At 43.7% G+C, this 72,089-nt stretch overlaps 2 protein-coding genes across 3 annotated transcripts; one reads left to right on the top strand and one right to left on the bottom strand.

Annotated features, from left to right (window-relative positions):
• Positions 1-41,219: 41,219 nt before the first annotated feature.
• Positions 41,220-50,519, bottom strand: LOC119659387. Its single transcript, XM_038067447.1, has 3 exons — positions 50,232-50,519; positions 49,729-50,179; positions 41,220-42,579 (listed from the first exon to the last, which is right to left on the bottom strand). Exons 1-3 carry the CDS (start codon positions 50,265-50,267, stop codon positions 41,315-41,317), a joined length of 1,752 nt encoding a protein of 583 aa, XP_037923375.1. The 5' UTR covers positions 50,268-50,519; the 3' UTR covers positions 41,220-41,314.
• Positions 50,520-57,240: 6,721 nt separating this feature from the next.
• Positions 57,241-67,164, top strand: LOC119659298 (FAM172 family protein homolog CG10038). Of its 2 annotated transcripts, XM_038067310.1 has the most exons (7): positions 57,241-57,333; positions 57,407-57,497; positions 57,563-57,678; positions 57,880-58,067; positions 66,318-66,576; positions 66,642-66,837; positions 66,973-67,113. In XM_038067310.1, exons 1-7 carry the CDS (start codon positions 57,295-57,297, stop codon positions 67,092-67,094), a joined length of 1,011 nt encoding a protein of 336 aa, XP_037923238.1. In that variant the 5' UTR covers positions 57,241-57,294; the 3' UTR covers positions 67,095-67,113. The 2 variants fall into 2 exon arrangements, with proteins under 2 accessions (XP_037923238.1, XP_037923237.1); XM_038067309.1 differs by lacking the exon at positions 57,241-57,333 and having other exon boundaries at positions 57,340-57,497; positions 66,973-67,164.
• Positions 67,165-72,089: the final 4,925 nt, after the last annotated feature.

Here is a 72,089-nt window from a genome sequence, read left to right as displayed (position 1 = left end):
AAACGGATGAGCCATGGCATCCCTGAGGGAATTTTCGTTAATCGTTACCCCATGGAGCACATCGAAGACATATTTCATGGACTTGCTGTTACCGGATTCTCAAATCGACTTGTTGCAAACATTTTATCAAATTCCGGTAGTGTGGTCTGGTATTCCCAAACCAGCGGTCGTTACTCCTTTGGTTCGTTGTGATGACTTTTGGCTTAAGAAACGCAGCGCAATCTTGTCAGCGCTTCATGGATGGTCTACTGAGGATTGAGGATTGAGGATTGAGGATGACGTGTTGGTGGTACATTTGCTCCTCGAGTGCCTCAGCAAATTTGGCTTGCAATATCACAAAACATGTGTTTGGCATATCGCTTGAACTCTTGGGACACACCATCAACGAAAAAGGCAATCTTACCACCCACCTCGCGCTTAGAAGTGTCCTACGAAATACAAATGTCCTTGTTTTGTGCTGAAGGTGAACGTGTTGCGAGCACAAAGAACATGGTAGCTGACGCATTATCACAACTGCAACTGAAATTTCTTTCGATTTTGATGCGAAGTGGAAAAATCTGGCGGTCCGGAAACTCAATATATAATTGCGAACAACAACAGTCTCTCTAGCTTAAGGCTGTCTTCGTAGGACATGATGCAACTCTTCTGTGTTATGTGTCACTATCGGTACCAAGAGCCGAAGCTTGTCTCTTGACATGCAATATCACCTGGATATATCACCACCGCCCAAATAGCTCTAGGAATTTCTGCCACTCCATCGTCCACCATCGATCATCATTCGATCAGGTTCACCTGGATTATTTTGGTCCACTTGCATCGTTGTAAGGATTCCACTACTGCCTTACAATCGTCGGTCGACTTTCTAGATGACACGGAGCCACCACCACATCAGACCAATCCGCCATCACTGCAGCCAAAGAATTGTCCACTTATTGGATCGCCGTTAAGGGGGGTGAGCGAACCCTATCGAATTTCTCGAAAAAATTCTTCAAAAAATGACACAACTGCGACCGATCGACAACAACCATTTTCATCCACGTCACTATGTCACTATGAAGCCTGTTTTCGCCGAGACAAAACTAATGCAAACTGGGGGTAGTCTAGAATCAAAGTTCACCGTTCATAGACACATCATAACCCCTGTGACCATTCAGCCCTTGGCATGGGGTCTGAATTACCGTCTAGCTTCATGTGTCACCTCTGATTCCCTAGAGGAGTTTCTTTGCTAAACTCCTTCACCACGACAACGTGGGTAATCATCGAAGGAGTCTCGTCGCCTAAGTCCAGTCCCGTTAACACTTCCAGAATTTCGTACATTTTATGGCGTTTTATGATATCATACGTAGAGCAATTTAACTCGGTATTTCGAGATAGAGCCCTTTACGACTTTATTAAACCTGAGCTCGTCCTTGTTGATCCGTTGAGAACTAAATTCACCCCCAATACGGACAAATCATAATGTTGTTCGAAAATGGTTGCAGCCGAAAGAATGTTGTGCTACCGAGCGCGCATCCGTAAACTTATCTTTCTCTGCCAAGATATTTCCAAAAGAAATGTGTGGGTATTGCACCTCAAATGTTGAACAACAAATGTGATGTGCGAACTCAAGTGTTCGAAGGATTGATTAAACCTCACCATGAAGAGCCTACGGATCATGGTAACAATGCTCATTGATCATCTGGGGAAGGAAGGAATAACCACGGACACTGTCTGCAGATCCTGTGAGGAGAGTGGCGGAACCACCACACATGTTGTGGAACAGTGTCCGGCACATTTACAAAATAGTTTAACTAACTTTTCTTTTTGTTCGTACACGGAGGTGAAAAATCTTAGAAAGACACGTCCCCTCCAGCTCCAACACACTAACGACGGAGCTAGAGGGGGCGCGTGTAGGATTCGCACCCACTAAAAACCACCTCTTGTCTCTACAACCCCAGCCCAGCGGGACCACCATTTTAGGTATTGCTTCGCGGGATGAGTTTGTCTTTACGCATTCACGATTCTCGTTCTTTTTCCTTTTCCCCCTCCTTCCTTCCTTCACCAGCTTATTCTGCATTTTTACAATTGCAGAGGAAACCGTAAGCCAATTTTCCTGAGACCTCAGCATCTCCGCAATTATACTCTCCGCGCTCACGTTTCTTCTCAGCACTTGGTTCAGGCTGCTTCTCTCCACCGCAAACCTTTAGCAGTCAAAAATCACACGCTCTTCATCCTCCATTGTATCTCTGCATCCAGCACAATTCGGCGAATCATCCAGCCCAAGACGGAGCAGATATTGCCTGTGGTTAGCTTCTCCGTGTTTCCACCTAAGTCATACCCTGGTGTTGGGAGTGAGCCTGAGCGTCCACCGGCCCTTCGAAAACTTGTCCCATCTGCGTTGCCAAAGATCATGCAGCAGTGAGTAATATTCCTGCAATCCGTGTGCCCCTCCATGCAATTTGCATGGTATAGTACATTCATTTCCTTCGACAGTATGTCGACTAGCATCATGTCCGTACAACAAGAGCTTGCGAGTGTCTAGGCCCGAATTGATGACGTGTAAAGCAGTATGGATGACACCACTCTCACTAAAAGCTGTCTTTTATTATGTTTCGACCTACTAACACTCGGCAACAGTCTTGCAAGTGCAGTTGCACTAGCCGCCTTTTGATATGAATGCTCTAGGTGCTCCCCAAAGCTCAATTTGGTGTCAATTACCACTCCCAGGTATTTGATAGCCGAAATAGAGACGGCCATATATCCACCGACTTCCACATTCACGGTGTTTTTTTCTATGGTTCGTTTTTAAGGCCGCTTCCATTTTCTGATCCACGCGGTCAATCCGACTTTATCTAGCTAGATCTGCTCCACCATCTCCGCCGCGTAAACCTCCATATCCTCAGAATGTTTTGCGGCAACAACAACAGCCAGATCATTGGTAAAGCCTCCAATTGTAGCCTGCTCAGGGTCGGGAAGCATACGCAATCCATTATACATGGCATTCCATAGGAAGGGACCCAATACCGAGCACTGTGGTACCCCTGCTGGCCGATGTACTCTTTGGGACCATCATACTTCCCGAACCAAGAGTTCGGCTTGTTCTCTATAAACCCTAAGCGCTGCTTGGCCCGTTTAATACTTGACATTTATGCGACCGTGATTTCAATTTGGCTCACATCAAAATTTGATGTCGCTCTCCGCTCCGCATCTTCTGCATTGCTTCGATCTGTCATCGGCATTGGGGCATGCCTTCGCAATGTGACTAAAGTCAAGGCATCTAAAGCATTCTTCCAGAGACACTTATTCTCACACATAACCCAGACTATTCCTACACTCCCTGCTGTCTACAGTTTGAGTGTTACCTCCACTTGTAACATGATGATGGAGGCTTTTGTCCCACCATAGGCTCTCCGTAGCGTCTTAATCGCTGATCCTTGACGTCTAATAAGGCCAAAGTCCTTTTCTAAAGCCCCGCAAACCTCCTCCTTCCTGGTGACCTCACCTATATCCTTTCAGACTATAGAGATCCCCCGCTTGCTGACCCTGATTTCAGCTCGCTGTCCCAAGGACTTTCTAATTTAACTCGAGCTCCAACATAAGATTTTCTTTCTGGGATCGTCTAACATAGCTAACATTATCCACCAAATTGGTAACTTCTGGATCTGCCTTCACTCTTTTGAGAATGTCAACGTATGACCGTGAAGAGTCATTTTAAAGATGATAAAAACCTCCGGTCGTATCATTCTCATAAATTTCTTTTTCCGAAATGCCCCCTTTTTCCACGCTTCCACATTCTCTTTGGGGGGTCCACTTCCTCTCCTCGAAATTACAGTTACATGTGTTTCGCAAGCAGCTTGAGGCGCCCTTTTACCTTGTTCTCTTTTTTGTGTGCTGAGAACTTTTTCTCTTAGAGGTTTGATGGCCAGTTGGCGCATTCAACCGTTGGCACAGCCTCTTCCTCGGTTTCTCTTCTCTCGAGTTTTGAGTGAACATCACTTGTGTTGTCTGGTTTACACACTGCTTTCACTCCTCTTTCATCCCGGGTCCTGCCGTACGCCAATTTGATGCCTCTAATCATGGTCCTTATATTTTGATGATACGCCGGCGTTCCTTTATGAATTCGAAATGCTCGGAGGTTTTATCATTTATTGCTCAGGTAGTTAGGCAGCATCGTTTGCTCCTTCCCGTATCGTCCTACACTCTCTTCTTTGGTAGTAGCATTTTCATGTACCTGTAAGAGATCCGCAAATTGGTTCGTCAATGAAGCAAGTTTTACTCCCTCCATTTTCCTTGTAATATTTGATGCCACGGTAGCCAAGTTTACCACTACTAAGATACTATGGTCGTTGGGTATCGACCGCCGGAAGCCCGCTTGCGCACTCACACAAACTGGCGACACTGGGTTCTCGAAGCCCTGCACCGTAACTTTGACTCTATTCTTCTCCTCCATGTTTGATTTTATTTCCCAATTTTTATCTGCCGGTAAACGTCAGAAGAATACTTAATACACATGCTAGGTTGAAAAATTTGGAGCTCAGAAACATCCGAAAATTCTTGTGGGTCCAGGATTAATCAACATACTATAGTTAATAAGTACACTGGAGTCATCAAAGGACTTCAATAGTTCTTCAAGGTCGCAGTGTGTGGACCACATTTCATCTCTCATTCTCAAAGGTTAAGGTTTCACAACTCCTACCTTCATCATCATCAACGGCGCAACAACCGGTATCCGGTCTAGGCCTGCCTTAATAAGGAACTGCAGACATCCCGGTTTTGCAAAGAGGTCCACCAATTCGATATCCCTAAAAGCTGTCTGGCGCCCTGACCTACGCCATCGCTCCATCTTAGGCAGGGTCTGCCTCGTCTTCTGTTTCTACCATAGATATTGCCCTTATAGACTTTCCGGGTGAGATCATCCTCATCCATACGGATTAAGTGACCCGCTCACCGTAACCTATTGAGCCGGATTTTATCCACTACCGGACGGTCATGGTATCGCTCATAGATTTCGTCATTGTGTAGGCTACGAGATCGTCCATCCTCACCTCCGTGTCAAAAATTCTTCGGAGGATTCTTCTCTCGAACGCGGCCAAGAGTTCCCCATTTTTCTTGCTAAGAACTCAAGTTTCCGAGGAAGCATGAGGACTGGCAAGATCATAGTCTTGTACAGTAAGAGCTTCGACTCTATGGTGAGACGTTTCGAGCGAAACAGTCTTTGTAAGCTGAAATCGGCTCTGTTGGCTGACAGCAACCGTGCGCGGATTTCATCATCTTAGCTGTTATCGGTTGTGATTTTCGACCCTAGATAGGAGAAATTGTCAACGGTCTCAAAGCTGTATTCTCCTATCCTTATTCCTCTTCGTGTTTGACCAGTGCAGTTTGATGTTGTTGGCTGATTCGTCTTCGGTGCTGACGTTGCCACCATATATTTTGTCTTACTTTCATTGATGTGCAGCCCAAGATCTCGCGCCAATCATCGCCTGCTCGATCTGGATGAAGGCAGTTTGTACGTCTCGGGTGGTTCTTCCCATGATGTCGATATCGTCAGCATAGGCCAGTAATTGGGTGGACTTGAAGAGGATCGTACTTTTTGCATTTACCTCAGCATCACGGATCACTTTCTCGGGGGCCAGGTTAAAGAGGACGCATGATAGGGCATCCCCTTGTCGTAGACCGTCGTTGATGTCGAATGGTCTTGAGAGTGATCTTGCTGTTTTTATCTGGCCTCGCACATTGGTCAGGGTCAACCTAGTCAGTCTTATTAATTTCGTCGGGATACCGAATTCTCTCATGGCCGTGTACAGTTTTACCCTGGCTATGCTATCATAGGCGGCTTTAAAGTCGATGAACAGATGGTGTAACTGTTGTCCATATCCCAACAGTTTTTCCATCGCTTGCCACAGAGAGAAAATCTGATCTGTTGGTGATTTGTCTGGAGTGAAGCCTCGTTGGTATGGGCCAATGATGTTCTGGGCGTATGGGGCTATCCGGCCTAGCAAGAGAGAACGGAGAATAGCAATGTGATACCTCTATAATTGCTGCACTGTGTGATATCTCCCTTTTTATGAGACAGATAATGCCTCGCTGCCAATCGTCAGGCATTGATTCGCTGTCCCATACCTTGAGCACAAGTTGATGAACCACTTTTTGTAACCGGTCGCCTCCATATTTAACCAATTCGGCTGTAATTCCATCGGCTCCTGGCGACTTATGATTTTTTAGCCGATGAATTGCACGGACTGTTTCTCCTAAACTTGGTGGTGGCAGTATTTGTCCGTCGTCTTCAGTTGGCGGGACCTCCAACTCGCCGATTTTCTGGTTGTTCAGTAGCTCATCAAAGTACTCAACCCATCGCTCTAATATGCCCATTCTGTGGGAAATCAGATTTCCCTCTTTGTCTCGGCAGGATAAGCATCGAGGTGTATAAGGCTTCATCCTGCTGACTTGTTGGTAAAACTTCCGCACCTGATGCGGTTGCTCACCGTACTTTTCTAGTTCACAGATTTGTTGGTTCTTCCAGGCTTCCTTTTTCCATCTGTGAAGTCGCTTCTCCACTCGACGGAGTTTGTGATAGGTCTCTGCGTGTGCCCGCTTTCTTTGAGAATGCAACATTGCTCGGTATGCGGCATTCTTCCGTTCCGTTGCTAGCTTACATTCATCGTCAAACCAGCCGCTCCGACTCCTTTTGCGGCTGGGGCCAAGTATATTTGTGGCCGTATCCATGATAACGTTCTTCAGGTGATTGTGAAGATCATTTGTAGATGCTTCATCCCCAGGTCCTCTGTTGGCTGCAGTTATTGCGGCATCCATTTCCCTCGTATAGGTCTTGCGGAGGGTTATGTTGTAGATGGCTTCAGTGTTCACTCTCACCTGATTGTCAGAGGGGATTCTAGGCGGTATTGTTATTCGAGCTCGGAGCACCATGCCAACGAGATAGTGATCCGAGTCTATATTGGCCCCCCTATGTGTTCTGTCATTCATCACGGCTGAGAGGTGGCGGCATTCGATCAACACGTAGTCAATTTGGTTGAAAGTGGTCCCGTTTGGAGAGACCCACGTATGTTTGTGGACCGCTTTCCGCACAAACCAGGTACTTCCGCAGTCCGTTAACATTTGTTTTTTCGTGTAAGCTATGGGGGCCAACGTATCGCCTGAATACGGGCTCCGTCCCTACTTGGCTGTTAAAATCCCCAAGTATGACTTTTGATATCATATCAGGGACAGGCTTCGAGGGTTCGTTCTACTGCCTCGTAGAAGGTATCCTTCTTCGACTCTGCAGTCTCCTTTGTAGGGGCGTGAACGTTAATGAGGCTTATATTTCTAAACTTGCCTCGCAAACGCAGAGTGCATAGCCGTTCGCTTATGTTTTCAAAGCCGATAACAGCAGGTTTCATTTTTTGGCTGACTAAGAAACCTACTCCGAGCACATGGTTTACTGGATGACCGCTATAATATATGGTGTAGCGGCTATTCTCCAGGAAACCGGTCCCTGTCCATTACATCTCTTGTAACGCTGTTATATCAGCTGTATATTGGAACAGGGTATCGGCTAGCTGCTCATCAGCTTTATCTCTGTACAGGGAGCGCACGTTCCATGAGAAAATGCACAAATCGTTAATCCGTTGTCGTTGCCGGGTTCGTCGTTGTAAAGTCTATCCTCTCCGAGGCTCCTTTCGTGGCTCCGTAACATCGGTTTTCCGTGTAGGGTTGTCAGCCCTACCCAACCCACAACCTGGAGGGCCAGTTGGCACAGTTTGTCCTGTTTTTAGGCGCGGGGGACTCACCTTCATCCTTCTCCGGCTACAGCTTTTCGTTACGAAGAGCTCCCAGCGGTCACCACGTGGAGGTGGAGATAGGGTTTGGTAGTAGAGCTGTTGGTGTTGGTTCAGCAGGCATTTCCCAGGTTTTATGCTCCATCGTGGGTACCAATCCACGTTTCGCCCTGAGACCTATACTACTCTTTGACCACCTTAATACGTTTAAAAACTACTACTGGGAGAATTTGCGAAGTTGCAGGCAGCATCCACGTAAACATACACGTAGTAATACCATACAATCAATGATTTCAAATAAAGGAATTCATATTTTCGAAAATGACTGAAAAATTCTTGTCTAAATCCCTGCACCACGTGAGCTCCTATGCAAAAATATCAATATTCCGTCCCCATATCAAGTAAATGCCAATTGTCGTCATGCACCAATTGCTCAAAAATTTGTAAGTAACCAAAAAACGTGTCGATAAATTTTCGCACATTTTTCATTTCATTCACAATTCGATGAAGAACTTTTTTCACTTCCAAGTTCAAACCTTCACATCGCAGCATCATTTCATGGCTCCTACCCTTGATTCCGTCACTAACAAAAACACATTGTTAGCGAGACGTATTCGAGGACAAATGGTTCGTGCTTTGAATACCAAATAGTTGTCGCCCCCCAATACAGAAGAGAACAATATGTAAGTAAGGGTGGATGCCATCCAACCACAAGAACATAAATATCAAATTTAGGAAAATATCAATATCCACTTTACACAACATCCCCAGAATATTCAATGGCATTTCATTTGGCGACTTTTAGTTTTGTCGGTGGAAGTTGAGAAAAGTTTTTGTCGGAAATCGGCAATATCCCTGTTGGAGTACGTACAGTGACGTGTATCCTTTGACTGTACAGCATTCTTAGAGGACATTTCTCATGCTCAGCCGAGAATAGTGTCAGCCCAAATGGGGCCCTACCTTGAATTTTCGTTACATCCTATAATATCACACATCCCGAAAATCCGTTTCTTACAAACCTCTACCGCTGATTTGCAACAAATAGCAACTACCCTAACAAAACCAAATAAGCTCAAAACTACGCCACTGTTAAATTTAATTTACTTTCTGAATTTCATTTTAAAATCTAAAACGTTTTAGGAGACCAACATTTCGAGACCCTCGTCCTTGGAGCCAATCTACAACAAAGTATCCTATGAAGAGTGTTAAAATTATTCTTGGCCAATTGGTCCATTTTATAAAGTAGTGAGTCGTCTGTACAAACTTATCTATAGTCTACGTATCTACTATGAATTCGAAACAGGAATAGCAAATTCGTAATAAAATAGAGAGAACGGAAATAAAATTATGCAAATTTGTTGTACAAAGAACAAGAAGGATCTGCTTCTGCATGGAAACATATTGCACATAGATTTGTGTTTATAAAGAAGGAAGGGAAGCTTTGCACGATTCTTTAAATTAAACTAGTTCGGAGGTGGGTAATATCTCACAAAAATATTACAGATATTTTCACAGTTTGGAACTACTGCCATGTTTGGCTAATTGGATATTTGCTATTAGGAGTTAAAACTTAAAACTTTCATTAATTCAGTATTTCTTTTTATTTTTATTTTATAGTCGCTTCCCTGAGCTGTGGATTTATATATTAACACGTCCCTTTGAATTGAACTATCTCCAGTCAGCCGCATCCTATTCCAACGCGACCACCATTCTATACATGAACAAGCCATAAAAAGTTAGTTATCCTTTCTCCCTCGACGATTACGTTCCGTGTCAGGCTCAATAAGAAGGACCTTCCAGGAAACCAGAGGTGACACTTGAAGTTAACAGGTAATCAAAATCTCAAGTCAAAGTGTGACTACTGTGCCGAGGGCTGAATAGTCACATAGGTTAAGATGTGGCGGTGAATTAGCCTTATCTCGGCAAAAAAGGGCTCTGCCGAGATCGATTAATTTTCCTCAGTAAAACAATCGCCATGGCAGCCTATGACGAAATCAAAAACCTAAAAAACAAAAGAAAATAACAGCACTTCGATCATGACGATCCAACCCTTAGCGTAGGGACAACCCTGAGCTCCTCGATGGAGAACCTCAGTCTAGACTCCGAGCAAACAGCCTCCGGCCAAGCGGCCTTCGGGCGAAAAGCCTTCCGGCAAATGACCTCCGGGCAAATCGCCTTCAAACAAACCGCTTCCCGACAAAACGCCTTCGTGCAAACCGCCTCCTGCAAAACACAACCCCCAGATTGTGCCAATGTTGAAGGGAAAGGATCGTCCGGGTAGAGCATCTGCGGCTAATTGCAAACCAAAGCGGCAGCGGTTTTCTGACGATTTCAACTTTTCGACTCAAATAGCTGCAAAGAAAGCTCAGCCAGCAACGGCCAAGTCCTCATTTGCAGCCAAGGCTATCAAAGCCAGTGGATGGGTCTTGAATGACGACACCAATCCATCCGGAACGGTGCGCGACTGACCCTGAAGAGGGTTTCCGAACTACCATCTTTTGAAAAGTATTTTCTCTGGCTTCCAGATGGTGCTTAGGTCCTGGAACAACTTGGAGTCCAGAATAACCTGTACACCTCCACCTGAATGCTATTAGGCAGCAAAACAAGAGGAATAACAGATAAGCCGGGAGCTTTCCTCATTATCGGTGTTCCTGAACCGAACATACAGAAAGTTCGGAAACAAACGGGCTACCAGCTTCACTACGAGCTTAAGACTGCACTTAGTGACTCCTTAAACTTCGAAGGGAACATGCAGCCCACGGCATCTTCATCTGAACCGTAGATGAAGTGCCATATCTCTCAGATAAATTTGCAGCATTGTAAAGCGACAACTGCACTTATCAGTCGTCGAATTAATAGCTGCAAGACTGCTGCACCTCATACAAGAACCATGGATTGTTGGTAGGGAAATTAGGGACTGACACTTTCAACATACTGACTTCTAATACACCATGAAAGTGGTAGACCCCGTTATCTTGGTTAACAACCTATGTATTGTGTGACACCATAACGATCAAATTGGCCTTAAAAATCCAACAGGAAGAGAAGGAGATTCTATGGTGTTCTGCTTATTTCTCTTTTGACGAAGACGAAGTTGCCAGTGGAACATTCATCAAACCTAATCAATATGACAAAACGGGAAGTTTCAACATCAACGCGAGAGAATCGAAACTACTAGAGTATCTAGTAGGAACCGATTTGCAGTTTCTCAATTTGCATAATCAACCCACTTACTTCAACGTGGTCAAACAAGAGGTCATCGATATCACGGTGGCATTCTACGACACTGCGGCTCTTGTCGGAGAGTGGAGAGTATCCAACGATATCACGGGAGACGCATCAAATACATTGCTGGAATTGAGAAAATAGCACAGATAATCGCAGCTAGCATGAGAGAAGCTTTCAAAGCGAACTGTTCACTCATTATACCAAAGCAAGGAAAAACGCTGTGGTGGAACTCGGATTTGGTGAAATAGAGGAGAATGACAAAGTCTAAGGTCTGATGCAGCCGCTAGTTGGACTTGGAACAAAAAAACTTAAAAAGTTCTAAAGAAGCGTACAAGGTCGGCCAATTGATCATCATGGAGATGCATTTGGGAAGCAACCAACTCTCTTGAGGCAATCAAGCGGACCCTTGTCAAAGAACGTAGCTAGCAGTTTACAGAGCGGAAGGCACGCAGAAAGCGATGAAAAAGTGGCAAACCATTTGCTTCAAGTGCACTTCCAAGGTAGCCGATTGATACATACAGTCCTCGATCGGAACATTGGACTCTGTCATTGCAAAGTAGCTTCACTGAAACGAGTGAAATGGGCATTAACTCGTTCCATAGATACAAGTCTGCGGGTCTATCTATATTATCTATCTATCCCTTCGGAATGTATACCGTCCTTGCCTAGCTATATTTCAACCAGCTGGGGTGATGTGAAAGTAATATTTATTCCCAAACCAGAGAAACCCACCTACGGTCAGTGTAAATTCCTTTCTGCTAAAAGAAGTGGAAAGACTAGTAGATCGGTTCATAAGGGATATATATATCCCTGGGTGACCACCTCACTGTAGGCAACATGCCTACTAGAAAGCCAAACCCACGGAGACAGCACTCCATGAGCTAACTGTAAAAATTGAGAAGGCGATGTCCGATAAAGAATACGCCTTAGGCACTTTGATGAAGATCAACGGTGGCTTCGATTATGCCTTATTTGTAACGCGACAAGATAGTATAAAATTGTTCCGCTGTTAACCAGTTCACAAGATCCACATATTGGTTGGACAGAAGTCTACAGAGGCAGGGTGTCGTAGAGGTTGTCCACATGAAGAGGTTTTCTTTCCTCTGTTGTGGCTGCTAATTATGGACACATTGCTATGGCTCCTGGAGGACACGAAGGTCCTCTCACAAGCATTCGCGGACGATCTAGCCGTAATAATTATTCCCAAGTGTGCGGGCATAGTATGTGGCCGCCACAGTTGGTGCCTCCATAATGAACTCACGGTGAACGCTGGGAAGACCGAACAAGTTATGTACACTAATAATGCCACGTGGGGCAGCTACACGCTAGCCACCTTATCCGGAGTAGAAATCCAGCTGGTACAAACAGTCAAATATTTAGGAGTATATCTCGATTCCAAGTTAACGTGCAAGCAGCATATCCAAGAATAATACCAGAAGTCGTGCAGATTGCCTCGGTGCTGCACGACAGGGATCGGTAAGATCTAGGGGCTTCCACCAAAATGGAGTCATTGGATGTATACATCCATAATAAACCCCATTTTAATGTATGCATGCATCGTCTAGTGACCGAGCTGAACTTTGCCAACAGCAGGAAGCTTCTGAGGTTCGGTTGCCTAAGTATTACTGGAGCAATGAATAGTCATCATCATCAACGGGTGCCCGGTCTAGGCCTGTCATAATAACGAACTCCAGACATCCCGGCTTTGCGCCGAGGTCCACCAATTCGATATCCCTAAAAGCTGTCTGGCGTCCTGTCCTATGCCATCGCTCCATCTCAGGCAAGGTCTGCCTCGTCAAATTTTTCTGCCATAGATATTGCCCTTATAGACTTTCCGGGTTGGATCATCCTCATCCACACGGATCAGGAGACCCGCCAGCCGTAACCGATTGAGCCGGATTTTGTCCACAACTTGACGGTCATGGTATCGGTCATAGATTTCGTCGTTATGTAGGCTATGGAATCGTCCATCCTCATGTAGGCAGCCAAAAATTCTTTTGAGGATTCTTCTCTCGAACGCGGCCAAGAGTTCCCCATTTTTCTGGATAGAAACCGTTTCCGAGGGATACATGAGGACTGACAAGATTTTTGCCTTGTGCAGTAAGAACTTTGACCCTATGGTGAGACGTTTCGAGTGGAACAGTTTTTTTAAGCTGAAATACATAGGTTCTGTTGGCTGCCAACAACCGTGCGCGGATTACATCATCGTAGCTATTATCAGTTGTGATTTTCGGCCCTAGATGGGAAAAATTATAAACGGTCTAGTCTCCTATCTTTATTCTTCCCGTTTGATCAGTGCGGTTTGATGTTGTTGGTTGGTTGGTTTTCGGTGCTGACGTTACCATCATATACTTTGTCTTGCCTTCATTGATGTGCAGCCCAAGAGCTCGCACCAATCATCGCCTGCTCGACCTGGATAAGGCAATTAGTACGTCTCGGGTGGTTCTTCCCATGATGTCGATATCGTCAGTCTTATCACTTTCGTCGGGATACCGAATTCTCTCATGGCCGTGTACAGTTTTACCCTGGCTATGATAGCAGGTGGCTTTAAAGTCGATGAAGAGATGGTGCAACTGATGTCCATATTCCAACAGTTTTTCCATCGCTTGCCGTACAGAGAAAATCTGATCTGTTGCTGAGTTGCCTAGAGTGAAACCTCTTTGGTATGGGCCAATGATATTCTGGACGTATGGGGCTATCTGACCTAGCAAGATAGAGGAGAATATCTTATAGATGATACTCAGCAACGTGATACCTCTATAATTGCTGCACTGTATGATATCTCCCTTTTTATGTATGAGATAGATAATGCCTCTTTGCCAGTCGTCAGCCATTGATTCGTTGCACCACACCTTCAGCACAAGTTGATGAACCACTTGGTGTAATTGGTCGCCTCCATATTTAACCAATTCGGCTGTAATTCCATCAGCTCCTGTTGAATTATGATTTTTAAGCCAATGAATTGCACGGACGGTTTCTTCTATACTTGGTGGTGACAATATTTGTCCGTTGTCTTCAGTTGGCGGGACCTCCAACTCGTCGATTTACTGGTTGTTCTGTAGTTTATCAAAGTACTCAACCCATCGCTCCAATATGCCCATTCTGTCGGAAATCAGATTTCCCTCTTTGTCTCAATAGGATGAGCATCGAGGTGTGTAAGGCTTCATCCTGCTGACTTGTTGGTAAAACTTCCGCACCTGGTGCGGGTTCTCCCTATACTTTTGGTACTCCCAGACTTCCTTTTCCCATCTGTGAAGTCGCTTCTCAGCTCGACGAAGTTCGTGATAGGTTTCTGTGCGTGCCCGCGTTCTTTGAGAATGCTAGCTACAGTCTTCGCCAAACCAGTCGTTCCGCTCTTCAGGTGGTTTGAAGATCATTTGTTGATGCTTCATCTTAAGAACGTCTGTTAGCTGCGGTTATTGCGGCATCAATTTCCCCTTTACAAGTCTTACGTTGGGCTTTTTTGTCACTTGATTGTCAGAGGGGATTGCAGCGGTGTTGTAATTCCAGCCCGAAACACTATGTCAACGAGATAGTGATTCGAGTCTGTATTGCCCCCCCCCCCCCGCCCTATATCTTCTAACATTCATCAACGCTGGGAGGTGGCGGTGCTCAATCAACACGTTGTCAATTTGGTTGAAAGTGGTCCCGTCTGGAGAGGCCCACGTATGTTTATGAACCGCTCTCCGCGCAAACCAGGCACTTCCAACAACTATTCCGTGCGATAGTGCTAACGGCGTGTTGTCATTGGTATCCCTATTTATGCTATGGAAGCCAACGTATCGCCTGAATACGGGCTCCTTCATGTCATATTTGGGGGCAGGCTTCAGGGTTCGCTCAACTGCCTTGTAGAAGGTATTCTTCTCAGACTCTGCAGTTTCCTATGTTGAGGCGTGAACGTAGCGTATATTTCTACATTTGCCCCGCAAACGCAGAGTGCATTGCCTTCCGCTCATGTTTTCAAAGCCGATAATAGCAGGTTTCATTTTCTGGCTAACCAGGAAACCTACTCCAAGCACATGGTTTACTGGATGCCGTCATAATATATGGTGTAGTAGCTCTTGTCCAGGAAACCGATCCCTGTCCAGCGCATCTCTTGTAACGCTGTTACATCAGCCCTATATTGCGACGGGGTATCGGCTAACTACTCAACAGCATTCGTTCTGTGCAGGGAGCGCACTTTCCATGAAAAAATGCGCAAATCGTTATTCCATTGTCGTTGCCGGGTTCGTCGTTGCAAAATCCATCCTGTCCGAGGCTCCTTCCGTGGCTTCGCAATATCGGTTTTCTGTGTAGGGTTGTCAGCCCTCCCCAACCCCAAACCTGGAGGACCAGTTTTTTCAAGTTGTCCCGTTTTAAGCACAGGAGACTCGTTTTCATCCTTCTCCGTTTGTAGCTTTTCGTTAAGAAAGAGCTCCCAGCGGTCACCACGTCGAGGTGGAGATAGGGTTTGGTAGCAGAGCAGTTAGTATTGGTTCAGCATACGTTTCCCAAGTTTTATGATCCATCGTGGGTACCAATCCACGTTTCGCCAAAAAAATCAAAATATCATCGAAGTGCTCACCGCAGTTCAAACACCAAATTATATATTAGGTATAATCTTCGACTACTTCCGACAGGGGTTTTTTTCTGGGCCTTCTGCTATGGAACATTATGTATGATGGCGTTCTTCGGCTCCCAGTACCTAAGCAGGCTGTTACCATTGAATTCGCAGAGCTCCCAGCCATCGCTAAAAAACCTGGGAGTAACTTTCAACTCAAAGCTTAGTTTCAACCCCATTTAAAGCTTACAGGGCAAAAAGCAGCGACCATTAGCTCGACATTAGCAAAGAAGTTTCCAAATATAGGTGGCCTGAAACGCAGCCGATGATTACTTTTATCACGAGTCGTCGCAATAAAAATTGTGGAAAATCGCAGATAGTTTTAAGCAGCATATCGGCTAAGTCATCAACATCAACGGCGCAACAACCGGTATCCGGTCTAGGCCTGCCTTAATAAGGAACTCCAGACATCCCAGTTTTGCGCCGAGGTCCACCAATTCGATATCCCGAAAAGCATTCTGGCCTCCTGGCCTACGCCATCGCTCCATCTTAGGCAGGGTATGGGGCGAAACTGAGTGCATGAGGTCATTAGCTACGTGGCAGATAGCACGGTACCTGGCAAAGAATGGTCGATGGACATACAGGCTAATCCCGAACATTAGGATGTAGACTACACGAAACCATAGAGAAACGAGTTACGACTTGACGCAGTTCTTGAGCGGACACAGCGGGTACAGAAAGTACCTCTATGGGTTCGGTTTGGGTGACTTGCCAGATTGATGGCAGATAGTAAACCAATTTTATTACGATTTTGTTTCAGACAAAACCGTAAAAAGAAGACTACATCAACTACGCAGTGATAATACCTGCTTTTCGTCCTAACCATTCCTAAACCTCTTCTGTCCTATTTTTACTAGATGCTTTTGAAGTTTGTGTGAAGTCAACTCGATTTACTGTTCATCTATCTATTCGCTCCTCTATCTGTCTATCTATCACACTCCCTTTGCTGAGCAAAGGTTATATCTATTGGTGAATGATGGTATCATGTCATTTTTGGTCAGGAATTGAGAGTCCTAAGTCCACATTCACTTGATGTCGGACCAGACCAAAAGGAGGGCAACTTACTCTGACTCTTACTGATGTCTTACTGACATCATGTTACGCTGAGTGGGGACGGGGACCTGACGCAGATAATGTTATCTTTCTCCTTCAATAAGCAAATAGTCTGTAGATCTAAAGCATGAAAACTCCCCGGCAGAAAAACAATTCGTGAGCTAATTGAAATATTCGTGGGCATGCATGTGGTGAATTTAAAGATCCCATGACTACATATTTTTAAAGGCAAGGTGTAAGATAAAAGTATTATAAATGCAAACACTTCCACATCCCTTTTCCGAGTCGATGCATAAGAGAAACTTCAGTTCGTCCTATATACACTACTAGATAATTTTCTTTAAAATTCTCAATGACTCTAACTCTATCAACCTATTAGAATCTCCCCACACAAATTCAAAATCCCCCCCTATCAGATCACAAATATATTTTGTCAGTGGCTTCATGGAATGAGAAATCCATTCATTTCCATATCATCAGTTCCGAAAAGGACCAAGATTCTTATCTTGAAAGAAAAAGATAAAGTCGGAACTTACATTTAGCTGGTATTCCACAGAACTTGCTAACACACCAGCACAATGTTCTTGTGTGCCACAGACGCTGCCTTCCTCTCTTCCTTCACAAAGGTAGAAAGTAAGCTGAAGAAAATTTCGGTAGAGTTTATTTGAGGACTCCTTACAAGGAACATTTTCGACAACAATAGTATGTTAGACAAGCAAATGTTGACAAGAGGAAGGCAACAGAGCAATGAGAATTTAGAGTTTCAACTGCAGAAACCAACAAATGTGGGGCGAAAACTGTGAATGCTACCCGGGAATTAGAATTGTAGAGAGGGTGACTGAAGATTTTATCAAGGGCGTTCAAAGCGAATGATGTAGAATTAGATTTTACCCAAGATGTAGTACATTTGAAGTTAACAAATCATGTAAGATAATCTTTGTATAAACATTTTGCATTGTACTAAATTCTATAGCATATAAATTAAACGATGCTAAGCCATACAAAGGAATATTGATGAAGCACCTCAGTGCTCTCTAATGTGACGGTCAAAGAGTAGTATAGGTCCTAGTGCGAAACGTTTATTGGTACCCATGATGGAACTTAAAGCCTGAGAAACTCCTGCTGAACCATCTACAACAGCTATCTAAACCTTCACTTAGTGATCACAGGGAGTTCTTTCATAATAAACAGCTGCTGATGAGAAAAATGATGCCGAGTCACTCGTGTCTAAAAACGGGATAAATTGTACCAATTCGTCCTCCAGGATGGAGGTTGGATAAGGTTGACAATTCAAAATGGAACACCGAAGTTTCGAAGCCACAGAAAGAGCCTCAGACTGGACTGATTTTAAAACGACGGACCCCGCAGTGAAAACGGACTAACGATTTGAGTATTTTTTTATGGAACGTACACTCCCTGTACATACCGAAGGCTACTCAGCAGCTAGCCGATATCCTGCCCCAATATAATGCTAATGAAACAGTATTGTAAGAGATGCGCCAGGCAGGTGCTAGTTTCCTGTAGGAGAGCCATACTAGCTTTATAGACCAAAGTTTATAAGGTCAATATCTATGGTAGAAAAAAAAACTTGGCAGACGCTGCCTCAGATTTAGCGAAGGCGTAGGCCAGGACGCCAAACAGCTTTCAGGGATATCGAATTGGTGGACCTCGGCGCGAAACCGGGATGTCTGGAGTTCCTTACTAAGACAGGTCTACATCAGATAGAGATTGTTGTGCCGTTGATGATGATAAATGTATAAGGTCTACAAATAAGTTCTGTCGGTTTTCACAATAAATGGCGTAGCTTGTTTTTTATTCCATTGACCCACATTTCCAAACATTCATCGGAAAGCTACTGTCAATAGGCACAAACGTCAGTACAAATTATTTAATTGAAGTGTAAACAACAACACTTTTTTCATCAACGAAAATGGCCAATTTTGTACCAAATAATGTGTTTTTGCGGGGAGTTCTACTTCATTATTTCAATATGGAGAAAAAATCAACCGAAAGTCATCGCATTTTGGTGGAAGTTTATGGTGACCATGCTCTATCTGAACGAACGTGTCAGAGGTGGTTTGGACGGTTTAAAAGTGGCAATTTTGACTTGGAAGACGAAGAGCGCGCCGGACGGCCAATAATTTTTGAAGATGAAGAATTAGAGGCATTGCTCGACCAAGATACATCGCAAACGAAAGAAGAACTTGGAAAAACACTTGGAGTCACTCAGCAAGCCATTTCCAACTGTTTAAAAGTAACGGGAATGATCCGAAAGGTCGGAAATTGGGTTTCGTATGAACTGAAGCCAAGAGACGTCGAACGCCGTTTTTTCAAGTGCGAACATCTGCTCCAACGACAAGAAAGGAAGAGTTTTCGGCATTGAATAGTTACTGGCGATGAAAAGTGAATCCATTACGTTAATCCCAAGCGTCGGGCAACGTGGGGATACCCCGACCATGCCTCATCATCGACGGCCAAAGCGAATATTCATGGTGAGAAGATCATGCTGTGTATATGGTGGGACCAGCTGGGTGTGGTATACTATGAGCTGCTAAAACCGAACGAAACGGTCACGGGCAAACTCTACCGACGTCAAATGATGCGTTTGAGCCGCGAACTCAAGAAAAAACGGCCGCAATACCAGCAAAGGCATGATAAAGTTATTTTGCAACATGACAATGCTCTTCCACATGTTGCACAGCCCGTTAAAACATATCTAGAAACGTTGAAATGGGAAGTCCTACCCCACCCGCTGTACTCTCCAGACATTGCTCCTTCTGATTACCATTTGTTCCGATCGATGCAGCATGGCTTGGCTGACCAGCACTTCTCCAATTACGACGAACTCAAAAAATGGCTCGATGAGTGGATAGCGGCCAAGCAGGCCAATTTTTGGCGCGATGGTATCTATGAATTGCCTGAAAGATGGAAGAAAGTTGTAGCTAGCGATGGGCAATACTTTGAACAATGAATGTATAACCAATTTTTCACAATAAAGCTTCAAATTTAAAGAAAAGACAGACAACTTATTTGTAGGCCTTATATAAAAGTACCAATACAATTACAAACTCAATTCATTCTTTTGAATAATAAAACCACACTCTTGCAGGTCAAAAAGTACCTCTACAGAAGTCATTCCTCAATTACTGTCTCTAACTCTCAGGTGAAAATCGCAGAGAAACAGATGTAGAGAAAAGCGCGAGAGAGCAGCTCAAAGCATCGCAACTTCGGCTTTGTGGGCTGCTGTATTGTTCCGATGGAAGGAGACCCAGATTTACAGTTTCTTCTCTTTTTCTCCATGAAGTGTAGGGTGGAAAGAGGCATAGCATAGCATCTGAGTACTTAGGCAGTAATGGTCCGTTATACTTTCCAAGCTGGTTTCGGAATCTTCATATATATCCACTCTATGGTACGTTCATTGTTTTTAATAGTTGGTCAGCACTCAGAACCAGCACTCGTTAGCCATCTTGGGAGAGTGGATTTCACTGCTCGCTTGAAATAGTAGCAGACCAGCGTCCTCGGATGCTATGGCGCAGACAGGTATTGACTAATGCTTGGAGCTCTTGAGTAACACTGCCAAAGAACACTGGTACTGAACAGTCTCAGCTTGATCTTAGTGTTAAGATGACTATATTTGCAGATATTAGACAGGGGAACAAAAGCGGATTTGGCGCTATTAATACGTCGAGCAACATCAAGTTCGTTACCACCGTCCCAGAAACTACGCTACCTAGATATATAAATTAATACACTTTCGATACTCTGCCCATTAATGCAAATAGAGAGAGTGTGATGGCCCATCAGAATGATAGCCTTGGTTTTGTTGTTGTTTATCTTCAGTCAAACTCTCGAGGGAGGAAACTAGCCTGCTCTCTGTCGATTAAGCTTTCGAGATGTTCTTTGATGCGTTCTAAGATTATTTTAGCTATTGTCTTTCCGATGGCAGTAAGCATGCAGATACCCCTGCACTCAAAATGAGTGCTCTTTCTTGAAATCTTAACTGTCATCTCCTCGGATTTCCAAGATTTCCATATGAGTGGAAGCAGCAGATCAGCAGTAACTGTATGCGCGATTTCTCTTCTACTTGGAGAAATTCTTTATCCGTATGTTACGGCGACTAGTTATTTCATCCACAAGTGAAGGAACTTCACCGGGTGTGATTCGATTAAGAACCATGGCGAAGTTTTCTTTCCACCTATTCACTTGTTCATCATCGTCGATGGGAAATCGACCGTTGCCATCCTTCACAGGACCACCGAAAGATTTACGACCACATACAAGCTCTTTCGTGATGCGATATACAGTTCTGAAATTATTGCGATTTGCAGCATCTTACGCTTCTATGACTAGCGCAATAACAAAATCTGTACACACTTCTCGGGGTTTTGCTCGGTACAGGCGTTCGAATGCGTCACACCCGCCATCACTTGCAGTGGTCAGTAGAGCCTGCAAGCCCTTCCGTTCATCGATCCGCTTCTACTATTCCGCAGTCAGCCAGATCTTATGATACCCCTTCGGCATGTAGCTTACGACCTGTGTAGCACTCGAGAAAAGTACATTTTTGATGGCGGCCCAATGCTCATCGATATTCCCAGGCGAGTTATTCAATAGATTTGCTCCTCGATCAGTAAGATGGCTCTCCAACTGTCCAGCGACAGCTTGGACGATGTTGAACTTAGGGGGTCGCGGATGCTACACACAAGCGAACTTAAGGGACCCTCAAATGGTGATCCCTTTCGAGACTAATGTCAGCGCCTCCCTTGTTACGCACATCCAGTAGGCAATTCCTAAATCTACCGCTGATCGCGAAGTTGTCGATCTAGTTACTCTTACGGCCTGAGTCAGTTGAAATTCAACCGATCTTATGGTAGGCTGTGTGCTCGAACAGTGTGGCAGTGGAAGTTTCAGAAATCCTCGAAACTCCCACTATTACCGTCGCCAAGACCGTGTTTCCCCATCGCATACCCGAGTAAGGTAATGTCAGATCCCACTTTGGCGTTCAGATCACCCATCACGATCCCAATGTCACTTTTAGGGAGCTTCCCCTGAACCGCTTTCAATTGCTCGTAGAAAGCATCCTTCTACACTTCATCAGGGGTGCTCTGAGGTGGCGGGGAGGAAGACGGGGCGGCAACCCTGTCGGCTGAACCAAAACCAAGTGGCCGAGGAAAACCTTCAAGTGGTGGCACCGGAAAACGCTGTATCGCATTGGCTTGCCGGCCGTGATGCAGTAGGCGAATGCTCCAAGGCCTAGCAAGGACGATCAGACCCAAGTCTGCACGGGGACTCATCTGAAGTGGCTTCGGTCACGAAACCTTACCAGGGGTATACTGGTACCATGGGAACCGAGGTAGCCCCTGGACTCTTATAATTCAGGAGAATTCCTGTCGTACCTGAGTACAGTTCCATTGGTTGCGGTTGGCCCCCTTGTGGGAGTTTCATGGTGGCTGTGGTTGTGCTCAAGCGAGAAGAGACCTTCGGGCCTCGACGTGGTGTTGCCTATCAACACGGGTGCCGTACTCCATAGTTCGGTAGAGATTTAGTTAATTCTTGCATCCACCAGTATGAATGCTAAGCCATGCACTTGGTATAGACTGGTACCGTTGTTGCTTCTCGCAGGGGGCTCTGATTGTGGTCACAAAATCAATCCGGGCCTGAAGAAGGCCGTAGGATTAAGTCTCAAGGCAGGTACCTACGTTAAACACCGAGGACTTCCACTTCATCGGGAGTGTCCCTTAGCACGTAGCATTGCACAATTGTAATGGTCCTTAACCTTAACCGAAATCTTCCATTTAGAAATCTATCGAAAACCGGCTCCCAAGACAAAAGAGCGCCCCTTTCAGTAACCGTCAGAAGCCACCCGACACCGGAATCGCGTCTACCACCACTTGGTTTTCTAGAGTAAAAAAGCTCATCGCCATTAATGCGGGAAGATGGAAAGAACCAGTCTCCTGAGTCCCACTATCTTATTTCATTTTGGCTCAGAATGTCCAGTTCATGTCGCTGGAATTCGCGTTCAAGTGGGAAAAAGCGAACATTCTGAGCACCCTCGCTACCGTTGTCGAGGAAGTTGCGTACATTCCTGAAAGCAGTCATTGTTCCTTTTCGATAGTCAAAAGTCGTTGCGGTGAGGTCCATCCAAGACGTTGTTGACGTTTCAGTAGCAATAAAGTTTCAAAATTTGCAGGTTGCTAGTACACAAATTTCTATCCCTTTTAGTGGGCTTTTACGGCAAGCATGGAAAACTGGGTGTATTCTTATGCCCCAAATCGCTGGGCGAAAGGGCAGTAGCTATTGCGTTTGATCTAGGTTCTGTAAGAAAAATGGCCAGAATGGAAGGACAAGGTCATTTTCCAGCACGATAATCCGAGGCTGCATGCCGCAAAAGCGATCCAGGAAACACTGCGACTACTCACCTGGGGTGTGTTACCTCACCCGCCATATTCATCAGACATTGCCCTACCATTCTATTCGGTGCCGCAAGCCGAGCTAACCAGCGTTTCGAGCCTGCAGCTAGTGGTGAAAAATGGGTATCTCACTAGATCCCCAACCAAGATGAGGAACCCGTATGCTGCCAGAAAGATGAGCCAAAGTTATAGCAATCGATGGAGAAATATTATGAATAATAAATATTTTGTTAAATGAAGAAACAAATGTGTTTACTTTGAACAAAAAACAAGTCGGGAAACCGGAAGCTGGACGCTTCAGGTACGAAAGGTTTTGTGTATTTCTTAGTACGTAGCACCCAATATATCCATATATTATGTGAAAGTATCCACTTTCGGGTGATATTGACATTCATAGTCTTCAATTTTCAAAGAAGGAACAAATCTGAGATCTTATAACTTTGTTAGTAATAATGCGATTTCCACCAAACTGGGTAAGATCATGCCTTATATTATAGCCTATATCACTGCAAAATTTCATGGTATTAGGATGAACTTAAGGGGGGTTTCTAACCAATTACAAAAAATTGTAGTAATATACTATTATTAACTTTATTTAAACAGATATCGGCCTGGAAGGTATTTCGGAGCCCAGGCACCATATAGTGGCAGCCTCCTGATTTTTTTCAGATTTTTCCGTTTGGTAGTTTCTGAGAATGGCCCCCTTAAAGAAGTGATCATTTTCAACCCCCCGCGCTCCTTCCAACGAATGTCAAAACTAAGATCGGCTTTGAAAAGTACTAATCGAGACCTTTAATTTGATATATTTGATGAAAAAAAATGTTACCCCCCCTTAAATTCGACGTAAAAGGATGTAATTCACTGTATGCGTGAGCGTTCACAGTTCCCACCTTTCTACCAAATTTGGTGTCAATCGTTATAACCGTCTCCGAGAAAAATGCGTGTCACGGACAGACAGACAGATAGACAGACAAACACTTGATGGCATGGTAAAATGCTCACTTTAGTGCGATGTTGACATTTATTATAATTTTTTGGGTTCCGGTAAATTTATACGAAAAAACTGCTCATTTAATAAATTTAATGGAATTCATAATCAATTTCCCAAAAACATTGTAATTTTCTATTATTAACCTAATTTAAGTAAATATGTCAATATGGAGGGTGTTTTGAGGGCTGGACACCGTATAGAGGCAACTTCCTGATTTTTTAAGATTTTTCAGTAGGGTAGTTTCTGAAAACGGGTCGGCTAAAGAAATGTTCACTTTCTAGCCCCCGCACTCCCCGCCTTTCCAACAATAACTATGGCGGGATTTCGAATCCGCGGCACGACGTTGAAATCATGAAACTGATGCCCCAATAGCTCGGTCATCGCACTGTCGTATTTTAAGATACTAGACATTATTATTCTTAGCGACTCACATGGCCACTTTTAAGAATGTCGAATCGCTAACTTGCTTAACTGCTTAACTTCAGTAAGTTTCCTTCTTAGGGTTTTGTGTAACTCAAAACCCTATTAAAGTGGGTTTACTGTCTGTCTGTCTATTTGTCAGTCAATCTGTCTGCCTGTCACACACATTTTCCTCAGAAATAATTACATCGATTGAGACCAAATTTGGTAGGAAGGTAGGAACTGTGAACATCCACGCATGCAATGAATTACAGCGTTCTAGGTTTCACCATATATATTCATGTGGGGCATCAAATGAAATGTCTCGATTAGTTCATGCAGAACGCTTAAAAGTGGTCATTTCTTTCACAGAACCATTCTTAGAACTTAGGCAGCCGAAAAATATGAAAAATATCAAGAGAGTACCACTACAAGGCACCGGATATCTATTCAAACAAACTTAATAATAGTATATAATAATATATATCAAAAAGCCCACGGATCCTCTTCCCGCCCAACCGGACCGAGGAGCGACCAACCTAAGGATGGGCTGAAGGCAACATCCAAAGACCCGCATCACAGCGATGATGCGTTTTAACGCAAAGTGTGTGCGACCATGCGAAAATGTGTTACTACATCCCGATTGTCGCAAACACTTCAGCCAATGACGTGGAGGTTCTACACTACAGAGACATGGATCTTATATTGAAGACAGTGCGGATCAAGACTGAAACCCATTAGGTCAGATTGTTACCGGACAGGACTCTTCGGACTATAGCACAGATTGCAAGGATAACCGCTTTTTGCATCTCCATGTATAGTCCAGCCCTAAGATCGAGCGTTTTCAGCGCTTTATGTAAGTTCTGCGGGACTAATCCCGTCGCTGAAATTATTACTGGGACTACTTGGATCTTTTGTAGTCTCCAAGTCTGCTTCATATCGTCTGCCAAGGGGCCGTAGTTCCGGATTTTTTCGTGCTGTTTTTCAACACTGTGCCGGTCCAACGGTACGGCTACATCGATTATAAAGCACTCTCGTTCTTCCTTCAGAAGCAGAACTAGATCGGGTCTGTTATGATTAACACTGTGGTCGGTGGCAATAGTGTGATCCCACAGTAGTTTGACCCGATCATTTTCCAAGATTCTCTGCGGAGTATACTTATAGTAAGGATGGTAGGTTGCCACTAAGTTATACTTCAACGCAAGGTTTTGATGGAGAATCTTGCAGACGGAGTTATGACGATTGGTGTACTCGGTACCGCTCAACATCCTGCACGCAGATGTTATGTGCTGGATGGTCTCCTCTTCACAGTTGCATAATGTACAACTGGAGTTGGTGATTGAGGAGTCGTGAAGAATGTACCGTTTATAATTTTTTGTTGGGAGCGAAGCATCCTGAATTGAAGTTAGGAATGCTTCGGTCTCATAGAAAAGTACACCATTTGTCAACCATTTGTTGGAGGCTTCGATGTCAATGCCTGACAACAACAAATTTTTTATATGACCTCCGTGAATGGGTTTCTCTTTCCACATGTCGATCTTCTGTTGGACTGAAGTAACATTCGACATGGGATCCGATTCTCTGCTTCTCAAGTTCAAAGGAGATAATTTATTATCTGCCATGACGGTAGCCTGATGTATTTGGCTAGAGGATTGTTTCTCATAGAAAAACTTACGAAGAGAATGCACTTGATTGTAGTGCATCGTTTTTAAATCAAGTACCCCCCTTCCTCCCTGATGACGTGGGATAGTGATCCTCAATTTTTCGGCAGCTCTATTGTGCATGTTGTTGTTTGCAAGAACTACCCTTACCCGTCTATTGACAGATTCTAAATCAGTATTACTCCACTGTATCACACCGAAAGTGTATAGAAGGACGGGAATGGCAAAGGTGTTGATTGCCATATATATATATATAATTTTATATATATAATTTTTAGTAATTGACTGTACAACCTCTCATAGATTCATTCTAGGATCATGAAATGCACTCATATATGCTATAATATAAAGCATGATTGCGCTATTACTAACAAAGTTGTAATAGATAAAAGCTACCCATGCAATGCAAATTCTTAGATTTAAATATCAGTAGCACCCGAAAGTGAATATTCTGACTTAATATATGTATATACATTAAGCCATCATCATCATCAACGGGGCAACAACCGGTATCCGGTCTAGGCTTGCCTTAATAAGGAACTCCGGACATACCGGTTTTGCGCTGAAGTCCACCAATTCGATATCCCTAAAATCTGTCTGGCGTCCTGAACGCCATCGCTCCATCTTAGGCAGGGTCTGCCTCGTCTTCTTTTTCTACCATAGATATTGCCCTTATAGACATTCCGGGTGGGATCATCCTCATCCATACGGATTAAGTGCCCCGCACACCGTAACCTATTCAGCCAGATTTTATCCACAACCGGACGGTCATGGTATCGCTCATAGATTTCGTCATTGTATAGGCTACGGAATCGTCCATCCTCATGTAGGGGGCTAAAAATTCTTCGGAGAATCCTTCTCTCGAACGCGGCCAAGAGTTCGCAATTTTTCTTGCTAAGAACCCAAGTTTCCGAGGAATACATGACGACGGGCAAGATCATAGTCTTGTACAGTAAGAGCTTTGACCCTATGATGAGACGTTTCGAGCGGAGCAGTCTTTGTAAGCTGAAATAGGCTCTTTTGGCTGACAACAACCGTGCGGGGATTTCATCATCGTTGCTGTTATCGGTTGTGATTTTCGACCCTAGATAGGAGAAATTGTCAACGGTCTCAAAGTTGTATTCTCCTATCCTTATTCTTCCTGTTTGACCAGTGCGGTTTGATATTGTTGGTTGATTCGTCATCGGTGCTGACGTTGGCACCATATATTATGTCTTGCTTTCATTGATGTGCATCCCAAGATCGCGCCCCGATTGCCGCCTACTCGATCTAGATGAAGGCAGTTTGTACGTCTCGGGTGGTCCTTCGATATCGTCAGCATAGGCCAGTAGTTGGGTGGACTTAAAGAGGGTCGTACCTCTTGCATTTACCTCAGCATCACGAATCACTTTCTCGAGAGCCAGGTTAAAGAGGACGCGTGATAGGGCATCCCCTTGTCGTAGACCGTTGTTGATGTCGAATGGTCTTGAGAGTGATCCTGCTGCTTTTATCTGGCCTCGCACATTGGTCAAGATCAGTCAGTCTTATTAATTTCGTCGATACCGAATTCTCTCATGGCCGTGTACAGTTTTACCCTGGCTATGCTATCATAGGCGGCTTTAAAGTCGATGAACAGATGGTGCAACTGTTGTTCATATTCCAACAGTATTTCCATCGCCTGCCGCACAGAGAAAATCTGATCTGTTGCATTTAGTGCTAGGTAATAATTGGACAAATGTCCACTCAAATGTTTTTATATAAGAAATATACAAAACCTTTCATATCTAAAGCTTCCGGTTTCCCAACTTGTTTCTGATTAAGGTGAAAACCATAACTGAATCGTATCCAATGTAAGGCATATGGTAGAAAGCAAAAGTGACAGGTGTCATTTAATATCAAATCCAGCAGCGCCTCACTTGTTATTTTATAAAATATTTGATGCCTACTTGTGAAGTGTCCTAGTAGATTCCTCAGTAAGTAACTATCAGGACCAAAAAAGTTACGTACGATCTTAATTCAATAAAACTATTTCTAAACCAATACATCGAGCGCAAATATCCTAGAAGAAATCGGAAATACTTTCATAGACACTCCTGTGATTTTGGAAACCATTCCTATTACCGAACTTCCTATCATTCCGAACAAACATCGTTACTCTCTGTCTCATGTTCCATTATATTATAATGGAGATAGTCAGCCCGCTCCACTTTAATCGCTGTCTGAGACCTCTGATTTTCTTTAATATTCAAAGCAGGAATGGAATTCCGATTGGGGCTTCAGTAATTTGCCTTTTTCTCGCTAACTACTTATATCGAAAACGTAACCCGGAGGGAGGGTTGGAGGTTGGAGGAGCTATCTTAAAACAACCATTCGTTTTCTCCGTTACTGCACTTTATAGCACAATGAGAATCAATAAATTAGATATGGTACAAAGGGTATGGATAGCTTCCGTGAAAAGTTATCGGACATGTTTATACATATATCCAGTAAAGCCAAGTTTGAGTTAGTTCGCTTATTCCTATATCTTTCTTGATGTATTTCGCTTCCCTTGAAAGTGTCCTCTTTTTCCCGTCCACAAAGAAGTAATGGGTATTCTTTCAAGGGTTCGACTTCTTACGCATTCAATATACTCATCTCTAGAGTGTACGCCATCAGCTTAATCTTAATAACTTCTACTCGACCCAAAGTGGGAGTGACTTTCAAGATGAACTTTTTTTCCAGCTTTTTTGCTATGGTTTTATTTGCACATGTTATCTAGAAAGGATAATGGTCTCTTATTAGGAAGCTTCAGAAGTTTTGTATGAGTGAGTGAGCAGTAAAGCGCATGGCAACGATTGGAAAAGCTTCAGCTTCCCAAACAGCAAAAGGATTCGGGGTGAGTATTCGCAGGTGTGCGAATTTTGAAGCTGTTTGATACTATTGGGGCGTGTGAATGGGCATGGTCTTTGCCATTCGATTATAAAGGTTAAGTCAGATAGGACGAGTAGAAAAGATGTCTGCAACTCCAGCGATTCCTTAAACTTGGAACAATGTTGATATAAGATTCAATAGTGAGTAAAGATGAATCCAGTTTCTGACTAAGTCGGTTGAAATCCCTTAAAAATCTATTCCTTGAAGAATTAAAACGGTTGGAAATACTGAAATTGAAATTAGTATTCTTCGTGACCAGATTGAAAGGAAATGAAAATGAATTTCTGAGAAGTTAGCTCACAGAGATCCATACGGAAATATATACCATGGGTTTCTCATGAAGTGGAACTTTTAACATTTATTTGTTTGGAATCAAATTTCGAATTATAGAGCCATTAGAACTGAATGCAGATTCAGAATTGGCCATTTCTTTTCGTATGGAGGAGGGAGCTGATGTAAGCATAGGTAAAGGTATAGGTATCTCGGAATAATTCGATGAAAAGATTCTACCTACATTCGCTGTCTATTGTTGACTGCAGGATTGGGTCTCTCCAGTGAACGCAACAAAAAACACCAATAGACATTTGCGAGTGGTGCCTCGAGAATTGTCCATGTTCTTACGGTGATGTCATCAACTATTTTTAAATAGAAAGTAGGTACTTGCTGAAAACGAGTGATCCATGCACTAAAAGGTTAAGGTTATTTGTCGCAATTAGCACCATTCGCTATCAAAAGATTATGGCAGAACAGAGTTGCCTCTGCCCTTAAAACGAAACCGTCAGCAATTTTTAATTATTTAAAAAAGGAATTACATTTTTTGTATGTGTTAGACTGGAACAGAGGAAGAGATTTAGATGATCTACTTTCTAAAAATTTAACTCGACCTCACGAAAGATCCAAAAATAAGAAGGAAAGTGTGAATCATTTAAGTCAAATCTGATATTGGAAAAAACCCAACTCCATACCGAACTCTTTGAGAGCTCTCCACTGCGACTTGGAATATCAAACATAGCAGGCATGAAACTCCCAGGAAGAATTTGAAGCTATCTACTTATTCAAGTTTTAGAAAGCGCTATATTTATCTACATGTATGTATATGTATTACACAACTGGGAAAAAGCCATGATCACATTAGGTTACCACTTAATCCTGGTAACAACCTTCAAACACGTCACCCTCAGTACCTTAGGAAAGATTACACAGCAAAACAATCACGGCTATAAAACAAATCTGTCAGATTTCAGTTGAGTATTTCTATTTCTAGTCCACAGTGCGCCAACGGCATTGAATTTGAAGTTCAAGGTAGGGAGCGGGCCTCCGGAAACTAGATTGGTGAACGGGTGGACTCGGGGAGTCTGTCAAGAGCTGTCAACGACATAGCATGGCCTTAAAGAGTAAAGAAAAGTGTGTCAAAAGTATGTGGTGATATACACTGAGAGCGAATTATTCACAAGCAATTTAAAATTACTTAAATCGCAGCCACGAGATTCAGTAATGAACCCTGGATTCCTGCAAACCTGGGAATCTTGTTGGATGCTGACTGGCTCTGAAGTTGCCACTCGTAGTCACCGAGCCAATTTGGGTTTTTTATGAAGTTGACATCCAAGTTATTTGCATGGCCTATAGAATAGTTCTCTTGACGCAAAGTTATTGATGACTCCAAATTATCCTATGTAACAGGTGCATTTCTTACTATATTCCAACAGGAAAAAGTTCGAAGGCTTTATAAATGCATTACGCCAAATTTATTAATAATAATAATACAAATACTGCCACCACCAAGTTTAGGAGAAAAAGTCCGTGCAATTCATCGGCTAAAAACTCATAAGTCGCCAGGAGCCGATAGAATTACAGCCGAATTTGTTAAATATGGAGGCGACCAGTTACACCAAGTGGTTCATCAACTTGTGCTCAAAGTATGGGACAGCGAATCAATGCCTGACGATTGGCAACGAGGCATTATCTGTCTCATACATAAAAAGGGAGCTATCACACAGTGCAGCAATTATAGAGGTATCACGTTGCTGAGTACCATCTATAAGATATTCTCCACTATCTTGCTAGGCCGGATAGCCCCATACGCCCAGAACATCATTGGCCCATATTAAAGAGGCTTAACTCCAGGCAAATCAGCAATAGATCACATTTTCTCTCTCCGGCAAGCGATGGGAAAACTGTTGGAATATGGACAACAGTTGCCCCATCTATTCATCGACTTTAAAGCCGTCTATGATAGCATAGCCAGGATAAAACTTTACACGGCCATGAGAGAATTCGGTATCCCGACGAAACTAATAAGACTGACTAGGCTGACCCTGACCAATGTGCGAGGCCAGATAAAAGCAGCAGGATCCCTCTCAAGACCATTCGATATCAACAACGGTCTACGACAAGGGGATCATCCGTCCCCTTTAACCTGTCCCCCGAGAAAGTGATCCGTGATGCTGAGGTAAATGCAAGAGGTACGATCCTCTTTAAGTCCACCCAACTACTGGCCTATGCTGTCGATATCGACATCATGGGAAGAACCACCCGAGACGTACAAACTGCCTTCATCCAGATCGAGCAAGCGATGATTGGCGCAAGATCTTAGGCTGCACATCAATGGAGGCAAGACAAAATATATGGTCACAACCAGCACCGAAGATGAACCAACCAACAACATCGAACCGCACTGGTCAAACAGGAAGAATAGGGATAGAAGAATATAAAACACTGAGACCGTTGACAATTTCTCCTATCTAGGGTCGAAAATCACAACCGATAACAGCTACTATGATGAAATCCTCGCACGGTTGTTGGCAGCCAACAGAGCCTATTTCAGCTCACAAAAACTGTTCCGCTCGAAACGTCTCACTATAGGGTCAAAGCTTTTACTGTACAAGACTATGATCTTGCCAGTCCTCATGTATTCCTCGGAAACTTGGGTTCTTAGCAAGAAAAATTGCGAACTCTTGGCCGCGTTCAAGAGAAGAATCCTCCGAAGAATTTTTAGCCCCCTACATGAGGATGGACGATTCCGTAGCCTACACAATGATGAAATCTATGAGCGATACCATGACCGTCCGGTTGTGGATAAAATCCGGCTCAATAGGTTACGGTGGGCTGGTCACTTAATCCGTATGGATGAGGATGATCCCACCCGAAAAGTCTATAAGGGCAATATCTATGATGAAAAAAGAAGACGTGGCAGACCCTACCTAAGATGGAGCGATGGCGTAGGCCAGGACGCCAGACAGCTTGTAGGGATATCGAATTGGTGGACCTCGGCGCAAAACCGGGATGTCTGGAGTTCCTTATTACGACAGGCCTAGACCGGAAACCGGTTGTTGCGACGTTGATGATGATGATGATAAGTAATAATAATCGTTGGCGCAACAATCCAATTGTATCAGGGCCTTGAAGTGTGTTAGAGCACTTCATTCAAGACCGTAACGATACACTACAGTACACTCTAGAAGGCAATGTGGTCAGCATTGCCCTCGGCCGAGATTATTACCCTGATTTGGCGCAGGGATTCATTCACAGCTGAGTCGACTGGTGTCCGACGTCAAATCACGATACAAATTGCACTGCCACCAGTGAGATTTGAACCGTGACCTTCCGTATGACAGCCTTGTGCTCTAACCACTTAGCTACCCGAACACAAATTTATTGATATCTGAAAATGTCTATTTACGTCCATTTCATTTATATAAGCGAAACGAAACATAATATAATATACATACATATTTGGACATCCAGGGCTATATAGGGTGTATGATTGATATGGAACTGCGTTTGGGGGTCTATCAATGAATAGGATCAGTTTATGGGTCCTGCAGCTTTTTCCAGAATTATCCCACCATTGCTGCCATGTTCTGTACAGCTTCTTCCTAGCGGTCTTTCGGAAGCTCGCAGTTCCTTCGGTCGGATAGGCCCTCCTTCTCCGATAGAGACAGTGTGCCTCGTTCGCTAGAAGATCCAAGGGAATCATCACCTCGATGCCTGATCAGATACTGTCCTATATGCGCTGGACTCCCTCAGCACGATTGGCCGATTTGCCGAACTTACCCTTCTCTTGTTCTCTGTGTTATCCACCCGTGCGCACCCCCTTACAGGAGCCGTGTATAGCAGGATAGATTTCACAACCCCTGCGATAAGCAGCCGGCGACTAGATTTTGGCTTCCAATATTAGGCATCATCCTTCCTAGAGATGAGCTAGCCTTAGCTCGCTTTTCGCGCGGATAGTCCAAGTGCGCCTTGAAGCTTAACTTGGCATGGATCATTAATCCTAGGTATCTGATGATTGATTTTGAATACAACTTATGAACCACGCGGGCCTAATTCCAGCTGCCAACTTCAGCGCTTTCCATCTCATCCAATCCCGAAGCCTTATTATCCCCAATTCGTCCACAGATCTCCCGTAGTTCATCCTCGGTAACCCCTGGGAATGTGAAGACATCCTATTCCACTGTTGTTTGAGGTCCTCCTGTTGTGGGAAAAGAATTGCGATTATTCTGAACAAGGGGGCACGTTAGTTAGTGATTTTTATCCATGAATCTTATTAATTGCAGCCTGGTAAGCAGCACCCTACGGGTTCGTATTTGCCTCAAGACACAAATGCTTGTAGAAATTCCGCTTACTTTCCTTTATAGCCTTTTAAGGCTACTTCGAAAATCGCGGTATTCCTTCTCCGACTTGTGATGTTCTGGCTTCTCCCTGGTCCTTTGGAAAAGCCTCCTGGCTCGCAGACAAGATGCTCTTAACACCGCGATTTCTTGGCTCCATCAGTAGTTTGGTTTCCTACTATGGTGAAACTGCCCTCGCGATAGTGTAGAGTAGCATGCCTCAGTTACCCGTTGAAATAACTGGCTCACTTTTACCAGAGCCGTTCCCTTCGGGTCGTAACCTTCTTCTAAAGCCGCTTCCTCGAAAGCTCCGATGAACCACCCAGCCATTGTAATTTTTCCGCTCCTGTTGCTCACTCGCCTGTCGCTCCCTCCGTTCCTGAGATCGAGAAAGATGGTCTTTTGGTCACTGTGGGTGTAGTGTTCACTCACCCGCCAAACCATTCCTCTCGCCAACGAGGTATTGAGGTAGGTTAGATCGACAATTGAGCCTCGCCTGTGCCTCGATAGGTGAGCACCCTTCCAACGTTGGCTAGTACGGTAGCCAATTCTACGAAGGTTTTATGCAAGATTTGTGTGGTGTTCGTTTCTCGACTTCCCCAGTTTACTATCCACGCATCGAAATCACCAACAATGATTTTGGGGCTGAGTCGCTAGCATTCAACATGAAACTGTCTAGCATCTCCTCATATTGCGCTAATGTTGCATTTGGAAGAGCATAACAACTGTAGATATGGACGTCATTGACTTTTGTCTTTACAAAGCAGACTCCTGTGAATGTCATTGTTTCTTGAACGGCATGGTATCCACATGCCCATATCGCCGAGTTTCCCGATAAGTCTTTCACCCACGTAGCACCAACGTAATTTCGGTAAGGTTCACATATTACCGCCACGTCCCCATTCGACTCTCGAATGGTTTACGAGAGCAAGTCTTGGCTGCTTCTCAATGGTTGAGGTAATTTTGAATCAATATCATTTAGCCCTACGATTCAGCTCCCTCCTATACGTTGGGCACCTGCCACACCCTGCAACGTGCCGTTCATCCACTCCCTTTTTCCCTTTGCACAACATGCATCATGGATCTCCCGTACAGTCTTTGACAACCTCTTCTCCACATTTCCTGCACCTTCTCGACCTATCATGCTCACTGCTGGCGCAAAATGAAATCGGGGCATCTGAAGCATGTCTTAAGAGATACTTACTCCCTAAAACTTCACGCGACCCAACCTATTCTTACCTTCCCCGCAGTAATCAGTTTAATCCCCGATTCCACCGGCAACCTAATAATAGCGATCTTTGCACCTCCATATGCCTTGTTCATCCTTTTGATGGCACTTTCTTCTACTTCGCTAAGATTGAATTGTTCTTTTAGCGAAACACAGATACCCTCTCGTGATGTGAACACGTCTGCTTGCTTACCTAGCACATTTTCCACCTTGTCTTCTCGCTAGATTTGTTTAGCTCCTGCATCAGATCCCCCTCTTGCGTACGTCTGATACGACTCACACTTCCGCCCAAGTCTGTCAATTCCGGATCGGCTTTGACTTTCCAGAGTATATCCTTTCTGAAAAATAATGATTGTTTCGGGACAAATCTTCTTTTTCTCCTTCTGCTGCTTTTTGTCGCCCACCCTTGTCCATTCTTCGGGTTTACTGCTGCTTCTGTAGCATGACTGCCATTATGCAATCTGGATTTCCATATTTATGACTGCAGTAGATTTTGAATGTCTCCCTGGTCACCACCATCTCCTCCAATAGCTCGTTGTGTCATCGATTGAATCCAGCTCATCGTCCGGTGTTTTGAAGGCGCAGGGATTGAACGGATTTGTCCTTGTTAATGCGGATCTTCGGCAATCAGATGCCGGCGGCTGGTCTGTTGGTCTCCCAGGCGTTGCTGATCTTAGCGACGCATGAACCGTGGAATTCCCCGGAGACTTGGTCCTCGCAAGCTATAACGTGTAACCCACGGACCAGCGGGGAGGAATCAAAGCAGAGGATGGATACCGTGTGTTTGCCAGCGCCACACTTAAGTGGCTCCTGGCCACGTTGCTGAAAGGTTTCGCAGTTCGTGGCTCATCGGCTGGCTGGTCCTACTTACTTGTCAGCAGAGATTGCTTAGCGTCCGAGCCGTTGCGCACTCTGCTTCGCTTATGTTTTTGTTCGACCATTTCTTGAGATTGATTGCGTTTGAAAGCGGTGGGCTTCGCCTTTTGCTCGTCCGCTAGACACACACACACAGTCGATTTGTTCACTACTCCACGGTGCAGCCTCCCCTCATATTCCGAATTTTCTAGCTCGAGCTGCCCAGTACGAATTTGCCACACATTCTGATGTTATATTCACCTGATATTTAACGAAATCCGGCCTCTTTATTCCTCGCAATACTGCTAAGAATATACATGGCGCTCTGGCACTAGCTCCTGAGCAGATCTCCAGTGGACCTTCACTTTTTAGCTGTGTTTCCGGTGACTGACCTCCTTGTAGGTCTTTACTTTTGAGAGGCCCCCGACGTCGACGGTTTCGGGTTAGAAAAAGTATGGCGAGTGCTCCCTACACCCAGCTTGAAGGCAATGGACTCTAAGCTGGAAACCACTAGTCCGTCTGCCTCCTCGCTCCCGGAGGTCCCTACAGCTAGCATCGATTGTAGTGTTCTCGATGAAAACTGCCTCCTGACTGAATGCCAGCAGCTCGTCCTCCGATGATGCGCCTGACATCACCACCTCTTTTTCTATCGCCAGTTTCTTGTTTTTATTAGTTGAGTCCATGTCTAGATCCCAGGAGTAGTCGAGGAAGAATGTCCACTCTTTCTAGCCCGGCTTTCTAGCTTGACTTAAGGTCCTTTTAACACCTTCTTCAATGCAGGGAAAACAATCTCCAGGCTATTGCTTCGGCTCATCTTCCCGCGAAATCCACTTGCCCCTAACACATATCCAACAGGCAAACAGATCCTCGTCAGTTGAATGAGCCTACTTCCAACCCGGCCCTGCACACTCTTGGCCCATCCGAAGACGATTTCCAGCAGCGACCGCAAAGAGGTTGTGTGAGGACGTGCCGAATTATACAACCTTAACCTGAAGTATGATCAGGCCAGGCCGGCAGGCTGCAGACATTAGGTAAACAATTCCTTAGGGTCTGCAAAGAAATCTCTGATTACAGGGTGGGGTCAGCTGCTATCCCTCGTAAACGCAACAGGCTGACTGAATATCTGAGCCGGCTGGGTTATGCGCCCCTTACCTTTCCCACAACAGGCTTAGGACTTTTGGATATTAAAACGGCACACTCCAGTGCCATTTGAGATCCTCGAAATGGCCATTGATATCTACTTACCTAGTTTACCTACTTCGTTTACAAAAAAATCTCAAAAAGCGATACGCAGCTTCAGACCACGAAAATACCATATCACTCGGATTTTGCAGCCAGAGCAAGTGGTTGAAGGGTCTGGATAGTTAAAGAAGTGGCATCCTAAGCCAAGGCCCAAAATGTTCTGCAGAGCCTCGATAACAACACTAAGCCTTCTGTAGTCTACAATACCCCAGCTACCAAAGCTACAATACAACGCAGCGTTGTATGGAGCTCAGTCTCTAATACTAATTTTCAAAAACATTTCCAAACATCCAACTTTCACGTTGAAATGTGATCATTTCCCTCGAAAAAAGACCATTATCCCAATTAAATTCGTTTTAGAATTCCCTTCTGTTTTTCATCTTAGATATGAAAGCTTATACACATATATATGTACATTGATTTTTATTAAATACCATTTCCATTTCAATGGTTAATTCAAAACGCATTTTTATGAAAAATTTAGGCTTCTATAAAACACTGGTGTTTACATTCTTCCATTTCTTCAGTCGCTCATAAAACAACTTTCCTAATGCAATTCCAAGATTCAAGGAGTCAAAAAAACGCGCCTGATGTCGGCTTCCTCCTACTCCAGTGGTAAAAATGCGAAAAAATAAGAATCAAAAGTTTAAGTGACATATCAATCTCCCTACTGCCATGTCAAAATAAAAAAGAAAGAAGCGTTATCCTTTGGGAATTACAGAGCGGTTCGGAAGCCTTATGCGTGCACAGATTTGCATTTTTCCACTTTAAAAAATAGGAAGAAATGACATCGTCACTTAAACAAATTGTGTAAACGTGTCTTTTAAATGTTAGGTAGGGATTCCGTGAAGTGCTAAATTGAGCTATATCCACAAAGGGAAAAAAGGAATATATTACCGACTCTCTCCGCGGATTTTTTTCTAGCAGATGTAACCGAGGAAAAATATTCAGAATTAGATTTCAAGGTGAAACAAATTCAATTTTTTGTTCGCACTTTGAATGGAGGTACTCTCTAGTGGTGTATCTACCAGTTCTTAAGAATGTCAGAAGAGATTTGAAGGCAAATCGAGTCCAAAATAGTGTTAAGCTTCTATTGTAGTATTATCGGATTCCCTGACTACAAAGCTCATGCTGTTCAATTCAAAGGACACCAAACTCGCAGTTATCCTTTTACTTACACATGAAGCAATGAAGCATAACTTGCAGCGCCGTGAACTCTTATAGCATTAATTCTTTCATTTCAAGAAACACCTGAAGCCCCAAATAGTACATACCGACCGGATAGTTACGACTCAACCATCATCATCAACGGTGCAACAATCGGTATCCGGTCTAGGCCTGCCTTAATAAGGAACTCCAGACATCCCGGTTTTGCAAAGAGGTCCACCAATTCGATATCCCTAAAAGCTGTCTGGCGTCCTGACCTACGCCATCGCTCCATCTCAGGCAGGGTCTGACTCTTCTTCTTTTTCTACCATAGATATTGCCCTTATAGACTTTCCGGGTGGGATCATCCTCATCCATACGGGTTGAAGTGACCCGCCCACCGTAATTGAGCCGAATTTTATCCACAACTTGACAATCATGGTATCGCTCATAGATTTCGTCGTTATGCAGACTATGGAATCGTCCATCCTCATGTAAGGGGCCAAAAATTCTTCGGACGATTCTTCTCTCGAACGCAAGTTTCCAAGTTTCCGAGGAATACATGAGGACTGACAAGATCATTGCCTTGTACAGTAAGAGCTTTGACCCTATGGTGAGCCGTTTCGAGCGGAACAGTTTCTGTAAGCTGAAATAGGCTCTGTTGGCTGCCAACAACCGTGCGCGGATTTCATCATCGTAGCTGTTATCGGTTGTGATTTTTCGACCCTAGATATCCGAAATTTTCAACGGTCGCAAAGTTGTAGTCTCCAATCTTTATTCTTCCCGTTTCACCAGTGCGATTTGATATTGTTGGTTGGTTGGTTTTTGGCGCTGACGTTGCCACCCAAGATCACACCCCGCCTGCTCGATCTGGATGAAGGCAGTTTGTACGTCTCGGATCGTTCTTCCAATGATGTCGATATCGTCAGCATAGGCCAGTAGTTGGGTCGATTTTTTATAAAGAGGATCGTACCCCTCGCATTTACCTCAGCATTACGGGTCACTTTCTCCAGGGCCAGGCTAAAAAGGACGCATGATAGGGCGGCGAATAGTCTTGAGAATGATCCTGCTGATTTTATCTGGCCTCGCACATTGGTCAGGGTCAGCCTAGTCAGTCTTATTAATTTCGTTGGGATACCGAATTCTCTCATGGTCGTGTACAGTTTTACCCTGGCTATGCTATCATAGGCGGCCTTAAAGTCGATGAAGAGATGGTGCAACTAATGTTCATATTCCAACACCTTTTCCATCGCTTGCCGCACAGAGAAAATCTGATCTGTTGCTGATTTGCCTAGAGTGAAGCCTTTTTGGTATGGGCCAGTGATGTTCTGGGCGTGGCTATCCGGCCTAGCTAGATAGCGGAGAATATCTTATAGTTGGTACTCAGCAACGTGATACCTCTATAATTGCTGGGCTGTGTGATATCTCCCTTTTTAAATATGACACAAATAATGCCTCTTTGCGGTCGTCAGTTATTGTTTCGCTATCCCATACCTTGAACATAAGTTGATGAACCACTTAGTGTAATTGGTCGCCTCCATATTTAACCAATTCAGCTGTAATTCCATCGACTCCTGGCGACTTATGATTTTTAAGCCGACGAATTATACAGACTGTTTCTTCTGCACTCGGTGGTGGCAGTACTTGTCCGTTCTGTACTCGGTGGTGGCAGTATTTGTCCGCCGTCTTCAGTTGGCGGGACTTCCAACTCGCCGACGTTCTGGTTATTCAGTAGTTCATCAAAGTACTCAACCCATTGCTCCAATATGCCAAATCTGTCGAAAATCAGAAATCAGATTAACATCGAGGTGTGTATCATCCTGCTGACTTTTTGGTAAAGCTTCCCCGTCTGGTGCGGTTGCTCCCTGTACTTTTCCAAGTTCACAGACCTGTTGGTTCTCCAAGGCTTCCTTTTTCTCTCTGTGAAGTCGTTTCTCCGCCTACCGGAGTTCATGATAAGTCTCCGCGTGTGCCCGCGATCTTTGAGAATGCAGCATTACCCGGTATATAGCATTCTTCCCTTCCGTTGCTAGCTTACATTCATTGTCAAACCAGCCATTCAGACTTTTTGTTCGGCTGGGGCCAAGTATGTTTGTGGCCGTATTTATGATAGCGTTCTTCAGATGGTTGTGAAGATCATTTGTTGATGCTTCATCCCCAGGATCTCTGTTGACTGCTGTTATTGCGGCATCCATTTCCCTTTTATAGGTCTTGCAGAGGGCTGCGTTGTGGAGCACCATGCCAACGAGATAGTGATCCGAGTCTATATTGACCCCCCTATATGTTCTGACATCCATCAAGGCTGACAGGTATGTTTGTGGACTTCCGCTTTCCGCGCAAACAAAGTACTTCCAATAACCTTTTCGTGTGTTCTTCTCCAGGAAACCGTTTCCTGTCGAACGCATCTCCTGTAACGCTATTACATTAGCCCTATATTGGGACATGGTATGGGCTAGCTGCTCATCAGCTTCTTCTCTACATTCCATGAGAAAATGTGCAAATCGTTATTCCTTTGTCGTTGCCGGGTTCGTCGTTGTGTTATCCGTCCAAGTTCGAGGCTCCTATTGTGACTTCGTAACATATTGTTTTCCATGTAGGGTTTTCAGCCCTACCCAGCCCCCAACCTGGAGGACCAGTTGGTACAATTTGTCCCGTTTTTAGGCGCAGGTGACTCGCCTTCATTCTTTTCCGTCTGCAGCTTTTCGTTAAGAAAGTGCTCCCAGCGGTCACCATGTGGAGGTGGAGGGGTTTGGTAGTAGAGCTGTTGGTATTGGTTCAGGAGTCGTTTTCCAGGTTGTATGCTCCATCGTGGGTACCAATCCACGTTTCGCCCTGGGACCTATACTACCCTTTGACCGCCAGCGACTCAATAGTTTTAAATAAAAAAAACCTGGGGTTATACTCAAAAGCGACACTATATAATATGATGGGGTTTCGAAAATTCACACTTTATTCTAAATATTCTGTGCTCCATTCTCAATTTTTAAATGTAATCATATTCATTTCTGAAACAATTGGTCTCATATTCTGACAAACGATAAAGGGTTCTGCACAAGTTGAGCTGAATAATGTCGCCCTGTCATAAAATGCCTTATACCACGCAATGGCACCAAATCTGAACATACCAAGTAGAAGAATATAGAAATGACACGTTGCACCTTGTAAAGATTCACATGAAATGTTTAATTGGAACTTCCCCCATCCGAATTATCTTTTTCATAATGAGGCAGCAAAATACAATAAAAGTTTCTCCGTCAATTCCGCTTCATAAAGTTGATTTTGTCTAACACGTTCTTAAGTAATTCCGGAATTCCATATTTGTTGGCCTTAGGTGCCCTTGGAGGCATATCTTCTAATTGCGAATGTCTACGATCAATGACGCGTATGGGGACGATATTTTCACGTAGGGCATCCGGCGAAACCGGGGTGCAAAAGCTTTCAAACAATGCTATGTGTGGACTGTCTTCCTCCTCTTCGACCTCAAACTCTAAATTGTTGAGCTGGGGCTTAATAAACTCGGGCGATAGTGTGGAACGGAATGACAAAGGTTCTAATTTAGTACCTCCTTTAGGGTTATCCTCAGTTGCAGAAGATTCCACATAACTCTTGTCTTGATTAACTATGGCTGCCGCATTAGCAGAAAGGGTTTGAACAGGACCAGGAATTGCTTCATTAGTTTTTGGAATCGGCACACTAGTTGCTATTGTCGATGCATTGAGAGGTTCTTTCAGTGATGCTTCGGGCCCAATTGGGGTCGCTGCTGCAACAGTGAAATCGTTCGTACTTCCCTGCCTTTGACTACCCAATGGCTTGGTTGCGGTATTTCGAATAGCCTCGTCGTAATTAAGAGTAGAACTTCTGAACGAACTACCACCAGCAAGAAATCTCGTCTCTCCTTGCTCTCCTTCGCTAGAGTTTTCATGTTCAAAACTCACGATCTTTTTCGAATCCATATCCTCTTCGATTCTTTTGATAGCGCCTGCGCTACCCGTCTTGTGAAGGGAATTTGCTTGCTGCGCATTATTAGTGGACGCCGCCCTCATTGCATTTGTAATCAAGAAGGGGGACAGCAACATTTGATTATCTTTACAGTGTGGATTAAGCCCTTTTAGAGCACTAAGTGTATGGTAGTTACGTGACAGACGACTTGATAAGTTATTTAATCTCCTCTCCTTCCCTTGCCCACTAGATAAGATAGGCTTCAAAAGGATTGAACTTCTGCTTTTCGGTTCATCTTGACATAATTCCAAAAGCTTATCAATCATATATTTATCACTAGTTGGGTGTTGCAACGAATGCATATGTCTTACGCAGAGAAATGTCCCACAAAAGTTACAAGTGCTATTCAGTCCTTTTTGCTCAAGCAGCCCGGGATTGGCCGTTCTGGAAGGAACTAGTTTCAAGAAGTCTTCCAATATCATTCTGGTCGAAATTTTAGGGCTTAGTAATCGTGAAATTTCAGCAGGTATGGATGTACTGAGATTTATCAATTGTTCAATATTTTTCGATGGTCCGTTTCCTGCAAGGAAAAATCATTTACCATTAAAACAAAAACTTTTTCAATTGGATATGAAAATCGAATGAACATCAGACTTCAATTTAAACCCATTTCAAAAAACTAGTCAAATCGTCAAAACTCTGAAGTAGGACAGACATAGGACAGGACGATCAACAGGATAACCCAACCCACTCATTCCTGATCGTCAATATCGCAGTTTCCATGACAGATCTACCAACATCTTACCTTTCAATAATTTTCCAATAATAAGTCGGGACGCGGGAATCCTGGACGCTTCAGGTATGAAAGGTTTTCTTCCACTTGTGCCAAGCATGTAATGTATACGCATACATTATGTCAGAATATTCCCTTCAGCTTGATTTTGACATTCAACATAACTTGCACTGAAGCAACAACTTTGACCTACTATCTAGCTAATCGCACTTTTCACTTCTTCACCGCGTACCCACCAACAGACAAGTCGATCCAATGCCGAGAAGGATGCCTTCCGGCACCACAAAGTGTCATATGCAACCCTCAGTGTCATCAACCGAGATACTCGGCTTTGGAATGACGATGTTGAAATAAAGATCTGTGCAAAGAAACGCCTCTATCATAAGTTTCTCAACTGTAAAACGCTGGCCAATTGACAAATTTATAAGAATGGCAAACGGGAAGCAAAGAAAGCGATCGCTGTCACCCGAACGGTCCATTAGAAAGATCCATACGTTAAACTGGACACTCGGGATAGCGAGAGAGATTTATATCGACTTATCAAAAACAGACACAAACGCACACAAGATATCGAACACTTCTGTTGCGTCAATGACAAGAAAGGTACTTTGCTTACCGACCGATGGGCCGCGACTGATAGGCGAGAATATTTCAAGCAGATTTCAACGGAAAAATTTTGTTCATCCTGCACTTCCACAAGTATTGCTAACATTTAGAGTAATTTCACTTGTCAGCGCAACTGAAGTCGAAGAGGCAATAAAACTAGTGAAATCGGAGAAATCCACAGGACCTGACGACATCGCATCTGAGCTCTGGAAAGCGAAGAGCTAAGACCCCACACTATGGCTCAGTGAATTCTTCAATCGAGTTATTCAGCAAAGTAGAACACCATCTGACAAGAAAATACCACAGTTCCCATATGGGAATAGAAAGGCAATCCAGCATAATGTTCAAATTACCTTCCGATTCGATTACTATCCCATACCATGAAGATTTTTGAACGCATTCTTGACAACCATATTCGCGAAATAGTTCAAATTACCGTGAATCAAGCGGGGTTTCTCAACATTGCGGAATTAACAGGGCAATGCATACTGCGCGATTACTCACGAGGAAACACCGTGAGAAACATCGTATTTCTGGGTCTGGAGAAGGCATTTGACTGTGTGCCACCTAAATTAATCTGGTATGCTCTACGATAAAACTTAGTGCCAGAAGAACTCGTGTGCTGCGTTCAATTGCTTTGCTAATCGAGACCTTCCATTCCATACCCCACATGAATATATTTGGTGAAAAAAACAACATTCCCCTTTGGTATGTATGGAGAAGACCCTCCTTAAGTCTCACGTGGAACGATGTAACTCACTGAATGCGTGAGCGTTCACAGTTTTCACCTTGGCTTCACAATATGATGTCAGTTGGTACATCCGTTTCTAAGAAAAGTGCATGTGATAGACAAAGGGACAGACAGGCAAGTAGTAAACCGATTTTAATGAAGTTTTGTTTTACACAAAATCTTAAAAGTTGATAGGGAGAGGTCTTTCAGCATGCGTATGGTCCAATATCATAGCATGGTGGCTGCGGCAGATAGCCGTATAGGCTTAAACTGGGCTAACCACAACTGTCACACCTGAAAATCCTGATGAATAAACCGAGGCAGACAAAAATCTTCACAGATATCTGGGGTTTCAACTTTGTGTTTAATTCTTTGATGGAATTCGAGAACTTCTGGAGAGAATAAACTTTGTAGTTGTCGTTTGCTTGGTTCTGACAAGAAAAGTTGAGTGTTAATAACAGCGTTAAGTCTCTACCACCTACCGAGGATTAGGATACCACCTACCGAGGATAGGATCGGCTGGGCTATAAACAGCTTCTCCGCATACAAATCTCCAGACCCAGATGGCATAATGCCAGTCATGTTACAGAAGCAGCAGGAAAGGATTGTGCCGTGGCTTGTTGAGATTTACCGGAGCTGCATCACTTTAGGATACGTACCGCAGTTCTGGAGGCGCGCACGAGTGGTTTTCATACCGAAAGCGGGCAGGCGCGGTCATGAGTCCGCGAAGGACTTCCGACCAATCAGCCTGACCTCTTTCGTGCTGAAGACCCTAGAACGCATCCTAGACATTCACTTAAGGACGATTATGGAAAGAACGCCTTTCTCTAAGTCCCAGCATGCCTACCTCAAAGGAAAATCCACAGAAACCGCCCTCCACGAGGTAATTGGCACGGTTGAGCGGTCGCTGCAGTACAAGCAGTATACCCTTGCTGCCTTCTTGGATATAGAGGGAGCTTTCAACAACATCAGTACCAACGCCATCAAGGAAGCCTTGACCCGTATTGGATTAGAGGGGTATCTCACGCATTGGATTATATCCATGCTGAGTACCAAGATAATCCAGTCTGATCTGGGAGGCAACCACTTGACCAGAGCTGTGAACAGAGGCGCGCCCCATAAACAAAGATTGGTTCTTTCCTCTGATGTAAAATATCTGGGTGTAATCCTGGATCCTAAGCTAAATTGGGGTTGAACATAGAATTGAGGGTTAAGAAGGCCTGTATAGCCTTCTATGCCTGTAAGAGAACCTTTGCAAAGAAGTGGGGTCCCCGGCCGAGGATGGTTCTCCGGATTTACACCGCTGTAATGGGTCCGATCCTGACGTACAGCTCTATTGTATGGTGGCAGGCTTTGAAGAAGAAATACAATAGAACGAAGCTTAATAGGATTCAAAGGACCGCGTGTGCAGGTGCTACCGGGGCTCTGCAGTCCTGCCTGGCAGATGCTCTCAATGTACTCCTGCATCTCCTCCCCCTAAACCTCCACATCAAATATGTTGCAGCGTGCAGTGCCGTCAGACTACGTGAGTCCGGATGCTGGACAGTCTTACGGCCACAGTAACATCTAGATGAAGTACCTCGAGAAATCTGGGCACCCCCCACGGACTATGTCACACGCAAGCTGAACTTCACGAGAAACTTTGCTGTGGACCTTCCAACCAGGGCAGAGTGAAAGACCGGCGGCGTGTTACAAGACTATGACACGGTATTCTTTACGGACGGATCAAAAATGGCCTATGGAGTCGGCGCGGGGGTTTTCTCAGTCAAAAATTGACTGACGGTTGGTTGATTTTTTCGATTTTTAATGCTTGGGGTGCTACGCTCTAAACTAGGGACCCATGGACTAAAAAAACGTGGGAGTAAGTTGCTCCTCATTTAGTCCGGTCCACCATCACGTGGATGTGGACTTAGGATCCCGCAGATCCTAAACAACAACCTAGCTTTAGCCTTAGTCTAGCTTAGACTACAACGACTGGCGTTTTAATTCCAATATAATTCGCAAGCTTGTCGTATTTTTGCGATGATAAAAGGGAGCGTCTTTCCGCCTGTTGGCACTTTCAGTCACGTTGCTCCCAGGGCAGAGGTGAAGCAGCGTCTGATGAGTTGCCTCTGTCCTAGACGAAACAGTCAATTTTTGCTTTTTTCGTTTAGAATCATTTGCAGAAGATTGGATGCCAAAGCAAGCTGGATGTTTGGGTGCCACACGAGTTGACGCAAAAAAATCTCTTGGACCGAATCAACGCCTGCGATGCACTGCTAAAACGGAACGAATTCGACCCATTTTTGAAGCCGATGGTGACTGGTGATGAAAAGTGGATCACGTGCGAAAACCTCAAGCGAAAAAGATCATGGTCGAAGCGCGGCGAACCGGCCCAAATCATCGCCAAGCCCAGATTGACGGCCACAAAGGTTTTGCTGTGTCTTTAGTGGGACTAGAAGGGAATCATCCACTATGAGCTGGTCAAATATGGCCAGACCCTCAATTCGCTCCTTTACTGTGAGCAACTCGACCGTTTGAAGTAGGCAATTCACCAGACGCGGCCAGAATTGGTCAATAGGGATAGTGTTGTGCTCCACCAGGACAACGCTCGGCCTCACACATTTTTGATGACCCGCCAGAAACAACTACGGGAGCTTGGATGGGATGTCCTATCGCACCCACCGTATAGTCCGGACCTGGCAGCAAGTGATTACCATCTCTTCCGGTCCATGCAAAACGCTCTTGGTACTACTAAGTTGGCCTCAAAAGAGGCTTGCGAAAACTGGCTGTCTGAGTTCTTTGCAAATGAAGAGAGGGGGTTTCACAAGGGGGGGGATAATGAAGTTGCCTTCTAAATGACAACAAGTTTGCGAATAAAACGGCGCAAATTTGACTTAAATCGGATAATTCTAAGTATGTTAAATAAAGCGTCAAATTGCGATCACAAATACAACATTTCTTTTTTCCCAACCCAATATTAATCAAAACATCTGAACCTTCATGGTGGGTATTAAGTTGTACAATGTTTAGGTACTGAAGGGTGAAATGCTTAGCCAGACCATGTCAGGGTATTGTAGGTGAGAGAGTGCAACAAAAACCACAAATATGTCATATAGAGGTTCTCAGGCTGCTATTATTAGATTGACGGCGAACCTAACTGCCATGGACAAGTTAAAAATAGGACGCATTATAGGCAAACTCACGGAGCAAATCCTTCCAAAGAAATTCTTCAGATCCCTTCATTTTAGCCATTTTGAAGCATTAGTCAGAGTCAATATGTGGAATAAAGGGCGGGAAGTGCCTGGAAGAGGGCCAAACTATACCAGAGATGTATCCCACTTGACACAAAGACAGAGAAAACGCAGGCTCTACGTTGAAGAAAACCGAAGGCCGGGCAGCTGCAAGTGCAGGGCCGTCTGTTCCTCCACGTCACATTGGCTGCATATTGCCGAGACTACAACACCATTTTTTTCCATGTGGTAGTTTAAGGAACAGTGTCCCGTTAAAAGAGGCTTTTTATGTCCCACCTCCTTTGGCGAAGTTTTTCGCGGCAGAAATTCAAATTTTTTCATTCGGCTGCGTGAATCCTTGTAATTTCCCCCTTCAGAGCAGACTTGACTTGAGTGGATGGCCGGATGCTAGTTCTGGCACCTCCATTGCGGACCCAACTGTCCAACTGTCCAACTGTCAAACCTACATCACAGCCTTAATTTTCCCTATTTTTTTGCGAGTGGCTCAAGGGGCTAGCGATATTGTATATTGTACCATATGAGTACAATTGCGTGGAATAAAATACATTTGACAGCTCGGACAAGTCATCCGTCGGTTCACTCACGACAATTACACCTTGAGCTTCAAATAGCAAAACAGTATGGGATCGATCCCCTGATGATTAGTTGATTTATTCACACGCTAGAATGGCGCATGCTCCTTATTGTCGTCAGAAGAAACTCAACAGGAGCAAAGTATTTTAAAAACTGTTCACAGAAAGAAGTCCTTCCACCCTGGTTTCTGCTCATCCTCCTGTTCAGACTTATGAAGTACGAAGGAATCTTCGTGGAGACATTTGTTCCCCGTCACATAAACGCTTAGTACCAACTTACCCCCAGAACACCACATTTCAACAGTGACCAGTTTAAATATGTATACATGCAGACCCCAATGAGCTCTACGAGAGGAGGAAGCTCAACAAGGGAAGGGAAAGATAAAATCGAGAATACCATTGAGCTATTTCTTGCCGGGGTTAAACAAGACGAAAACCGGAGACCCTGCGCTTCAGGAGTGTGCAAGGTTTGGGTACAGATGATTCCCAGTAGTGTATAGACGTTGAATATGCGTTTTACTCAATTCGTCTCTTGTCTCTCTTGTCTCTTAGGGAGTAGTAATTTGACGCGTAAGTGGCAATTTCGACCAACTGTAACTTTGTTAATAATGGTAGGATTTCCTTCAAACTTTCCAGTATGCTGCTCCATATTAAAACTATTTGTGATGAGAGTAAATTTTCAAAATATATGATAATATTATTAACTTTATTTGCGCTGAGATCGTAACGGGGAGTACTTCGGGGTCTAGATAACATGTGCGTAATGTTTTTCAGATCTTTAGGTTATTCTAAAAACGGGGCTTGTAAGTAATTGACCGGTTTTGGACCCCATACTCCTCCCTTTTACCACCAATTTTAAAACTAAAGACTGCTTCTGAAGGTACTAACCTCTTTCATTTGTTACCTCACATGACTATATTCGGCGAAAAGAATTTTGCATCCCTCTTTTAAGTATAGGACCCCCCCTTAAGCTCAAGGTGCAAAAATGAACTTTCTATCGAATTTCGTGTCCGTTATAACCGTTTCTGAAAAAAATGCATATGACAAACAGACACTAAACTGATTTTAATATTTCGTTTTCTACAGACAGAGAAGATGAGACGTGTCAGAGGAAAAATGTCAAACGCTTTCGGTTTCTCTTTGTTAAGAAGTTGCGATCAGAAAGAGGAATTGGCAGTTGCGTCTAAACCACGGTATATTCAACTTTGATGGAAGGTATTACTCGGTCGGAATTAATGCGCAACAAAAATTCGTTCGAGAAGTTAGTACATATCAGTCTTTGGAACTTAAAACGAGATTGCGCCCAAGGTTGAATAAATAGCAGGGTTGAACGAGAAGTATGCGATGTCGCGATGGAAGCAAACCTTTCGCTGGAGACTGGGTGTAAAAGAGGCGTGCCAATGTCGGCAAGATGAGCTATTAGTTACACCATAGCCATACACTACAGACAGACGACAGACTGAAAATGAAGTATTTATGTTACTCTAACAAACTTATTTATAAAGAACTAACAGGCCTATCGAGAGGGTGAATTCCCCTTGGTCACAAATTTTCTCGGAGGCCCGGAATAGAAAAATACCAACTAAATTAATATTGCAATTTCCAGAGGGGTGAGCGTATTTTTCCTCAGGGTCGTTTTTTTTCCTCACTAAGAACCAGCTAACTAAGATCGTTTTAAAAATTCTTAGGGGACTACATGGGACTATTCAGAAAAACACACCAATAAACCAAATCATACCAAAACTAACAAAAATAAGGACACCGATCCTTAGTTACAAAATTCCAATGCGCTTACCTTGATCTGGTGCTCTCAGTTTCCCGGCGTAATCAAAATTTCGAGCAGCTTCCGACGAGCCGTTGATTCTGACAGGTGAGGTTCCTACAGCAGACCTACTATTGTCAGCGTTTACAACGGTGTCCCTTATGGATATCATGGAGTTCCAATTCTTCCCAAATTTGCAAAAACGTCTGGATACAACATAGAAAGGACATTGCTCGCCATAACCCATTGAGGAAGTAGAAATGAATCCGGAATGGGGAGACCTTCTCATTCCATCCAGCGCCGAATTGTCCGTTGCACTATATTTCCGAATACTTTTCGCGATTCGATTTAACCTACCCGTTTTGAACTTTTCTCTGTATTTTACTTTATTTTTCATTTTATTTACGCATAACGATTTCGCTGAAGGTATCTCGGTGCAGTAACTGGAAAATATCTTCGAAAGGTGGCCTGGATTTCGGAATTCCTGAAAAATTAAAGGCAGTGAAAGTGTGTTTTCATTGCAGTTAGTCGCTTACCTTCAACGAAATCTGTATTGCGCGCAGGATTTTCATTTTTTCAAATTTTCTGCTGCGTGTCGAAGAAAACTGCTTTTATTTTTAACACGAATTTATAGAATTTATGCCTGGAATAAAAATTTGGCAAATGCCTTTATTAATTTTTTGAAGTATTTACGTAAATTTTAAGCTTTTGCCAAATTCAAACTAGTAGTATTTAAAAACGCATTGCGAATTTAGGCAAGCCATCTTAAATTGCTTTATTTTCTTTTAATTACTTGACATTTATATCTAAATGCGCTGGCAAAAGGTTACCTTGAACGAAATTTTGATTCAAAAAACAAAATTTCGTGGAGCCTACTTCGTAACGGATTTCACTATTTCAAAGTACGAACTAAATTTTTGTGTCACCCTTTCACCCTTCATTCAGAATGCAAAAAGAAAAGTTTAGTACTAAAATTGAAACAACAATTCTACCTCCATTTTGCACATATTGGAAGCGCCCTTAAAGTCAACAGAAAATGGCGGCACTTGCTATATGTAAAGAGATTCACCACACAACGTCAGTTGTCTCACATGTTCTCACAAAATTTCGTGACAATAGCTTCAACCATTTCCCCATTAACCAGGTGTGATAGACAGACGGACTTATGCGGAGTTGCCAGATCTGAGGCGCGTCCCTTCGTGCGGATAAAGGAATACGAACATCGCATTAGGAGGTGTGCGTTCATGGACATGTTCCTGCGCAGGTTCGGTAGGTGAGAGAAAACACCCATTCATTTACAAAAATGGCTATGGAAAGGACTTCTAGAACAATTAATGTGAAGGATAAAAGGAGATTAAAAGTTACGGTATAGGGGCTCGGAACCCTAGTATTGACGGCTTTGGGGAGCAAGCAGGTTTCCTCGGCTGCAATACCTCGGTCGTGGATTTCTTGGCTACCGTTGCATCTAATATTACAAGTAGTCTACAGGAAGAAGGAGTACATTACTTCCAAAGTTGTTGCAAAGGCACAGAAAGATGCTTCACAGACTGCTCATTCGTCAGCACATACTACTGCAGGTAACCCAACCTGGTCGGGAGATCTCGCAGGAACTAGTACCTGATCCATTTAAGAAAAGCTCGACGATCCTGCGTTCTCCCTCGAAATCAATGCCGCTCAAGGATGAAAATCAGGGAAGCTACCGGAAGCTAATAAATGCGGAAGTTCACAGAGGGAAAACCAAACAGAGCAACAGTGTTTGAATACCGACGCAATTGTCAATTGTCATTGTCCGAATTCATAAAGGACAAACCCAATGTGCAGCTGGCCATCAAAAACATGGTAAGCGCCATTCGTCTTCTATACAACAGCGCCAAGGACGATAAAAATGGAAGCATCACTCACCAAAATCCAAAGGGCGAGGAGTAGAAAGGGATCCTTGCAGAACGCAAAAAGAAAAAAAATCCTCCCACTGAAAAAGGGAGACAAAGTAACCAAAATCATAACCAACAGCGACGGCGGCTTCAATGAACCTAAGGGAGGTAAAGCTCCAAAAATGAACCGAGAAAGCGTTGAACAAGGTTAGGGGAAAGTCGAACGCGATACGCAAAAGAACATTACAGCCCGAATAGATCATCATCTCTAAAAAAGGAAATATGACATACGCCGATATTCTCTTTAAGGTCCGATCCGGAATTGATAAACCTTGGAGAAACGTCAGCCGGATCAGATGTTCCCAAAAAGGAGATTTGACCCTAGAGCTGAAGAATCCTCCAGGCAAAAAAAATCAGGGGAGTATGATACAATGTAAACACATTGATGAAGGAGAAGATCATATATTCAAACAGTGCAAAGCTTACCTTGAATGTGTGCTTTGCAAGGGGAAAAAGGATGACGACTGTCTGCTCATAGCAACAGATACCCAGTATTCAGAAGAGTCTTGAATACAATGAAAAAATGAGGTTGACACAAATCAACCTCAACCATTGCGAGCCAGCGCAAGATCTCATTTCAAAATAGCTGGCATACTATGCTCCATTAAACGCGAGGATAGCAGAATTCGGGGAAATGTTAGGTATGCTGATCCCCTAAAATCAAAGCGGGTGATTTCAACGCTTGGGCTGTGTAAACAACAGGGCCGCATTCTGATCGAGGCTTTCGCGGAGCTAGACTTGGAGCTTGCCAATACGGGAAATGTATACCTTCGATCTGACATATGTATGGAAAGGAGAATGGTCTGATTTGTTAGAGAGCATTATACTCATAGCAGCCGCCAGGCAATTTTCCTCCAGAAGCAATATGGACCATGCAGCGATGTGCCTTCCAGTGGAGCTAGAAATCAAGGCTGGTCCATGAAAAAGTTTGAAGAGGATGCATTCATGGAGATGCTATTGGGAGGCCACAATCTCGGTGGTATGACTTCATAGCAGATAGAGGCAATCATGAGACGCACAATAAAAGCCTGCTACAGGTCATACCGAGGCGGCGAGTAGTCGAAAATGGACGGTCAAATTACTGGTGGAATGAAGAGATCGCGGCGTTTCAGGCTGCTAAAAAGATCTGCCAACGATCTACAGGAAGACCAGACATCAACCAGAAACGGTGAGTATATTGGAACCTTCAAGGTAGACTTAAGCATGCTTCAAGGAACTTTGGGCAAAGACAGACCAAAACCGTTGGGGAACAGCGTACAGAGTGGTTATGGAGAAGATGAGAGGGTGAACGTCACAACTGACCTCTCCGCATCTTCTGCTCGATACCGTGATGGCGCTTCTCCTCACGAATAAAGGAGAGCGCAAAAAACATAAACAAGCATTGGACGTCTTCATCATACCTGCGATAACTGAATAAGAACTTGCGGAGATTTGCCGGAGAATCGGTGATAATAAATTTCCCCGTTTAGATGCTGTTCTCAATAGAGCTCTTAAACTCCCTGCTAACAGCACATCCAACTAGTTTATCAGGGCAAGAGATAAAAGCCCCGAAGCCCAATAAGCCAATGCGACGCAGATCACGATCATACCGCCCGATTTGCCTTATCGATACGGCAGGAAAGCTACTAGAAAGCGCCATGCAATAGACTTTTCCCTATCAGCGATACGCGTGCCGTGGTGGCCTTGGACGGCAAAAATGCGTTCAATTCAGCCAACTGGGAGTGAATAAAAAGTTCATGGGCTAAAACGACTGCTGCTAGTTATTTGACTAAGCTCCTCGAAAATTACTTTTCAAACGGACACATTGGTACGATGCGGATGAAGGCCCCAAGCAGCATATCGTCCAAGCTAGAGTACACTGGGCTCAGGGTTGAGTCCTCTCCTGTGGAACGTGAAGTATAATGGGGTCATTGTCCTTCCCGTGCTAAAAAAGGCCACGATAATTGGTTTCGCAGATGATCTAACCGTGGCTGTCGTCGCGAAACGACCTGAAAACGTTGAAGTGAATACTAACTAAACCATAAGTGAGATAAAAGCGAGGTTCGAGATAGTTCAGCTTGAACTTTTGGAACAAAAAATGGAAACGGTCTTGATTACCAACCATAGGAAGAGGAATGTGAGACACATCATCACTTCAAAACTGGTTATCATTTACCAGGGGATAATCTTCTTTTTTCTCAGCCTTTGTCCCTTTCGCAAGTGGGGTAGCCTCGTCGTCATCGGTTGCGCCATTTGGTTCAGAGTCCTAATCTGGATGGATGCAGTCGCGAGGCTTTCAAATACCCCTCCAACGTATCAACCTACCATTGTTTCCACTGGCCTTTTGGTCGCTTACCATCGACTTCAATGTTCAGATCAATCTTGGCAAGTGAATTCTCGTTGGCGCGAATTACGCGCGAAGACGCCTCTCTCGCAATTTTTCCATGTTCGGTGCCGTCCCATACCGATCGCGGCTATCCTCATTTCGGATGTGATTATGGCGTGATACTTTACTAGTCAAACATAACACCTTTGTCTCCATTATCTCAAGACGCCGTGCATTACCTTTTATAATCAGCCAACACTCAGAACAATAGAGGATGACAGGGGGGACGACATTGCGGGAAATTTTAGATTTGAGACGTTCGTTGATACATCGATCGCAAAGAACACTAGTTGTGAAACGCCACTTCATCCAGGTTATGTTGATAAGTGAAGCAATTTCACAATGCAGTTCACCATTAGCTGATTGCATTGACCCGAGATAATTAAATCGGCGTTTCAAGGGGACCGGTCGTCAAAAATTCAATTTTATTCAGAAACAACCTGAGACCGTGTTGCATGAGACGATCATTCCATTTTTGGACAACCGGATCGCACGGTAATTTGTACATTCTGCTGGAATACCTTTCTTTTTCAATATTGCCAGGTCGCTTCGTCGATGATGTCTTTAATTTGGTTCTACGAATCTTCGACATATGGTTCGTGGTTGGTAATCGCATAAATGAGATGATTTCTTCTTTCTCCTCATGAAATCGCCACTATTTAATGCGTAGCGAACCAGGGCGTTCCCCACCCTTTTTTATCAGTAGCTTGATTCACAGGACGGCAATCAGAGGTGCGATGGTCTTATAGGGAACGGATTTGCCATCAGTGACGGTGGTAAAGTGTCGGCGTCTTATGAGAATCTAGTCGATTTGCGTTTTACTATTCCCAATGTAAAATGTAGGAACATGAGACAATCGTTCGATGAACCATATATTCAGAAGTACAAGGTCATAGGTGTCCGCAAAATCGACTATACTCCCGCCACCCTCATTGCGCGCTATATCCCCTATGGCACCTGTTATCGTCTGCCTTTTCACCCACATGACCGTAAAGGTCACCGCAATGATGATATAGTCATCGGCAGGCACGTGCTGCATCGAGAAGCTACTAGAAGGCATCTTTCTCGTCGTCAGGCCGACCTGTCTGTAATGCGTACGCGGTGAAGAAGTGAATAGTGCGATCAGCTGATATAATGGTGAGCTTCATCAGCCAGTCATCAAATCGTTCGACTTTATTTTAATGACATCACGGATGGCAATGCCAACACCCTATTGAGTGTGTGAGCTACCAAATACTTCTTTATTATTTTCAGATTTTTAAAATATTTTATATAATATAGTCTGCATCCATATTCCGGATAGTGTCCGGATAGGTCAGTGGTTAGAGCATTAGGCTATCGTATGGAAGGTCGCGGTTCAAATCTTACTGGTGGCAGTGGGATTTGTATTATGACCTGATGTCGGTTACCAGCCGACTTAGCTGTGCGTGAGAGTACCTGACCCAAATCAGGTTTAATAATAAAGCACAATGCTGACCACATTACCTCTTACTGGGTACTGTAATCCTGTAGTGTACCGTTACGGTCTGGAATGAAGTGCTCTAACATGATTCAAGGCCCTGATCCAATTGCATTGTCGCGACAACGATTATTATTAAGGGATGTTAAAGTGGAAGAAAAGAGGAGAAAAAATTCTCTCTCCCCAATTGAACAATACCGTATATTTCTTTATCTTCTTTTTCTTGATCGAAAATGAAGTAATTCCTCCCTATCATTTTATTGTATGTTGTTATTTCATCTCAATTAAACAAACAAGTTAATAATTTTTTTTTAAATACAAATTAAAGGACTTGATGGTAGCTCTGATTTTGTTGAAAATCCTACTGGTTCTCCTATTCATTTTCATGCCAATTTACTATACTCCGATGACATCATAGTATATAAGTATCACATTGTAATAACTAGTCCTACAACACAAAAAAATTAGAAAACCTTTTATATTGGAAACACCGAACTTCTGGCTTCCTCACAACTTTTACACAAAAAAAAACAGCATTTATTGCGCTTTTATACTCGAAATGCACTACGGCAGGGCACTGTCTAACGCATTTCATCCATACCGAAGAGGAGTTCCCTCGGTTCGTCACTCCCGAAATATTTAATAACTCCAAACTCCTCTTGGTGTGTAGTGACTCGGAAGAGCCTTAAAATGCTTCCTCGCCGGTAAAATCCGACTCAGAAGTATTTTCAGCAATTATCTTGCCAACGTCATCTTTTGCATCATCTGCACATTCATTGAGGTGATGTCGTTTCGCTGGGAGCAAATACCGACCCCGATTATACCTGATTTTATTGAGAAAAGTCTCATCCATCTGAGCAGCTTTACTTTCGCCACCTAGTAGCAGGTTACTGTGCGAAGCGATTACTTCAGGTACTTCTCGACAATAGCTGAAGTAATCAATTATTGTATTTCTGCTAAGCTCGGAGTCACCTGAATAATGCCACCAAGATAGCAAATGTCTATAGTCATCAGTAAGTCATTTTGGTAACGAAACAAATTATTATTGCAACCACGTCACGTACTGTAATGAGGCAAGAAGTGCCTTCGAAGAACGCGCTGATTGCTGGGTTTAGTATCTTGCGGCAGCAAACAAAATCCTTTTTCTTCGATCCTTTTGATGAACATCTCCATACCCATTTAAATTTCTTTTGAATTAAATTTTCAATGTGAATTGGGAGACCATAGCACATAGACGCTGTTGCTTTTCGTCATGGGATCAAACCAATTTTTTCGAGGAAAGAAATGACTGGCTCCGCACTTGCAACCAATTCACCAAAAGAATTGAAGAACAGGCAGAGCAATTACTAACGGAAACGAAATACGAAAATAATAATTCAGTCGAACTCTGGACACAATTGCTACTTTGGAAATTGCTAACGGCTATTACATTATACATGTCCAATTAGAACATTGCAGCATTGCATATCGAACATTTTTACTGTTCATTTTAGTTTTATTTTTTTAGCTGTTGTACCAGAATCCGTCTTCAAATCGCGGGCAACCCGGAAACCATAATCCCCCCTTGACGCCCTATGCTAAATATAGTTGATACCAACCGTGAATCAAACCATCGACAGTAGACCCAAAGTTACAACAACGGAGCCAACACAATAGAATTTATTCTATTCCATCCCATCTATCCCGATAAATAATTAGAAAGGAAAGGAAATTAAACATTTTTTCGACTGGTAACTTCCGGGGAATTCCCTTCATTTCGACATTCAGCAATTCAGCTCCGGCTCAGCAAACAAACTAAACAATTACAGCCAACTTCATTGTATCGATTACGCGCTTATCAAAATATGCGGCTGTCACCGGGTGCTATCAAAACATTGCTAAAAGTACGTGAGGATGCGGTGTATTGATGCATTCGTGTCACTTCCCAATATCCTAATAATCGTATTTGTCTTTAAGGTTGGTTTCCACAATTCGTTGAAGGCATCTGCAACAATGTCAACCACCAAAGTGAAAACTATTCGAGATTTCGGCTACGATTTCAATGCCGGTAAATTGTCAAAGCAGAACTGATAAGAAAATTCGATATTTTTATTGTTGTCTTTGGGTTTGTAGAAGGGAAATTGCGGAAAATTGATCCACAATCTGGTGAACCGGGAGATGAGCCGTTCGACTTTAATATATCCAAGGACCATGCAACAAATCAGCGAAACTATGAGGCACTGGGCGAAGTAAGTTTATTTTGAGAATTTTAATTCTTAATTTTCAATGCTTAAAGAAATAACCACTCTCGCTAAATCCGTGCACTCTAACAAGTTAGTGAATAAATAAATGTTTTCTCCAAAGTAAATCCTAAGCAAAATTATAACTACAATGTTGGGGAGAGTTGGGGGATGAAATTGTTATTATTCCGTTGCTTTTCCTACTTTCAGACCATCACGGATCGTGTGTACGAGTTGCTAGAAGAAAACGGTTTACATAAAATCTATGTGCCGCATAACATCCCGAAAGAGCAAGCGACATTCGTCTTCGCAAACAAAAAGGATCTGTCCGGCAGCAAGAAGCTTATGGTCCTCATCCACGGCAGTGGAGTAGTTCGAGCTGGGCAATGGGCTCGCAGGTAAAGCCGTTTTTAGATCCACTGACAACAGTCCACCAAAAGAAATAGGACTTATTAAAGAACTTCCTGAATGCGGGAATACTCAATCGTAGAGTAGCCGGCCGGAAATTAGAACTCGCAGAAATTAGAGCAATTTATTTACATGTGCCGCTCTGAAATCAGAATAAGTGGTTCTAATTTCCGAGCTTGGTCATCCCTTTTTTGTTTACAAGGTATTTTCCCAGGTTTTATTTTCCATTATCCCATATGTGACCACATTTCCGTCTTTTTCTTTGGGTAGGGTGAGTGAATATGTCTACGCACTGAATGTTGGACTCCCGGAATGGCGGACTGACTACCAACTAAACCCTCCCCAACATCAGAGGAGTAGCCTGAAACCACTTGACACTAGTGCTAGTTTTCACACTCTTCGGCCTTAGGAAGCCTTCAAATCAGGGGATTCCGTTCACGAAAGGGGGGATAAAGGAGAAAGGGAATCATTATTTAAAAAAAACCCGATGGCATCTGGACCCTTCACCAGTTGTATTCAATTTTCTTCGGGAGAATAAGAACCCGAATGTAATGCACAACACGGATCCTCTGTGTTTCTTTGTGTTCGTATCCGCCACTTAAGTTGCCGATGAGCAACGCAATTCTTCTGCCTCTTGACTCGTTTTTGCAAGAAAGTGGTCACTCACTTAGTATATGTTGCCATTCTTCACGAGCAACCAACTCCCTTGAATCCTCTTCCTTGCACTTGTGGATGGTTTTGCGTTTCTTATCAAGAGAGCAATGGAGGTTACTTCCGCAGTCACCGTTGCAGCTTGTTCTGAGACAGCGTGGTAGCCGAAAAACTCTCCACCTCCCCGGAAGGCACTAATGATCCACATCTTTGTCAAGATCATGAGCCCAAACGTCCGTGCCACACAGCAGAACGGACTGCGTTGCACTCACAAGAAGAAGTCTCCTGGAGGTAGAACGCCCCAAAGTTTGCTATTAGTCGAATCTCTAGCTCTGGCCTGCTGTTACTTACGAAGGTGTATGTGTGTGTGTTTGGGGTAGGGGAGAGGCAAAGCCTCTGAGCACTAAGATCCTACGAGTGGTCCATTATACTCAATTCCTCCGTCTAACGAAATATCCCGGATTTCCGTTAGTGAATATGATCCTACCCCTTTTAGCACCTCAGCGCCAGAAATCTGATGTCTTATGCGTCCGTAGGCGGGGCACTCCCATAGAAAATGTTCCGTACATTCCGCTTCCTCATTACGGGATGGAAACGTATCTCTTGGAGAATTCCTATTCTGACCATCTGTCCAGCCAGTCAGAATACCCTCAATACTTTTGCTTTTATTCCTGCTTTCCTACAGGAGAAACTGCCGTATGTTTGTTTGTTTCTGACAGGACAGTTTGGTGTGTTTAGCATTTTATCATATTTACACAGATGCTGGTTCAAAGCACAGGTAAAGGAGGAGGGTTTGAGGCTATGTACTTTGTACTATTCTCAGTAAAAATAAAATGCTGAGATCAGGGAAAGAGACAAATATAGTTGGAGTTATTCCACTATGCTGAATCTTACCTGCCCTCTCTTGAGGACTTTCTAGTGAAATGCAAATCGATTGCATTCTCATAGAATGTCGACAATTTACCACCGCCACTGACTACAAAGCCGTTCCCTATGAAACCATCGCGCTTTAACATCGACCGTTGATTACCGTCTTGTGAATCAACCACCTTAGCAGTGTGAGGAACTATATCGAGATCAATATCGATTTGCCACAAGCCAACACCAACGCTTCTGTTGCGTGAATGACAAGAAAAGTACTTTGCTTACCGACCGTCGAGCCGCGACGGATAGATGGCGAAAATATTTCAACCAGTTTCCAACTGTTTATCCTCCTCTTCCACAAGCATTGCCGATTATTTGGAGCAATTCCACCTGTCAGCGCAACTCCAGTTAATCCGTTGGGGAGTTCCGTCCCCACGTACTCGAAGAAGGCGATCAGACCCGAGTCTGCAAGGGACTCGTCTGAAGTGGCTTTGCCACGAAGCGTCACCTGGTACCATGGGAAACGGGAAGGCCCTCTGAGAGCATATGTTCCAGGAGAATTCCTGGATGATGTGTTCTCGGCTCGGTTATTTCCGGTTGGCCCCCTAGTGGAAGTTTCATGGTGGTTGTGGTTATGCCTACATCGCGGGCAGAGCTCGAGCGTGGAGTTGCGCTGTACAACTCGGGTTCCGTACCCCTTAGTTGCGGCAGAGGTGTTAGATAGGCCTCGCATCCACTGGTATGAATGCTGAGCCTGCACTCAGTATAAACTAGGACCGCTGTGCTTGCATGCGGGGCTCTAATTGTGGTCCCAAAATCAATCCGTGTCCGAAGAGGACCGTGGGATTATGCCTACACGGAAGGTGCTCACGTTAAACCCCCATAGAAGAGACCTTCGGGCCTCGGTGTGGTGTTGCAGTTCAACACAGGTGCCGTATTCCTTAGTTCGGTAGAGATTTAGGTAGATGCTAAGCCATGCACTTGGTATAGACTGGTACCGTTGTTGCTTGTCTCAGCGGGGCTTTGATTGTGGTCACAAAATCAATCCGTGTCCTAAGGAGACCGTGGAATTAAGTCTTCCAGACAGATCTGAGCTCTGGAAAGCGAAGAGCTAGGACCCAACATTGTGGTTCACTGAATTCTTCAATCGGGTTATTCAGGGAGGTAGAACACTAATTGACTGGCAAGAATGTACCAAGTTCCAATATGGGAAAAGAGAGGCAATCCAGCAGAATGTTCAAATGACCGTCCGATTCGATTATTTCGCCATACCATGAACATTTTTAAACGCATTCTTGACAACCGTATTCGCGAAATCATTGAAGAAACCGTGAATCAAACCGGATTTGTCAAGAACTGAAGAGCTATTGACGCAATACACGCTGCGCGGTTACTCATAGAGAAACACGATGAGAAGCATCGCCCTCTTTACATTGCATTTCTGGATCTAGAGAAACTATTTGACGGTGTGCCACACGTGCTAGATGAAGTGGTGTTCCACAACTCGTGTTCTTTGTGATTGACATATCAACCAGTGTCTTAAATCTAAAATTTACCGCAATGTCGTCCGCTTTGTCGCCCTCTATTGTTCTGAGTGTTGGCTGACTATAAAAAGACTATGAACGGCGTCTTGCGGTAATGAAGACGATGTGGCGTTAGACTACTGGCGTGAAACGCCTTGATCACATCCGAAATGAAGATATTCGCGATCGATATGGGGTTACATCGATCGTGGAAAAATTGCGAGATTTGTTTTCGATGGTATGAAACAACGATCAGCCTTTTGGTAGAACAAAATGGCACAACTGATCACGACGAGCTGACCCCGCCTTTGAACGGGACAAAGGCAGAAGAAAAAGACGCAGCAGTGTTAACGTTTAGCTACCTGCCATTATGGGAAGTTTGTTCCCAGTTTTTGATAGCACCATTGGCCAATACTACTGACACCCCATTTGCTGGTTCCGGTCCGTATGGGAGAAATTGAGCCCTCTTTTGCTAAAGCATCCGATATTTTATTGCCCTCTACACCGCAATGACCTGGTACCCAACATGGTGTATCCACTGTATTGAATCTACAAACAGAGTTTAATCGACTTCTACATTCCTGACCATTTTTTTAACTGATCAAAGGACTGCTCAATGCTCTTAATGCAGCTTGACTATCGCCACAGATTGCGATGCGCTTTCCACCTCTAGAATCGCATACACTTCAACCTGGAAGACCGTTGTATGTTGTCCCAAAGAAAAAGCCCGCTTTTTGTTTTTATTCGAGAGGTAGACGCCTGCTCAAGAATCCTGTTCTATTTCATCGCCATCGGTCGGCCACGCGTCCTTCTGATTCGTCCCAATATTATCTAGGTTTCAAGATAACTTCGTATCTTCTGCTAAACAAATGTATGGTGATCAGAGAATCAGAAGGCATTGCGAAAAGTGGATTCGGTTCTCTCAATAACTCTTCCAATGTTCTGTGCCCCTCCCCCACGTCCATTGTTTCCCCATAGATCTAATCGAATTAGTTTATGAACTGCTCTCATTGTGCTCTGAATAAACAAGTCCAATGGCTGCAAATTAAGTAATGCATTCAGAACTGCGCCGGATGTCGTGCTCATGGTACCGGTGATACCCAGACACACAGTTCTTAGCAGTGTGGCCGATAGGCTGTGAGAGCTGGTTTCATCTGTATCTCTCCATTTTTGTTCCAAAGAAGCTTCTTGTTTAGAATAACTCTCAGATATTTCACTTCTTCGGAGAGTTGCCACCACGAGGAGGTCGTGTGAGAACTTGCCGAATTATGCAACTTTAACCTGAAGCATAATCAGACCAGGCCGGCCTGGAGACTTTTCACCAATTTCTTTTCGAAATGGAGGCGTTCCAAAGTTATCTTAGTTCTCATGGTAGACCTAACTACCAACCATAAAACAAACAGAATAGCCCCGTCGATGAAAGTGAAAAAAATGGGCCTTGTGTGTGTGTGTTTGTGTTATTCATCGGGGCCCCGGCAAGTTAAGAGTGAGGCTTATGATGACTGACGATAGAACTAGTTGCAGGCAGTTGGTACGATGCCAGTGGTGCAATATCTAGTTTCTAGAGCTTGTTCAGAATAGATACTTCCTACTTTCATGCGCCCACGTAAAGTTCTCTCTTTTGTGTTTGTCCTGTTGTGTGAATAAGGATGAAAGAGACCACAAAAACAGCTAGGCAAACCAGAACTGCCAAAAGAATATTAGAAGTAAAAGCTGGAACTTAATTTCCGCTTCCCATATGAACCTGACCAGGTTCTCCAAGTGTGTCTAGTTTCCTTGCAAAAAGAGCAGCCAAGGAATCAAAAGCCTTACTCCAATTATATAAGGTTTGGGAAAAAGAAATGTCGTATTTGTGATCGAAATTTGACGCTTTATTTAACATACTTAGAATTATCCGATTTAGGTCAAATATGCGCCGTTTTGTTCGCGAACTTGTTGCCATTTAGAAAGCAACTTTATGATCCCCCCCCCCTCCATCCCTTATTTGCAAAAAAACTCAGACAGCCAGTTTTCGCAAGCCTTTTTTGAGGCCAACTTAGTAGCACCAAGAACGTTTTGTATGGACCGGAAGAGATGGTAATCACTTGTTGGCAGGTCCGAACTATACGGTGGGTGCGATAGGACATCCCATCCGAGCTTCCGTAGCTTCTGGCGGGTCATCAAAGATGTGTGAAGCCGAGCGTTGTCCTGGTGGAACACAGCACCATTCCTATTGACCAATTCTGGCCGCTTCTGGTCAAGCGCTTGCTTCAAACAGTCGAGTTGCTCACAGTAGAGGACCGAATTGACGGTCTGGTCATAGTTGAGCAGCTCATAGTGGATGATTCCCTTTCAATGCCACCAAACACACAGCAAAATCTTCCTGGCCGTCAATCCAGGCTTGGCGATGGTTTGGCCTGGCTCGCCGCGCTTCGACCACGATCTTTTTCGCTAGAGGTTATCGTACGTGATCCACTTTTCATCATCAGTCATTATCCGCTTCAAAAATGGGGCGAATTCATTCCGTTTCAGCAGTGCATCGCAGGCGTTGATTCGGTCCAAGAGATTTTTTTGCATCAACTCGTATGATACCCAAACATCCAGCTTTTTTTTGGAATCCAATCTTCTGCAAATGGTTTTGTGATCTATACCTAGTTCCTGGCCAATCGAGCGAATGCTCACACGCCGATCTACTTGAATAATTTCGACGATTTTATCGGTTTCTACGACGATTGGCCTACCAGTCTGGGGTGTATCTTCGACATCCACTACACCAGAACGAAATCAATCGAACCAATGCCGTGCTGTGCGAATCGTTACAGTATCGGGCCCATAAACTTCATAAATTTTTTCGGCCGCCTTCGTTGCATTTTTATCTCACAGGTAGTAAGAGCGTAAAATATGACGAATTTCTTGCTTGGCGGACTCCATCTTGAGGCTGAAACGTACGATCACAACACTGTCAAAGAGATACTGTAGCACAGATTGTCGGCTTCAAATTGCCGTATAGTATGACCCGATGCGATAAGTACAACACAAGATATGTTGTAAGTGTCGCCATCTATCGACAAAAACCGACATTTCTTTTTCCCCAACCCAATATTTGTCTATCGATAGTGCAAATATATTGTTAGCAATGTTTCGAGTCTTTCTCGATTCCACAGCCTACTTCCTCTTGAGCAACTGACGCATCCGACGCGATGCCCGTATACCCCTTTTTCGTCGAGATTAGCCGTGTTGTAGGATTCAACATTTTCGGAGGGGATTATAGTCGAAACTTTGGTAAAGGCTAGTGGGACTTTGTTAGCATACTGTCCATAATATTACTGAATTTTTTAAGGCCTTATGTAGTTACATCTAATGAAGGATATTGCATACAGGAGGAGGCTTATTAGCGAACGTGGAAACAACATGGGTCCGAACTGTAAGAAACGCGTATATAAGATGGGCTTTGTGGCTCCTCTTTATCGATTATACAAAGGCTTTTGACAGCGCTCCACACACCTGGCTAATCGATGCCCTACGTCGTATCACATTGATCCGAAATGAATAAAGTATATGACGAGAGTCATGGAGAGATTGCATACCACTTGTCAATGCATTCATCTGAGAGTATCAACAGCGTAAAGGGAGGGGCGTCTTCCAGGGGGATTCATTAAGTCCCCTTTGATTTTTACGTGGCACTGAACTAGAGGGCATGGTTTCGTAATAAAGTATGGCCTTCGTGCTAAGTGAGAATTAATGTACTTAGATGACATCAAGTTGTATGCTGGTACTGATGCCCACCTTAGAACTCCTTTCCGAATAGTAATATGTTTAGTCGTGATATTCGGATAGAATTTGGATTAGACAAGGGTCGAATCTAAGCCATCTGCAAAGGTCACCACGAGCCGCAAGCAATGATCGACACAGACTTCTACAAATACCTAGGAGTTCTGCAAGGAACTCATGCTCGAGTTGGTGATCTGAAGAATGCTCCGCTACGAGGATTCCTGCGACGTGTGAAGTTGGTGCTGAAATCGCATTTATCGAGGAAAAATAAAATAAGCGCCCTGAATTTTCGCTATCCGTTCACTGGCTTATGCATTCGGAATATTGCCGTGGACGAAAGACCGACCTGGAAAATGTCCAGCGGATGAACCTGTCTCGTGACATTGGAGGCAGGGGCGTCGTTGATATGGCTGCATAAGATCATCGCCAAGTCGACTCGCTGTGCGCTTATTTTTACAGCAAAGAGCAGGCGAGTTTTTTTCATGCAGCTGTTTGTAAAGCAAATCGCGGACCGATTCCACTTAATTTGATGGATCGATCTTTCAATTCTCTGAATAGGGTGAAATCAGACCGAGAGCGGATCGATGAATGGAAGTCGAAAGCAAAGCACGGTAAACACGCGAATTGCCTCTGGCAGCCATTTTTCGAACAGATGACTGTGTGTTGGGGAGCTGTTTGCTGAGATGGAGGGGTTCATGCGTGCTATCCAGGATGGCGTGGTCGCTACCCGAGCATATAAAAAGCTCACACTGAAAGATCGGGTGGAGAACGACCAGTAGGGGCAGGCAGTACTTAATTAGTTCCGCTTATAGCATGTATTGTGACTGGGAAGTTCGAATTGGCCGCCACATACCACACGAAAAACCTGACGTGTTGTCAATTCATAAGACGGGTCACTCCGCGTATGTTATTGATGTTGCTATCCCCCATAATATGAACTTGGAGAAGAAGGTGAACTGTGAGCCACTGGCTCGGGAAATCAAAAAAATTTGGTGTCTCAGGAATGTGGTTATAGTTCCAATAATATTGTCAGCAACAGGTTTTGTATTAAAATCCCTCACGGCTTCCCTTAATGTCCTGGAGGTCGCACACAGTCTGATTGAAACTATACAGAAGTATACCATTTTGCATACGTGCTCGATGTGGCGGGGAGTTCTCGACGAATTCTTCCATTAACCTACCGCCACCGGCTGCCCTTCATTTTTTAAGTAAGTAGGATCGTCCGAGTCTAAATAGTTTGCAATTAGTACTAGTATTAGGTAAAATCCACCAACATTGTAATAACTCGGAAAATAATCGATGGCGCGACAATCCAATTATATCTGAGCCTTGAGGTGTATTAGAGCAGTTCATTAAAGATCGTAACGGTACACTATAGAATGTAGGAGGCAATACAAATTTGTATATATGTATATAGCCCAAAACTAGCTAACTAATATCTTTCATTTTCAGCCTAATCATCAACCACTCCCTGGATCATGGAACTCAACTACCTTACATTAAAAAAGCAATCGAACAAGGATATGACGTGCTCATTGCGAACACCAATGACAATTATCGCAACATAGATGGAGTGGAACGAAGAATTCCACAGAGTGGTTCACCGACTGAGCACGGTGCAACAATTTGGGAGAAGTATGTAATGGGATCAAACCCGGAAGCTGTATCGATAGTTGCTCACAGCTATGGCGGTGTCGTGACACTATTCCTTGTAAAACTCGAAACATTTTATACTTTCGTTGACATTCATTCAATTGTTTTATTCAACATTTGCAGGCCAAGAAATATCCGCAATTTTTTAGCGACAAGGTGTTCGCCATTGGTTTCACAGATTCTGTTCATTCAATGTCCGGAATGCCCGATGGGGTCCGCGAATATCTCCGAAATGTAACTAGGAACTGGGTGACGTCCACAAAACCCCTTGACGAAAAACTTGACTCATCCAGTGGAGATGTACTTCGTTATTCTGCAGGTAAATTTGTTGTTCCCAAATGTTCCTTCTTCATTGTCAGAAACTTCAACAACTTCTACGTATGATAAATCCCCTTCCTTTCGCTATTGGAATTAAGTTCTAGATTTGCACAACACTTTTCTTGTTTATTTCCAGGTCATACTAAACATGAATGGACTTCATATGCTTGTATATCAGCTCTCTTTAAGTTTTTCGAGACGAAATATGAGGATTTCAGGACCAATCCGAAGACTAAAAAGCAGAAAGTTGAATTGTAATATGTACGTGATTTTTGAATGTTTTTTTTTTAAATTTGACAAGTTTTGATAAACGTTTTCTTTGTTCAAATTGGCAGTTTCTTTAATCTACGGTTGTTCCTTCTGTAATTGGGTGTTTGTTTCTATTACTCCTGGCACATGTGACTGGCGAATTGAAAGTCATCGATGATTTGACCGTGGCGAGGCTAGCTTTAATGATTACGCAGGAGTGATGGCGTGATATGCAGCCACGACACAGTGGGTCTCTCCTTATGTTCCTGACGTTAAGCTTGGGGGCTCATCCCTCTTCTTCTTTAGCCTTTGTCTCTTTCAGAAGCGTGAGCTGGCTACGCTTGATCGGCTGCCCCATATTGTTCTCTCGAAGGCTTGATCTGAATGCATTCGCGAGGCTTTCAAATTCCCATCCAGCGTATCAAACCAGCGTTGTTTCGGCTGGCCTTTTGGTCTTTTCCCATCGACTTCGATGTTTAGATTAATATTGGCAAGTGCATTCTCGTTAGCGAAAATTACGTGACTATGTGTGGCGCGCAGGATTCGCGGCATTCGAAATTTATTTCGAATGTCGCGAATACCAGCGGACAGATGACGTCACCGGTGCTCCACTCAGTTCAGGCCTCGCTACAAGAGTGAAGAACAGAGTAGGTGACCAGAAACGTCAGATAAGAAAGATAATAATTAAAGTTAAGAAAAAAGAGGTTTGACATTTAATTTTCAAACAAACTAAACTAATTATTGAAGTTGTGATATTATTCGACTGAGCCAATTATTCCTTTATATCAATAAAATTATTTAAGCTGCGTCTTCTATGTTTATTTTAAAATGTATTACTAAACTTTCAACATACTCGTTCTGTAAAATATGTATGTTTAATTAAGTCGTACTAAGACTAAAACTACACCATCGAAGATGCCTCCCTCACAATTTTCTCACGATCGGTGCAGCCCTATATCGATCTTGAATATCCTCATTTCAGACGTGCTTATGCCATTGATCCCACGTAGCAACTTTGTCACCACTGCCACCAGACGCCGTTCATTGTTTTTTATAGTCAGCCAACACTCGGAACCATAGAAGGTGACAGGGCGGATGGCATTGTGGTAAATTTGCGACTTGAGACATTTTTTCATACGTCAATCACAAAAATGCCATTTCATCCACGTTACGTTAATGCGTGAGGAATTTTCTTACAGCATTGACCCCAAGATATTTAGATCACTCAGTTCTGGGCAGGTCGCTGCCACTGACAGTGATAATGTCTGTTTCATTAGAATCGGTCATCAAGTTCCAATTCAATTTACTGCAATAATATTTAAAGCTTTAGGGATAATTCAGTCATTATAGGAAACTTGTTCCCAGTTTTTGAAAACAGATTTAGCCAACGCTACTGATACCCCAATTGCTGGCTCTGGTCCCGGCATAGGGGAGATTGACCCCTCTTTCGCTAAAGCGTCCGAGATTTAATTTCCCTCTATGCCACAGTGACCAGGTACCCAGAGTAGTTCCACCGTATTGAATCTAGACATAGAGTTCAAACGGTTTCTGCATTCCTGAACAATTTAAGAGGTGATCAAAGGACTGCTCAAGGCCCTCAGTGCAGCTTGACTGCACTGCTAGTCCGCTGCTAAATAGTATTGGAATAAATGCACTACAGATATTATATTATATTGGCCATCCAGTAAACCATGTGTTCGGAGTAGGTTTCTTAGTCAACCAAAAAATGAACGGTTTTGCAGTCTACGCTTGCGAGGTAAATTTAGAAATATAAGCCTCATTAACGTTCACGCCCCTACAAAGGAGACTGCAAAGTTGGAGAAGAATACTTTCTATGAGGTAGTAGAACGAACCCTCGAAGCCTGTCCAAAGTATGATATCAAAATCATACCTGGGGAATTTAACAGTCGAGTAAAGACGGAGTCCGTATTCAGGCTCCCATAGCTTAGATAGATAAAAATACAAATGATAACGGATTAAGGATTATTCAATGAGCAGTGTCTTACGAAATGGTTATTGAAAGTCCTGGTTTGTGCAAAAAGCGGTCCACAAGCAAACGTAAGCGTCTCCAGACGGGAGAACTTTCAACCAAATTGACCACGTACTGATCGAACGCCATCATCTCTCAACCTTGATGAATGTCAGAAAATATAGAAGGACCAATATAGACTTGGATCACTATCTCCTTGGCCTAGTGCTCCGAATTCGAACAACAACACTACCCAGAATCCCCTCTGATAATCAGGTGAGAGCTAACACTGAAGCCATCCGCAGCACAGCTCTACGCAACACCTTAAAGGGGGAAATAGATGTCGCAATAACCGCAGTCAACAGAGGTCGTGGAGATAAAGCATCAACAAATGATCTTCACAATCACCTATAGAACATACTTGGGGCCCAGCTGCAAAAGGAGTCGGAACGGCTGATTCGACGATGAATGTAAGTTAACAACGGAACGGAAGAATGCTGCATACCGAGTAATGTGGTATTCTCAAAGAACGCTAACACGCGTGAAGACTTATCACGAACTCTGACGAGAGGAGAAGCGACTTGACAGACGGAAAAAGGAGGCCTGGGAGAACCAACAAGTCTGTGAACTTGAAAAGTACAGGGAGCAATCGCACCAGGCTCGGAAGTTGTACCAACAAGTCATCAGGATGAAGTCTTACACACCCCAATGATCATCCTGCCGTGACAAAGAGGGAAATCTGATTTCCGATATGGACATATTGGAGCGATGAGTTGAGTTGCTCAACAACCAAAATATCGGTGAGTTGGAAGTCCCGCGAACTGAAGACGACGGACAATGCTGCCACCACCAAGTATCGAAGAAACAGCCCGTGCAATCTACCGGTTTAAAAATCATAAGTCGCCAGGAGCTGATGGAATTACAGTCGAATTAGTTCAATATGGAGGCGACGAACTACACCAAGCGGTTCATCAACTGATGCTGATGGTGTGGGACAGCGAAACAATGCCTGACGATTGGCAACGAGGCATTATCTGTCCCATACATAAAAAAGGAGACATCACGCAATGCAGTAATTATAGGGGTATCACGTTGTTGAGTACCATCTATAAGATATTCTCCGTTATCTTGCTAGGCTGGATAGCCCTAGACGCCCAGAATACCATTGGGCAACACCAAAGAGGCATGACCCCAGGCAAATCGGCAAAAGATCAGATTTTCTGTGTGCGGTAAGCGATGGAAAAACTGTTGGAATGTGGCCGCTATCCTTTTATCGACTTTAAAGTCGCCTATGATAGGCATAGCCAAGGTAAAACTTTACACAACCATGAGAGAATTCGGTATCCCGACAAACTTGATCAGACTGACTATGCTGACCCTGACCAATGTGCGAGGCCAGATAAAAGCAGCAAGCTCACTCTCGAGTCCTTTCAACATTAACAACGGTCTAAGACAAAAGGATGCCCTATCATGCATTCTCTTTAACCTGGCCCTGAGAAAGTAATTCGCGATACAAATGTAAATGCGAGAGGTGTCTGGAGTCCTTTACTAAGGCAGGCCTAGACCGGATACCGGCTGTTGCGCCGTTCATGATGATGAAGAAACTCTCATCCCAGGCTGACTACATATTATACAAAAAAATTGGGGAGTATTCAAAGAGCACATCCAAGAAAACGTTTGAATAAATGACCAAACCAACACTGCTTATCAACTCGAGGAGGAGATGGATCTGCTAACAATGAAGATACAAGGAAAAGGAAGGAAAAGAACTCCTGCTCATCGTGTATTGAATAAAAAATATCCTGGCTGCCCTGCAAAGGCTAACGAAGTAATTGCAGCGAAACGTACAACTCGCAAACTATTGGAAAAAAAAACCACACAACCTAAACTTTCTGACAAAATATAGAAATGAGTTGTTCAGCAGATATGTATATCTCAAATTTTACAACACAAGAAGACACAGGCAAACGTGCAATGGATTCGTTCCGCACAGGATAAGGCAGCTCTGTTTGCACAGCATCTAGAAAGTACTTTCAAACCTCTAAACAAGCGTTTACATGCTTGACGCGTCAGAAAAGTGGACCATTATCCAATACCCCGTGTCCGCCCTGTGTATATAGGTTGGGGGTTTGGGTGCCAGGAAAATTGCTGATTTTTGGAGGAATCTTGAGAAAAACTTTAAACGCTTATATCTCCGTTAATATTGAGAATTTCGCAGAAAGGATCTTAATTCGTGATCACTACTATCGGGGGAGGTTCTGAGCTTCAAAATGGTATATGGGTTTGGGGGGCCTGAGTGCCAGGAAAATAGCTGATTTTTGGAGAAATCTTGGCAAAGATAATTGCATAATTAGTGAAAAAATGGCAAAAATTGAAATATTTCTTTTTAACATCTACAACATTTTAGATTTTGACTATTTTCAACTCCATTAAGCTTGATATTCTTAGAAAATAAGCTGGCAATGTAAAATTAAAACCCATTTGGTTTCAGATAAAAATTGAACGCACGCACCCTTCAATTTCAGCAGGGCTAATCGGTTGTTTTATTTTACCAAGCCATTATCCCGCTAGGTCATTTTCAATGGTCGCGCGAATGTGATGGATCTGTTCAATATTCAAACGAAGAAAAATCTAAGCACAGTGTCATCATTCAGCAGGTGCTTCTATACTTGAATACTTGGAAACCTCTCTATTGATCATGTTGTTAACAAACGGCTAATATCCGTTTTATAAAGCTCTGGGAAGCTCCTAATCTCTCTATTTCCCAAAAAGAAACTAGGAGTTAAAATGGGCGACTCAAGCTACTATAACAGTATATGCGATTTAAATAGTGTGCTTAGATGTATTCGCCTAAGCCGTCACCTAGGAATTCCAAGTAAACTAGCAATCGCTATTTGGTGTTCCTTGCTCCTGTAGTTCGTGTGGTCACCACCAAGTAAATCGTAGTAGCGTAAATGTTATTCGCATTTGGTTTCAAACGAGTAACCAGAGAACAACATTGTGGTACGATCATCTCAAACCTAGAAGGGATACCT

The sequence above is a fragment of the Hermetia illucens genome, chromosome 6 (genome assembly GCF_905115235.1).
Source record: "Hermetia illucens chromosome 6, iHerIll2.2.curated.20191125, whole genome shotgun sequence".
NCBI classification, from domain to species: domain Eukaryota; kingdom Metazoa; phylum Arthropoda; class Insecta; order Diptera; family Stratiomyidae; genus Hermetia; species Hermetia illucens.
This window is presented reverse-complemented; position numbering and strand designations above follow the sequence as displayed.

Coding starts and splice junctions, on each gene's coding strand:
- LOC119659387 (XM_038067447.1), bottom strand. CDS start 50,267: ATGAAAATCCTGCGCGCAATACAGATTTCGTTGAAG. Junction 50,180..50,231: donor CAATACAGATTTCGTTGAAG/GTAAGCGACTAA, acceptor TTAATTTTTCAG/GAATTCCGAAATCCAGGCCA. Junction 42,580..49,728: donor ACTGAGAGCACCAGATCAAG/GTAAGCGCATTG, acceptor TTTTCCTTGCAG/GAAACGGACCATCGAAAAAT.
- LOC119659298 (XM_038067309.1), top strand. CDS start 57,344: ATGCGGTGTATTGATGCATTCGTGTCACTTCCCAATATCCTAATAATC. Junction 57,679..57,879: donor ACTATGAGGCACTGGGCGAA/GTAAGTTTATTT, acceptor TCCTACTTTCAG/ACCATCACGGATCGTGTGTA. Junction 66,577..66,641: donor GTGTCGTGACACTATTCCTT/GTAAAACTCGAA, acceptor CAACATTTGCAG/GCCAAGAAATATCCGCAATT.